This window comes from Lissotriton helveticus, chromosome 1_1 (genome assembly GCF_964261635.1).
Source record: "Lissotriton helveticus chromosome 1_1, aLisHel1.1, whole genome shotgun sequence".
Lineage (NCBI taxonomy): Eukaryota > Metazoa > Chordata > Amphibia > Caudata > Salamandridae > Lissotriton > Lissotriton helveticus.
In genome coordinates, this window is record NC_136057.1 from 459,455,851 (window position 1) to 459,527,939 (window position 72,089).

General features: G+C 47.7%; 1 non-coding gene across 1 annotated transcript; it reads right to left on the minus strand.

The window, feature by feature from the left end:
- Positions 1-42,837: 42,837 nt before the first annotated feature.
- TRNAI-UAU (transfer RNA isoleucine (anticodon UAU)) lies at positions 42,838-42,932 on the minus strand. Its single transcript has 2 exons — positions 42,895-42,932; positions 42,838-42,873 (listed from the first exon to the last, which is right to left on the minus strand). It is a non-coding gene; the product is annotated as a tRNA-Ile (tRNA).
- Between the last annotated feature and the right edge of the window lie 29,157 nt (positions 42,933-72,089).

Here is a 72,089-nt window from a genome sequence, read left to right on the forward strand (position 1 = left end):
TTTCCACGGGGCGGCCGTGCTGGGTTGACTCCCTTTATTGTGGCCTGTGCGCCGTACTTATGCCTAGAGCAGATTTCGGTGGAGTGCGAGATTGGTTTACGTGTGGTCTGGTCGATCATCTTTTGAGCGCTGCGAGGCCCTAGAGCAGTTATGCGCTATACAAATGCAATTTTTCATTTCATTTCATTTCATTTTGCAGGAAATGGCCTCCGCTTCATTTGTGGGGAGATTAATTACTGGTCAGCGCACTTAGGTTGGCATCCGTGTGTGGCCAATTACGTGGGCAATGTGTGGGTCACTGTCCGGTGCACGTGGCTAATGGCGTCCGTGGGCGGCCATTTACATGGTCGGCATGTTTTCATTGGCTGGCGCTAGTGGGTATTGGCGGCCGTGTGCGGCCATTTGCTTGGGCAGCATGTTTCACAACGCATGGCGCACGTGGGTAATGGCGTCCATGTGCGGCCATTTTCTGGGGCGGCATGTTCACTTGGTCCGGCGCACGTGGGTGTTGGCGTCCGAACGCGGCCTTTCCAATTTTGTCGGCATGTCTTTCACGGCGCAGTCTCGCGGAGCCGCCTATTGCCGCTAATTTTATGATGTATGCGGGCTGCATAATGGGGGGACGCCCTCATGGACTGTACAGACTGAGCTTGGTGCACGGACCTGCCTTTTGGCCGCGCAACACAAACTTCACCGGGAGCGGAGACAGACGCTTTTGCTATTTAGCTGCATACCGACCTGTGGGTACTGGGGTTTCTGGCTTCGAGCCGCGTTCTTCGCCCCCCCCTTTCGGTCATTATTTTCCTTCCTCAACGATTGCTGTTGAGGCGTCTTTCTGCCCTCACGTTGGTGTGGATGTGGCGTAATGGCACGCACGCCGATTTTCATGCTGGTTAATTCTGTAAGGGCTCAGGCGTGTTGTCACACCCCCTGGCCTTTGGCTTTCCACGTCTGCCTGCTCCAAGGTGCGCGCGAGGCCGCGCCTCACGCCCCTGTGTGTAGTCAGTTTCTTCGCATTTCAGGGTGACCGCTCTTCACACAGCAGGTAGCGCAGAGGAGTTGGGATTTGAGGGGCAGTATGCGCGAGCCTCTGCAAAACTGTATAAAGGGGTTCATTTCCTATGGCTCGCTCATCCAGGGCAACCTTGAGGGCTCCGTGTTTTCATATATCCCTGTGGGGGCTTCACCCCGAATTCATGGCGGAACATTCTTAGTACGGCATAGATGATGCCCCCCCCCTTGACCGGTCACTAGCCCCGGGGCTCTACGAAGTTATTAGGAATTATTTTCGAACCGGAATATACTTCATGGCGTGCTGCCTTCCCCCGGCTTAGAATGTGCTCCGGGGTAATCCTCATTCGAATTCGTTAGGTCAAGGGTGTGCTATATACTAAACTGGGGGAGTCAGACTGCCACGTGTGAAGCAGCTGTAATTTAGGTGAGCGCTTGGGTGGGTTACTATGCTTTGCGCTCATGAGTTGAGAACGAGTGCAGAATACTTGGAAGTGCTTCAGTGCGTGGGAGGCATCCAGGCCAGCAGCAAGCCGACACTGCATAATATACACAGTATGTACATGCAACTGAGTGCCGGCATATAAGAGAAAGATGATAAATACTGTATGTACACGGGACTGTGTACCTGCATATGAGGGGTGCATGGTACACCAGGCCATCCGCCAGTGTATTCGGCATGTTACCGCTTATGTGTACATGTAACTGGGTGCCCCTGTGCAAGTGAGGTGTGATGCAGCAAGCTAGAACGGTATGATGTGGCTAATGAGTACATGTATCTGTGTGCCCATGACTAAGAGATTTGTGTTATTCAGGCAAGTGGTATGCCAACACTGCATGAGGTGATCAGTTTGTACATGCGACCTAGTATTCAGTCCTAGGACATGTGCGATACACCAGCCAAGCAAATGCTACTGCATAGTGTGGGCAATAGGTACACACAACTGTTTGCCGGTTTACAGGAGGTGTGCAGTACTTCAGGCCACCAGCGCACAGACAAGGTATGAGGTGGCTAAACTATATATGGGTTTATGTGCCCATCTTGGGGGCCATTTACTAGAGCAAGCCATCCACTGCATGATCAATGTATACATGTGACTGAGTGCATGTTTGTAGGGGATGGGCGACGCACGAAACCCTGCATGCTGTGGTATGTGGGCAGGTAAATGAGTGGCCAGGCAGAAGAGTTGCATGAACAGATACTGTGTGAGGTGTGCTCGGCGTACATGGGCATGAGCGCCTGTCACCCGCAGGTGAGGTGCCGAGCTTGGGTCTTGTGTGCACAGCAGACTTGTGAATGACTGCTCGGTCCAGAGAGGCTCTTAGTTGTGCGCTCAGGTACATGTACGTGTATGTACAACTGCTCTGCGCATTCGTAAGGCCATTTGGAGCGTTATTAGTGGACTACATGTAAAATTATCTCTACATGAAAGTGCTGCGACTGTCAGAACAGAATGCTCGGAGTCCACAACAGTGTGGAATCAGTGTGCCAAAGGTGTTATTTTCAGTCAATTTTCAGGTCTTTAGCGGCTATTTTGGGTCGGTTCAAATACAGTGTAGGGCAGGCACTCCGTAGAATTCCACGTCTAAGTGTATTGTTTCAATTCTGCTCTGCCAACCCGTGCCTGCGCATGCGTCGCAGTGTGGCGTTTGTCTCCAGGGTCGGTCCCTTTGACAACGACACGGGTGCACTCATGCCGCCTTCCCATAAACTTGTACCGCCCAGATCCCACGCGGTCTTCTATCAGATGAGAGAGGGCTTGTAGTTTTGGGAGGTGTCTTTTAAGGTGAAGAACCTTGAGGTCAGCTTTGTCGGCCCGGGAGGAGGAGGTGTTTCTGAGTTGAAGTAGAATGGGACGGGTTCAGTAGTGTCTTTACCGCACACTCCTAGGTGCAATGGTCATTAGCAGACTTAGCATGTGAATCTTGTCTTAGTTTCGCGACGCTTCACTTCTGCATTAGGCGCCGGAAGGTAGCAAGTTTGTGCCACACCCAACTCCTTCGAGCTGGTATTGTGGGCAAACTAGTGCTCGGGCTGTACAATTAGTCTGACCTCTGCCGGGTGGGGGGCAGTGTTGGCTGCCTGTGCCCTTCATGATTAGAAGACAGGGTGGCCTGTACTCAGCTGCACCCTTTCCTGGGCTTTGAGATCTCCTCCCTGACCGAACTTGTCAGCTGGACTACATAGGCTGGCACAGCGTAGGAGCCCTTGAAACTATGGCATCTTGCGATGCAGCTAGGAAACAAGAGTCTAACGAGAAAAGCGGCATCCCAGCACTCTAGGTAACACGCACTGCATTGTTTAACATGTCCTTTGCATCGTGATAGTTGGGGAGGCCGGCAAACGGCAGCTAACGTGCCTAGTGTGGGCTTCCGCTGCCGGGTCCCCCAGGGGATCTAGCAGGCTTTCTGGGATAATTCTCATGTAATGCAACTTAGGGCAGATAGGCTCCCTAGATATTAAAGGTTGTGTTCATTCTTAAGCTAATGTGATGGGCACTATTCGGTTCTCAAAGCAGTGGTAAGGCAGAAGGCTAGAATTGCGAGGTGAACGAGTGCAATTGTGAGCCTATTTTTCCTATAGACTAATGAGATAGAAAGCAATGTCATCCTATCGATAAAGACCAGCATCAGTCTGACAACTGCCTTCTTGAATGTGCTGCTGAAATAAGAAAATTTTATTTCTGATAGTCATGGAATTTTCTTCTTTTTCTAACCATAACTTATTTAGTTATCAGAGAGATGGACATGTCAGGGTGGAGGCACGGTACTGATGTTGGAGGTCTGACAATTAATCCATCGAGTAGCTGGGACAGCGTGCCCTGTAGCTTTTTCTACATGTTTTATTGCAAAATCCTCGAAAGTACATTCCCTGTAAACAGTACTTCCAACAGCTTTCCCCCTTTTATTATGGACGCTCTCATTGCACTAATAATCCATTAGAATTTTGGACGAGTCTGGTCAATAGGCTGTGCCAATTGTGGACGCTAAGGTTTGATGGCTGCGAGTAAGCAAGTAAAGCTACAATAGTAAAAACTATGCTAGATACCTTAGTAGGGACACTGCTAACTGAGAAAAGTTAATTGCAAGACAAATGGACAAAGGTTGCAGGTAGGGAGGAAGCTAGGTAGTGGGGGGCCCGGCCGGCGACGGTTGCCGCCGGCCGGGCTGTGGCGGAGTTACAGGGCGATCCGGAAGCAGAGAGGTGCAGCACTCTAAATATATTTAAATTCTATGGCACTTTTAATACAGGAAATTGGATAGCCACCATGTTTGTGACAAGGGTAACCCATCATCTAAGCTTGTTAGGTAAGAGCGGTGGGGCGATGGGCCCAGGTGAGGGCGGATTTCGAGAGACGACTACAAGGGAAAATTAATAATTTATTTCATTTTCCCTCTTAGTTGTCTCTCGAAATCCCCCCTCACCTGGCCCTACCGCTCTTACCTGCAGCAGCTGCGGCTGCTCTTTCTACACCTCTGGCACACTTCTGGAAATTAATTTCTATAAGCATGGTGGATACCAAATAATAATGAAACAGGGGGAGTGGCCAATAGGTATAGGAGCTGATTCTCCTCAGAGAGTCTCATTTCCCCCAGCATTTTCACATCCCTGGGAGGGCAATGGAGGTTAGTGCCCAAAAATCCCCTTGAAGTTTGGAAAGTTCACTGGACATCATGAAATAAAGAATTAAGAGAATAGTCCCCAGCCATTTGTACCAATTCTTCTGAAGATTCCAATTACTATAAGAATTCTGGTACTATTCTTGAGCAGTTATTTTTATTGGAAGGCCACATTTTAAAAGCAAAGAGCCTTTCCTTTCCAGTGGTGAGTTTCCTGCCTGTATCTTAGAACCTTTGGTGTCATCATTTGGGACCATTGCATAAAAAGGCCCTCATGAGTGATTTTGAGTGATATCTCAGTTGGAGATACATCCCTCCTCAATTACAATTTTAGTAAGTGCAAGAATGTACCCAGTAGAACCGAATTAGTTTCTCCTGGAGGAAAATGTGCACAGCAAAGAGGAAATGCATGAAGTATTGGACCCACTTAGCCTGTAAGTTATTCTTTGTTCTGGACATGGATCAGCTGGGAGTTGGAGTGAAGATACAGGACAGAATCAGTAGCATCAGCTCTAGGAACTCCTCCCATTATCGGCCAGCTGAGAATAGGGAGCAGAGCCAGCAAACTATCCCAGCCATCTAGAGGACGGTCCTCTAACCCATGGTGGCATATTTTGTGTAATGCCCTAATCTGTCCCCTTGGAGGAGTGGTAACAAGTTTGTGGCTTTTGGGCTGGCATGAAGTGGAGACCAGTGCCCGGGATTGAGGGGGTCTGCTCCCACTTTAGAAGTCACTGATGTCTAATGAGAAGAATTTCTACTGTTATTATCATTTTATTTTGTCCTCCTACTGCGGCAGCATGTGTGAAGGGGCGGGGCTGCAGAGCCCGGGAGGGGTGGTAGAACACTACTCTGCACAATGGCTGTCTGTTCGGCCCTCTTAGGCCACCCAAAACAGTCATAAGCCCTTCCCTGTTCTCCATGCAGGCTGAGAACATGGCCAAATGCTGAATAGTTTTACAGTGAGGAAAAAAGGATGTGGAAAAAGTTCTGAAGGCTTAAGAGCAGTGCAGTATCACCAAAAGATCTTAGCTCTGGGGGAAGGGTACAAACCTTAGTATGTATGATCTAAACCATATGCTTAGTCTGAAAATAAACGTATGGATCACATAAAAGAGCTAAGAAATCGTTCCCTCAAAAAACTTACAGATTGGGGACCATGACGATTATCTCAGTAGGAAATGACATGTTCGTACACAGGGGTGATGGCACGGCTCATGGGTGGGGGGGTGGGCGTGCGCGGGAGGCACAGGCTGCATTAAAAAATATAAGAAGAAGAACACTTACCTTGCCGTCGCTGGGTCCCGTACCTTCTCTCCTGCTCGCCTGTGTGCGACTCCAGGTCGGAACAGGAAGCAGGCAGCCAGGCTCCCACCCCTAAGCCAATCGCAATGCTACAATGCAGCATTGAGATTGGTCTGAGCGCTGTGACAGGGCGCTCAGCCAGGGGCTGGAGGTGTGGGCATGTTCTCCATGCAGGCTGTATTGCAGCCTGCATGGACAACAGGGAAGTGCTCATGACTGTCTTGGGTGGCCCGAGAGGGCCGACCAAACAGCCATTGTGCAGAGGAGTATTCTACTACTCCTCCCCTGCTCTGCAGCCCCGCCCCTTCACACATGCTCCCGCAGCAGGAGGACAAAATGAAATGATAACATTCAGTTATTATTATTTTATTTATTCCTTTCTTTTGCTGCTTCCTGGCAGTGAGGCGATGCTCCTCCACCTTAGAGGAGGAGCCGCCACTGGTTCTACAGCCACTTGTGAAAGAGGTTCAGAGCAATGAAGAGCCTGGGAGGAACCACATATTACTTCATAGTTCCACACTCCTGTCACATAAAAGTGAAGTATGTCTGTGGCTCCCTCTCCGAGAGCCTTGACACGTGGTTACACAGTCTAAGACACCTTTACACTGGACTTTTCCTAGTGCAGTGTTTGCCACTAAATATTAGACTCTGGCCTAGATCTCTGTGATTTAATTCGATATTTACATGGAGATCACATTTTTGCTACAGACAAAAATGTATGTGTGTACGTGGTATGTTTATAGTGTGAACCTACCCAGAAGGTAGCTGAGCGCTGGATATTGTCCAAGACAAGCAAGTGTTAGAAGAGGAAGCTGAGTTGTGGATGGTGAATTGTTTGTGGTGTTGTTTCCTTTAAAGGTAGGAGTCTTCAACTCATCCTAAATTGGAGGTGGTTTGGGGCTGTCCTGATGGACGTAAGGATGCTGTTCCAGATCCTGAGAACATAGATGGGAAAGGCCTGTTATCTTGTATTTTTTGTGGCTTTTTACACTTTGTCCCAGCTGCAGTGAGTTGTGTGTTGATCTTAGCAAAGAACCCTCAGTTCTCCTCGTGAGTGTCACAGGAGAAAGTCAGGTCCAACCTCTCACAACCATAAACTGGAGGATAACCTTCACGACTATGCCAACAGCCTGCAGTAAACACGACATTATCCTCACCTGGAGGGGATTATGATGAAAGCATGCTTAAAATATCATTTGCCAAGTTAAATGGTGACATTATTGTTTATAAATAAAATAGCTTCTCGATATTTCACTTGATGAATGCAAAGCATAATCCAGTTCGTTTACCAAAGGAAATCGATTACTTACCGAGCGATCTATGAAGCAAACTGTTCCAAGATTGATGATGACGGAAGGAGACGGCTCTTTCCAGAAAGTCGATAAAGCTTTAAAAGCAACAAATGAGATGCCTGGAAGATGAGCGGGCTCTTCAAATGGCTCGGTAGACGTCACCCATAAGACCACAAAGTCCATATATCTTGCATTAACACAGGTCGCTGGAACTTCTTACGATTATTTGTCACAATGCACACACGTGGAACCTGCAGAAAAATGCATTCAGTGTAAGAATAATGGAAAATTCAAACATTTAAAAGACTTGTTAGTACCGATTGTTTTCAAGGCAGCGGTCATCAAATGAAATGGCTGTAATGCTGCCGATGCGCTGACGAAAACAACGGGGGCGGCTAGTAGTCGATCGCGCAGCGTGTTCGGGGACACTTCTAGATCACTGACAACACAACCCACAAAATAAAAAGTAATCACAAAAAATGCGATTGCTGTAGATTGTTGCGCCTCGTCAAATAGTTGTTGCTTAGCATTAGAATTCTACCCCCTAAAGCAGCAATATATCACACCTATTAAAAGCGCTTTGTTTTTTTATTTAAATAAAAAATATTTGATTACGTTTTACAGAAACAAGAGCGGAATACAGATACTAAAGACCTGGTGAATCCAGAGAGAGGTCAACCCGTTAGGTTGAATGTCACAAACAGACCAATGTCTTATATCTGATGCGCACATGAGTTGTTTCACTTCTACGAACATGGCACATGGCTAACCTCCATATGATTTGAGACCTCGGTGACGGCTTGTCTAAATGCTCGAGCTAGGGTGTGTCGGTGTTTACATTCGTGATAATATGTTTTGTCGAATGTAATGTAGGAAGTGTATAACAGTTCTATTTCAACCTCGGTATCTTGTTTGGGGACAGGAAAGAGAGAACAGTAGAGCGAAGAAAGCTAGGAGGGAAGGTAGAGGGCTGCCATCAAGGTGACAATGTGGCCATTTCAATGACATTATTTGCACTGCCTATACTGGACAGCGCCTATGCACGCGTCTAAGCAGTTCCACATCTTGGGGGATAACTTCAGATGGTCTGTTGGGTTCATATGAATAGTGTGAGTACCACGAATAAACCTAACCCATGCCCACCAAGTATGAAAGGTTACGTTATTTGCAGAGTTCCATTTGTACAAGAGGCAGTAGTGAGTAATAGATTAAAGTAGTGATGATCAATGGAATTGACAGAGTAGAAGGTGCTGCAAGTGGGCCTTAGATCACTGTTGGAAAGTCCAGTGGTAACTGCACTTTAAAAATGCTATTGAAGCAATTGGAGATTTGTAATCAGTATGGTTAAATATGTGTGCAGCTAAAGAACAACTGTTAAGTTTCCCCCATGCCAACATTACCCTTCCAGCGGTGCTCGGAACACACGCGGGCCCTGCCCAGTGATCGGGGCCCACCGGTAACGGGGACGCTGATCTGGACTTCAGCTGGATTGAGTGCCGCTGCGATTGCCCGGCTGCTCCAATGTCGGAGGCCGTGTGGAGCCTGGCGCTGTGTAGGAGGGACAGACACCTTGTCAGAGAGGCGTGGGAATACGGACCCTCAGTGCACCGCCCCCCGCAGTACAGGAAACGATCTGATCCTGGAGGCGAGGCCACATCAGCAGTTATTGGAACATTGGGCGGGGTGCCCCCTGCAGGGACTGGGACTTGGGCCCACGTGTTCCACTGAGGTGGCGGCACCTGCTTCTCCCCTGCCTATGGAGGTCAGCAAAAGGCCCTAGGTGGTGAGGGGCACCTGACTGCAATACCGGGTTGCGGAAGCCATAAGAACTACTGGACATGAATTTATACCTCCCGGGGTGACGGTATGTGTAGGCACTGAGTCCTCGGATAGGGTTGGGGGAGGAGGGGGGGGGGGCGTTGGAGAGGAAGATCCGTGGCCAGGGTCGGATTGAGATCACAATTTGGCCCGGGCACTGACGAAGAAAGTGGCCCACATTTGCGGGGCGTGGCCCACATTTGCGGGGCGTGGCCCACATTTGTGGGGCGTGGCCCATATTCAAGGGGCGTGACCTGCATTCAAAACACGTGGCCCGCATTCAAGGGGCGTCCCCTACATTCAAGGGACGTGCCCTTTCATGAAATACCATTTGGTTACTCTTTAAGGTCTAATTTATAGAGAAATATTTAGTAAATTAAGCATTTTAAAGCTTACAGAGCCAGTAGTAAAGACTAGGAGCACTGCAGTTCTGAAAACCAAATACTTAACACCCTGCACAATGTTGTTAGATAATCTTTCCCAACCATCTATGTCCTAGACTCTAATCATCACATAAATCAGAAATCCACAACATAAGAAAACCAGACCTGAGTTCTATTCATGAGCACCAATTACAGTACTCAAGATCCGATTTTTTATTTAAGGGCCTGGGTGATGAAGTGATCTGCCCAGAATCACAGGTTGTTGAGCAGACGCTGGGACTCAAACATGATTTCCCATCTCTGCAACTCTGGCATCAGGCCATATGTGCCTATGCACACACAAGGAATGTAAGTGGGAGGATACTGTTCTTGCAAAGGACACAGGGCCAAGGTGACAATGGCCTAAAAGCTGAGCAACTAATAAAACAGCAAGGCCCCTTTCTGTTGCAAAATTATTCTAGCCCTCCAGCACAGGAGCACCTGAACAGCTGTGAGGCCCCTGCTATTACTAACCTACTCGGCCCTCCACGGCCTCAGGGCAATGTCCTGGCAGGGTAGCACAAAAAAACTGCTGGGTCATTCATGGTAGCCAGGGGGAGGCTGAGGTGAAGATGTGTGAGTTCCAAACATCACCTGGCCCCCACAGTGAGACCCATTCTTCCTCTCTTTCTCGCCCACTATGCCCTGCATGTGAAGGGCTGTGGGTGAGGTGTTAAAACAAACACGGTTTCTACGCTGCGTGTGCCCCAGGGGGGCTGATGTGGAAATGTCTCAAAGGACTGAGCAACACCTAGCTCCCTGGGAGGCCGATTCTGGCACACAATCACCCCTCCCCAGCCCACCCTCTGTGTGATTGCTGTGCAGGGCAGGGGATGAAGGAGGCCACAGCAGATCATCCCTGTACGGCTGCACAGCCAGGCTGCTTGCCTTTCTCTGTCTTAGTCTCGGTGCCCTCTGTGGGCCGTTTTTTTTCTCCCCTTTCCCAGTCCTCAGAGAGCTGGGAAAGGGGAGAAAAAAAACGGCCCACAGAAGGCACTGGAACAACGGCCCTTCGGCCAATGCCCGAGTGCCCGCAGTGCCAATCCGCCCCTGTCCGCGGCCCTGCTCCAAACTGTGTGGAAGGTGGAGCAGCCCCCTCCGCCCCCTGCACCGAGCAGCTTGTAGTAACGGACTGACTGGAGAGTCGGTAGACACCACCCCTTCTGTTTTTGCTCCTGCCCAGGAATGGTGAAACCCAAGTGCGGCAGGCTGCTGTTCGTGGCCTTGGGAGAAGGCCAGGGGCTGCCCTCGCTCCGGGGACGGGAGTCATGACCCAGCTGGAGGCTGCACTGAGGCAGCATTCAGAGCAGTTTGCCGACATTCTCCCGGCTAGTCAGGACACCAAACCCAACTCAGAGGTTAAAATAGACTTGGTTTCCCTGGAGTTGTCCCTACTATAGATATCCTCCAGGGTGGAATCGGATGACACAGAATCTTCCCTCACTGCCATGAGTCCTTCTGTCCAAGAGGTGCAGTCTCAGGTGCCACTACTACAGGCTGATGTGAAGCGCCTACAGGTGCCAGCAGAGGAGGCAGAGGTAGGTCCCATACCATAGTTTGCTTTCTGGGGCCCAATGTGGAACTGTTCCTTGAACAAAGGTGGATGACAATGGTGAAGGCAGGATGGGTTCTCAAATTTTCCTCAATCGAAAGAGCCCAGCAGATCATGGAACAACACCCTCCCTCCCCCTCCCGGCGGGTGCAGCCCCGCATCCTGTGATTGTATGCTCACTGAATTGCAGAGAAAGAGATTTGATACTCCAGACCTTTCTCTCGAAAAGTTCATGGCATTGTGAGGTAGTGATCGCATGCCCAGACTACACGGCGGTGGTACAGTGCCACAGCTTCTCATACATGGGGTCAAACAGCAGCTAAGCCAGATGGGCTTAACGTATGCTCTGCTTTACCCTGCCCAACTGAGGATGGTGGTGGAAAATGCTAACCACTCTTTTCAGACACCCGAGGAGGCGAGGGCTTAGATCCTAGAGAAGTGGTGCCAGAATTGTCTGAGAGAACCTGGCTTGGCAACTGCTGGGAGATACAAGGACCACGGGTAGTGGCACAGTCAAAACTCCTTTGCTGCTCTAGCATGTGAGTGAGGTTTGGATTAAGGGTGGGCGGACTACCACTACACAGAATTCTGCAGAATTGACTTCATCAAAAACTCTGTGAATTCCGCTCTCCGTCTCACAACAATTAATAAAACAGAAACTTCTCATACCCTTGGTAAAACATCAAGTAACTCTATTATTACATGTTAAAATGCATATAATTATCTCACAAAAGTGAAAATGAAAATACAGCAAGCAGTGAGTGAGGTGATGATTTTGATGTCCTCACTAACCTAGGGAGAGAACCAAGCAGATGACTTGAACACAAAGAGCAAATCCTGCTGAACGATTGGTGGTGGTCCCATCCTCCTAGGACCACCCCAAGCACAGTTATGGGCATAAAATACAATCTCAACCAAAGACCCTGCAAAGCATTAGGGGACAATATTCTAGGGTGCAGTAAATATATTATAGTATCCAATATCAAAACATTCCTCAAGGGGCAGGCTCTTTGGCTCAGCTGAGAGCTAATACTATAATATTCACTAAACTCTAGAACCTCGCCCAATAATGCTTTGCTGGGCCTTTGGTTGGCATTGTATTTTTGCCCATAACTTTGCTTGGGGTGGTCCTAGGAGGATTGGACCACCACAATCATTGAGCTTGATATGCTCTTTGTGTTGAGGGCACCTGCTTGGTTCTCGCCCTAGGTTACGGGGGCCCCAAATTCATCATCTCTCTCATTGCATATACCAGCCGCCCCCCCCTCCAACCCGCGGACCTCCACACATACCACTCCCATTCCTTTCACCCCTGACACCACAGCCTACCTAGTTCAGCACCAAAGCGCCACGCACATCGACAAATCCCACCCTTTATCCCCCCCATTCTCAGTCCCCACTACCACCCTCTAACTAATCACGCAGAGCACACCACATCTACTAATCTAACTCCCCCTCCCCACAGCAGGACCATCTCCAATCCCATTTCCCCCCCCCACTCACAGCCCCCACTACCTTACCTGCTCCCCCATCACCACTAACATACACTCAACTTCCACCCGGCTCTCTCCGCTTACCACCAATACCCTTACCTACACCACCAACCTCCTCCCTACTTCACCCACACCCATCCCTCCCAAACCCTCTCTCCTCCCTAACACCAACCCGTACACCGACGCCACGGAGCCCTGCACGAACACCAACACACGCCAATTCCCAGGTCAGTCACTCACCCCTGATCTCCATCCCCAACACCTATCCCACGCTGGACAAGATTATGGTCACCCTCCTCCAGCTCAAGGAAGACATTCACACCATCAAAGAACTACTCTTTACACACCCCAGACACCCCTCACTCACCACCACCCCCCATCCCAACATGTCCCCCACCCTTCCGGATGACCCTCCCACTCTACACCCCCCACACCGGACCGCGATCCCTGTCCACAATCGCAACAACCGCGCCCGTCGCCCATGCAACCCTCTTTCGGACCTCGACACACTCACCCTCCTCCGCTCCTACGACCCAGCCCCCCTAAATGACACAACGACCAAACACCTCTCCATTCCCACGATATACTCAAATCCCCGTAGACCCCCTACACTAAACAACAGAATCTCCATCCCTAATAACCTTAGAAAAGTCCCCCTCTCTCTAGAACCCTCTACCTCCCTCGACACACCCTGTCTCAAATGCACTCTCCTCAACTGCAGATCGGCCTCTAGACACTCCTCCGCCATCGCTGACCTCATCTTAACATTGGACCTTGACCTAATCATCATGACTGAAACCTGGCTAACCGAATCTTCTACACCTATAATGGACATTCTGGTTCCCCCAATTACCACATTATTAGACTTGACAGGTCTGGCAAAATTGGTGGTGGAATCGCATGCATATACAGGAACAACCTTTCTGTTCTGAAAGTCACCGCCCCCTCCCTACCCTCCCCAACTTCCTGTGAATACATCTGCCTCAACATTACTAGTGAGGGCAAACCGATATGCTCTCTTCACGGCATTTACCACCCACCCGGGGACAACCTCACCTTCGCCCAACAAATAATGGATATGATCTCAACCAATTCCGGACGACAGCTCACCCAAATATACCTTGGTGACTTCAACCTCTACTGGAAAGATCACAATGACGCGGTGGTAAATAGTCTTAAAAATTTCCTCAACGCCCTTGACCTCACCCAAATATGCAACAGCCCGACCCACGAGAAAGGCTCTATCCTCGACCTTATCATCTCCAAAGAGGACTCTATCCAACTCAGCCATTGACCACACTCCTGAGGCGGAAGCCGGGAGAGCGCGCAGCGCATTGCATTTGCTTTTTAAAAATTGAAAACTGTCACTGATTTATGTGTGCTAGCTTTTTAAAACTCACCACAGCATTCTGCAACTGCTAACAATCGAGCACTTCACCCAGCTCAGGTAGCGGACCCTAACGCTGCCGGCTGACTCTTAATTGCTCCATTCCTCGGACGCTCGCAGCGCGAGGACTCAGGCCACGCCCACTTGTTTGGCCACGCCCCCCGAGACGACTACTTAAACGCTGAGTAAAAGTGCCAGGTAGCCATTGACCACACTCCTGAGGCGGAAGCCGGGAGAGCGCGCAGCGCATTGCATTTGCTTTTTAAAAATTGAAAACTGTCACTGATTTATGTGTGCTAGCTTTTTAAAACTCACCACAGCATTCTGCAACTGCTAACAATCGAGCACTTCACCCAGCTCAGGTAGCGGACCCTAACGCTGCCGGCTGACTCTTAATTGCTCCATTCCTCGGACGCTCGCAGCGCGAAGACTCAGGCCACGCCCACTTGTTTGGCCACGCCCCCCGAGACGACTACTTAAACGCTGAGTAAAAGCGCCAGGTAGCCATTGACCACACTCCTGAGGCGGAAGCCGGGAGAGCGCGCAGCGCATTGCATTTGCTTTTTAAAAATTGAAAACTGTCACTGATTTATGTGTGCTAGCTTTTTAAAACTCACCACAGCATTATGCAACTGCTAACAATCGAGCACTTCACCCAGCTCAGGTAGCGGACCCTAACGCTGCCGGCTGACTCTTAATTGCTCCATTCCTCGGACGCTCGCAGCGCGAGGACTCAGGCCACGCCCACTTGTTTGGCCACGCCCCCCGAGACGACTACTTAAACGCTGAGTAAAAGCGCCAGGTAGCCATTGACCACACTCCTGAGGCGGAAGCCGGGAGAGCGCGCAGCGCATTGCATTTGCTTTTTAAAAATTGAAAACTGTCACTGATTTATGTGTGCTAGCTTTTTAAAACTCACCACAGCATTCTGCAACTGCTAACAATCGAGCACTTCACCCAGCTCAGGTAGCGGACCCTAACGCTGCCGGCTGACTCTTAATTGCTCCATTCCTCGGACGCTCGCAGCGCGAGGACTCAGGCCACGCCCACTTGTTTGGCCACACCCCCCGAGACGACTACTTAAACGCTGAGGAAAAGCGCCAGGTAGCCATTGACCACACTCCTGAGGCGGAAGCCGGGAGAGCGCGCAGCGCATTGCATTTGCTTTTTAAAAATTGAAAACTGTCACTGATTTATGTGTGCTAGCTTTTTAAAACTCACCACAGCATTCTGCAACTGCTAACAATCGAGCACTTCACCCAGCTCAGGTAGCGGACCCTAACGCTGCCGGCTGACTCTTAATTGCTCCATTCCTCGGACGCTCGCAGCGCGAGGACTCAGGCCACGCCCACTTGTTTGGCCACGCCCCCCGAGACGACTACTTAAACGCTGAGTAAAAGCGCCAGGTAGCCATTGACCACACTCCTGAGGCGGAAGCCGGGAGAGCGCGCAGCGCATTGCATTTGCTTTTTAAAAATTGAAAACTGTCACTGATTTATGTGTGCTAGCTTTTTAAAACTCACCACAGCATTCTGCAACTGCTAACAATCGAGCACTTCACCCAGCTCAGGTAGCGGACCCTAACGCTGCCGGCTGACTCTTAATTGCTCCATTCCTCGGACGCTCGCAGCGCGAGGACTCAGGCCACGCCCACTAGTTTGGCCACGCCCCCTCCTGTCCCCTCCCTCAATCAACCACCATAAAATGTGCCTAGGGCGGAAGCGCAGCGGACGAGCGCAGCGGGAGCGCCGTTTGCGCGCCGAAGGCGCGCCTAAGGCAAGCCCGTCTGCGCCCGTCCGCGCCAGACCGAGCCCAGAGCCTATACTCCTGGCCGTTCCCGAAACCCCCCGTATCAAATACTCACAGGAAACTCTGTACCAACTCAGAGTACCGTTAAACACTAGGTGCATCAGACCCATCAGCCCGGAAGACGAGCATCCCAGGTGTCCGAACTGCGCCTTCAGGTTTACGCCCTCCCACCTTCCCGAACCAGCTTGCCTGGAGATGGCCCTGCTGAATTGCAGGTCACTCCCAAAACACCAGACAGAAATCAACCTATTACTAACAGAGTCGGACATTGATGTTCTGTTTTTAACAGAAACCTGGCTATCCACGAGTTCCGACCCGGATATTGTCCAAGCTCTACCTCCCGGGTACCTCATTAAAACTCTCAACAGACCGACGGGTACCGGGGGGGGAATTGCGATTATCTATCGAGATAACCTTGCTTGTCAGTTTAAAGACAGCCCCATCCTAGATAGTGAAAATGTTCTTTTTTCTTTACACCTGCCGCCATCTACCACACTATCTGGGGTCCTAATCTACCGCCCCCCTGGTCAGGTAGGGCGCTTCATAAACTCGCTTATGGATGCCATCTCCTCTCTGGCCTGTGTGACTCCCAACTTTACAATCCTCGGAGACTTAAATCTCCACTTCGATGATCAATACAACAAACTCGCCACAGATTTAAAAACCGATTTAATTTCCCTCAACCTACAACTTCTCAGTAATGATCCCACTCATACGAAAGGACATTTACTGGATCCCATTTTCTCTAATCTCTCCAAACTATCTGCTCAAACTCCCCTGCCCCTTCCCTGGTCAGACCACTTCTTGGTTCCTTTTAAATTCCAACTTCCAGGGAAGATGGTGGATATTCCTCGCCCCCAGGTCCCGTCACGCCCATGGAAAAAACTAGACATAATCCTATGGGAACGCTCTCTGTCCTCCACTCTACCTACAGTAGACCCAGATCCGTCTAAAGCTGAAATCCAATTACATAAATGGATTAGCGACTCCCTTAATACAGTCCTGCCACTCAAAACCCTCCCTTCCTCCAGGAAATCCTCCAAACTACCGTGGTTCACCGATGAATTACGCGAACTAAGAAAGAAAGGCAAAAGGCTAGAGCGCCAATGGAGAAAGAACTGGAACCCAGAAGACAGAAGTGAATATAAAATCCATATCAGGCTCTATAAAAACGCACTCAAAACAGCCCAGGCTTCCCATTTCGAAGAGCAAATAGCCTCAGCGGCAAATTCCGCAAAAGAAACCTATAGGATAGTTAAACTCCTCACCAAAATTCAGGACCCACCGTCACCACCAGACCTGGACGGCGCAAAATGTAATCAGATGGCCGAATTCTTCTCGAAAAAAATCGAAAAAATCCTGATTTCCCTCCCGCCTGCTCCGATCGCATTAGGACGCCCTAACCACTTCCCCCGCCAAGACACCCCGAGGCTATCCTCCTTCCCCCAAATCACCACCGAAACGTTCCTTAACGTCCTACATAAAGTCAAAAGCGGCGCTCCATCAGATCCAGCCCCGATCAGTAAACTAAAGCTAGTTGCTTCCACCATAGCTCCCCCTCTCACCAATCTGATCAACGCCTCCTTCAAAAATGGCACAGTCCCGGCAAACTGGAAAAAAGCTACAGTCAAAGCTCTCATAAAAAAACCGCATCTAGACCCCACAGACCCATCTAATTTTAGACCGATCTCACTGCTACCGGCTATCAGCAAAATCGCCGAGCGCGTTGCAAACCAACATCTCTCTGAGTTCCTAGAAACCAATCACCTTCTCCGCCAGTCCCAGACAGGTTTCAGACCAGGACAGGGGACCGACACCGCACTGTTAGCCGTAGTCGAAGAAGCCAGGGGCATATTGGACGCAGGAGGATCAGTGGCAGTGATCCTCCTCGACCTGAGTGCCGCCTTCGACACGGTGGACCACGCAACCCTTGTTCACCGTCTTGGGCTGATAGGAGTGGAGGATTCCGCATTAGCCTGGATCTCATCCTTCCTTGAAGACAGGTCTTTTCAAGTAGCAGATGGGTATTCCACCTCCAAGGCTCAAGCACTTAAGTGTGGGGTGCCTCAGGGATCCTCCCTGAGCCCCACACTTTTTAATGTGTACATGGAACCACTCGAGGATGTTGTCAAGCCTTTCGGCATTAAATCAATAATGTATGCTGACGACACCCAGCTCGTCGTTTCCCTCAACCAATCAGACAACGCCCTCCCTAATCTATTCAGTTGTCTGGAAAAGGTACACCAGTGGATGTGCGATTCCCGATTAAAACTGAACGGGGAGAAATCAGAAATACTCCTCCTGGGAAACCCTAAGAAAATCCCCACTCCCCTTCCCTGGCCACCATGCATGGGAACCCCGCCATCCCCCAAACCCGAAGTAAAGAGCCTTGGGATATGGCTGGACCAGGAGCTCAGTTTTAGGACTCAAGCTAGGAAAACCGCGGGAACCTGCTTCGGCCTTATAAAGATGGCACGAAAGATTCTACATCTACTCCCCCTCCATACCAGAAAGCTCCTAATGCAGGGGCTGGTGAACTCCAGATTGGATTATGGCAATGTCCTTTATCTGGGGGCCCCAGCCTCTGTAGTCCACAAACTTCAATGTGCACAAAATGCGGCCGCCAGAATCCTCACAGGAACCGCAGCAAGGAACTCGGCCAAACCAGCTCTTAGAAGCTTGCACTGGTTGCCAGTAAGGGAACGGGTCAACTTCAAATCCCTGTCCATAGCTCATAGAATTATGCACAATGAAGGCCCTCCCATCCTTAGGCCACTTGTGACAAAACAACAGTCTAGTAGACAATTAAGATCAAACTCCCTTTCCCTTGCAAACGTCCCCAGAATCAGGAAGTCCAGAACAGGCGGCCGCCTGTTCTCGTACAACGCCCCCAGACTATGGAATGCCCTTCCTCTTTCCCTGAGGCAAGAACACAATCACCTCAGGTTCAGGAAACAACTAAAGACCCTACTCTTCCCCTGAGCCCTCCCCTCTGTTTCCTCACCCCACAGGACAGTGGTCACTAGTGCTGGGAAGCCCTAGGGCAGCTATGCGCTCTATAAAACCCAAAATCAAAATCAAATCAATCAATCAAAATCAAATCATCGAGTCTATCCAACCCTGTGACTGGTCAGATCATCATATTGTCACATTCTTCATCAATGAAACAATCAAACTCAACCCGGTTCAATCCTCCAAGCCTAAAGTCTGGAAAAGAGATCTGAAAAAACTCAACCCAAACTCCTTACCCCCCAACAGCTGCAACCTCCTACTTCCTCCTACCGGCGATACGGACGTTCAATCCCTGACTGACCACTATCTAAACGCCATGAACTCAATAATTAATGAGGCTGCACCCATGCAGCTAAAAAGAGTCACCGCTAAAATCTCCAATCCTAGGTACGACGGGAGTCTCAATGAGGATAGACGAGCCATGCGAATGGCAGAGCGCACCTGGAGATCAGCTCCCTCTGCACTGTACCTAAAAACCCTGAAGAAAAAGAGAAACGCCTACTTCAGGAAAATAAAACGTTCAAAATCAGACTTCTTCAGCCTGCAGCTCGACCAAGCAAAAAAAGGCCGAGAAAACTGTTTGAGCTAATCAGAACACAATCCAAGGAACAACCCCAACCACTCAGTACTATGCGCGAAGCACCCTCCTGTGAAGACTTCGCCGCTTTCTTTATCCAAAAAACTGACAACATAAAGAGCGATCTCCTCATTGACGCAAGCCTTTACTCCAAACCCCACTGCATAGCATTCACCGAACCAAAAAACAATGCTACATGGTCATCCTTTGGCACCTACTCTGAAGAAGAAATTGGCAAACTGCTCAGCACCTTGAAACCATCCAATCATCTCACGGACCCCCTCCCTGCTAACGCTGTCAAAGACTTCACCCATTTGCTCCTTCCACTCTGGACTAAAATTATCAACAGCTCACTTCAACAAGGAACCATCCCTGACTCCCTCAAAGTTGGACAAGTCACGCCTTTACTATAGAAACCTACAGCCAACCCCTCTGATCTAAACAATTACCGTCCCATTACCAATATTCCCACTCTCTCCAAACTGTTGGAAAAATGTGCACAACTACAATTGACTAAACACATTGATCAATTTGATCTCCTCAACCCTCATCAATCAGGCTTCCGAGCAGGGCACAGTACAGAAACTGCTATGACTCACATAATTGACGACGCCCTTCAAATCCTAGATCAAAACGATACCTGCCTCCTCATCCTTCTTGATCTCACTTCAGCATTCGACACCGTTAAACATGAGAATTTACTCGAACTATTAAACACAAGAATGGGTCTATCTGGGACTGTACTCAAATGGTTCACTTCCTTTCTACACAACAGGTCGCAGAAATTCAAGAGCAAAAACCTGATGTCCTCGCCAATACCTGTATCGTTAGGCGTCCCCCAAGGATCCTCCCTATCCCCAACTTTGTTCAACCTAGTTATGGAACCTCTCACCACCTTGCTACAAGCATCCAATGTACACTTTCACATGTACGCCGATGACACCCAACTATATCTCAAATTACAATCTCCCAAAGACATTTTGCTCCTGAACACAACGATCAGAAGCACCCAATCCTGGCTTGCCGATAATCATCTAAAACTCAATGCTCTGAAAACAGAGTTCCTTTTGATCTCACCTCCCGCGAAGATCTCTACCACTCAAATATGGCTTAAACACCTAACTGCACTCAATGTCCAACCCACCATCGTGGACTCAGCAAAATCTTTAGGCATAACACTCGAGACCAATCTCAACATGCAGCAACATATCAGCAAGGCAACTAAGGGAGCGAACTACCAAATCAATACCCTGAGGAAACTTAAACCCTTCCTCCCAGCCAAAGACTTCCAAAATGCAGTTCAAGCACTAGTCATCCCTCAAATAGAATACGGCAGCATCGCCCTATGCGGTCTCACCCTAACCACTACTGCACCCCTAAGAGCCTCTCTAAACGCTGCAGCGAGACTCATCACTGGGTCGAAAAAACACTCGCATATTTCCCCTGACTTGAAATCCCTGAACTGGCTGCCATTTGAAGCCAGAATACACCTGAAAATCGCATGCATGACACACAAGGCTATACACCTGAGCTCACCCGGATACCTCACCCAGAAGCTGACAATCTCTGGCGGCTCTAGAAACACTAGAGGCACAAACAATCTTCTGCTGAAACCTCGGAGATTCCGGAAGGAAAAAACTTATACACGCTTCTTCTCAGGAATGGCACCCAGGATCTGGAACTCACTCCCTCCTGAAACCAGGCTCATCTCCTCCACTACACTTTTTAAGAAAGAAGTAAAAGCTATCCTTATGGCTAAATATACTTGAACTATTACTGTGGATTTTTTACAGACTCTGCATCGGTCTGTATTATCTGTTCGATCCCTTGGATTATTTGTATTACTTGTATTATTGATTTACCTGACTGTCTATGCTCCCACATATTTGTACTATTATAATTTTTTGATGTACCTGTGTTACTATGCTCCCTCATGTACCTATCCCACCCAACTTATTTCCTACAACTACGCTATGCCTAATGGTCTGTTATTCACTCTCCTGTTTTTATCCCTGCTTTGTAAAGCGCTCTGATATCTGCAAAGATCTTGTTCGCGCTATATAAAACTTTCAAAATAAAATAAATAAATTGCCTGAAGTTTTTCAAGGTTCACTTTTGTGAATTGGTAATATGCGTTGTATCATGTAAAGGTAAATTTTTTTATCAATGGAATGCGGTTGTATTAGCCTATTCCCAAAATTTTGTATGAATTCCATTGTGTGTATTAATACAAGTTTTTAACAGAAATCTGACATACCTTTAGTAAAAAAAGAAACATTTTCTTTGCATGCTAAAATACATATAGCCATCTCACTAAAATTATAATATATAGCCAGCAGTGCCTTTAGTTAAACAATAAATAATTCTATCTTTACATGCTAAAATGCATATAGTCATCTCACAAAAGTAAAAATGAAAATTAGCAAGCAGTGAGAGACGTGATGATTTTACGGTCCTTCCTAACCTAGGGAGAGTACCAAGCAGATGCCTTGAACACAAAGAGCACATCATGCTGAAAAGATTCGGTGGGGGTCCCATCCTCCTAGGACCACCCTAAGCACAGGTATGGGCAAAAATACAATTCCCACCAAAGCCCTGCAAAGCATTATGGGGCCGTATTCTAGAGTGCAGTGAATATTATAGTATCCAATATCAAAACACTCCTCAAGGGGCAGGCTCTGGGGCTCAGCTGAGAGCTAATACTATAATATTCACTAAACCCTAGAATCTCGCCCCAGAATGGTTTGCTGGGCCTTTGGTTGGCATTGTATGTTTGCCCATAACTTTGCTTGGCGTGGTCCTAGGAGGATGGGACCACCACCGAATTGTTCAACATGATATGCTTTTTGTGATCAAGGCATCTGCTTGCCCTCACCCTAGGTAAGGGGTGACCCCAAAATCATCACCTCTCTCATTACCTGATGTTTTTCAAGGTTCACTTTTGGGAATTGGTTAAATGCTTTTTTTTTTTGCATGTAAAAGTAAAGTTGATTTACCAAAGGGTTGTGGGTACAGTAGATAACTCCATTGCGTAGCGGAGTGGGAATTCTTGCATGAATTCCGTGTTTCCAAAGAAATGGTCCGCAACTTCCACTAGCGGAGCGGAGTTCATTGCCCAGGGTTAGTTTGGATGCTGAGTCAGGTACTAATGACTCAGGGGTGTCGGCGGAGAATGGAATCCAGGGGCCAGCCCTGACTCCCTGGTCCAGTGTTTTAAAACAAAGTGATAACCCAGTAACCCAGAGACCTGGGCTGGACAATTACTATAAGAAAAGTGGTCCCTATGGGGGTAGTGTAGCCTTTTACTTCCACGGCAATAGTATCAGAAAAAAAACATTTGTGCAAGTCAATTTTAGTTATGTGTTAGGTGAATTTATTTGACCAAATCCCTTTCAGGTAATGCAAAAATGGATCTCAACAGTATAACCCAGTGATTCACATTTCTTACAGGACAAGCTGCTCCTAACAAGTGATAGTGCAGTGAGAGTGATATAAGGTGAATAAAGAGTGTGTTTGTTCTATATACAAGAATATGTATGTGTGACTGATTAGGACAATATGATCTTACGAATGGCACTCATAAGATCAGTGTCGAAACCCACAGTCAAATTTTAAAACCAGTCCACTTACGGTAATGTATAAATGTTTCAACACCTAGGAACACTTATTTAGAACAGGATCATCATCAGGACAAAGTAGTATGTACAGGAGACACCAACAGATTTGGGCAAAGAGTCACACTCTGAAGACTTAGCAATCACTGTTTCATGGAAAAACCTCAAGGAAGTGCCTATAAGAAGCAGGGGACTGTGTCAAGATATCCCAGAGACAGGGCTGATTAAGTTGATCCAATGAGCACTGGGTATCAAGACCACAATGTTCGGGGAAAGTCTCACCTGCATGATGAGCTTCTAGTGATGAAGCGCGCTGATCATGTTTGTCATCCTGCCGCGATGAAGGAGACAAAACCAGTCAGTGCACTTCATAAATAGAACCCCATCTAATGTTTATTTTTATTTATTTTATTTTAGGAGTTTTATATAGCCCTAGCTGGACCCGAGGGTATCAGAGCGCTTTACAACATGTACAGTTATGTGCAGATATACAATACAAATATTATGATAGAGCATGCAGGATCGAGCCGGGTATAGAACAGACACGGGAGCGAGCGAGCAAGGAGCGGGTAGGGTGTCGATCATTCACGACGAGCGACTAATAGGATTCTTTGTTCAACCAGGATGGAAGACTAAGAGGTTTTCTGGGTCCAAGTCAATGTCCACAGTCAAAAGAATACAGTAAGATGGAGAACCGTCTAAAGTGCTTCCTTGGGATCGGGGCGTGGCCAAGAGCCGAGCATGGCGGACGTACTTTGAGACAGCTCCGTCCTCTACCCGGTATATAAGCTATATTATCCTGATTCCCTGGACCCTGCGGGACACCCACTCGGCCCCGAGACCACAGAAGGGGAAACAAACGAGCGGGCTTGAACTACGCGTCCCGGATCTCCCCTGGGATCGATTGCGGCGCCTGACGCCGTAGAGGCCTGGCTCCCGGACACGAGCCATGGCCTAAAGTGGTGGGGGAGCCGAAGCCGACGAGAACAATTGCAGGCAGTGCGGCCGGAACCGGCGGCGCTGCGCGGTGATCTGCCACGACGGTGTGTCTGGCAGTCACTACACCCGTCACTACAATTGCAACCTGGGCCGAAGAAATTAAGCGCTGAAGCGGCGCACTCCTGGGAACCCCACTGGCGCACGGGCGCAAGACATTTACCGCACTGACGCCTGAAGAGGTGGTGGCCCCGCGGGCCTAGCTGGAGTGCTGCGGTGCCGCCAGGGGGCAGATCCGGGGGGCCTGAGACCGCTGCCTGAGGAGTGCTGGCCCCAGAGGTGTGCAGGGCGAGCGGAGCAGGAGGACTACGCGCTGATCCGGGCGGGCCTGTGCCTGAGGACGCCATCTTGGTCTTGGTGATATCGGCCGCCATTACCCTGACACAATCGAACCTGCCCCTGAGGGGACCCACACCGTGTGCGCTACGCAGCCAACAGTGAACATACTCGGACGGCACTGCGGTGCGGGGAGTAACAGTGGAGCCGCGGGGGGTGTGCGGAGACCAGGTACGACCCGCCCTTCTGGGTTTCCCCCCTCTGTGGTGCTTGTTCTCGGCGAGCGGCTGGGGTGGCGCGGGTGCTCCCACCAGTTGCGGAGGGGTGCCCGTCGCCCTGCCGATTGAATGTGGTGCCGGCCCCTGGAGTGCTAACGGGCAAAGACACCTGGCACCCCGAAACAAACCGCGGGACAGATTTTGGCGGGAATAGCCGCCAGTGCGCTCCCTGGCCCTGGGACTGGACGCTTGGAGAACTAACGGCCCCCTTTCACAGACACTAGCCCGTGGCATTGGCAGGAAGAGGCGCTTTGACCAGGACCGGGCCTGACGAGTTGTGCTGTGTCTGACCTTCGGCACGTCCTTGTGACGCAGAGAGTACCCACAGATAGCGGACGCCGGAGCTGGGAACGCAGGTACCCACACCGCCATCATCCTGCAGACGAGAGCCATGGGGAGGAACAGAGCGAAAGCGCAGGACCAGGGCGCAACTGCGGACCTCCAGTCCACTGACTCGGACGACCCGCTGGCCTCCTCCAGCGGTGAGATCATACCATCGACGGGCAGGGGTACGCAGGACGCTAAACTGGACCTCATACTGGCGGAAATAAGGGCATCAAGGGAGGCGCTTGAGTCACGAATGGACAGCATGGCGACCGGCTTGTCGCTCCTCCGAGCAGACCACAACAAATTGGCTGAAAAGGTCACGGAGCATAAGATCGCATTGGACGACCTGATCCCGCAACAGACTGATCACTCCACGAAATTAGAGCAGATGGAGAAACAGCTTAAACTAATCTGGGACAGGATGGATGACGCGGAAGGACGGGCTCGACGAAACAATGTGCGAATTTTGGGGATTCCGGAATGCAGCGAAGGGAGGAACCCCACGCAGTTTGTTGAGGATTGGCTGAAGAAGATCATGGGGCCACAGGACCTTACTCTGCTCTACAGTGTGGAGAGGGCACACAGAATGCCGGCAAAGCCACCTAAGCCGGGTGCGCCACCACGACCCATAATAGCGCGCCTCCTGCACTACAAAGACAGAGACTCTGTGCTGAGAGTGGCGAGAGAAAAGGCACCCCTGAGATACGAGGATAAGACTATATCAGTATATCCAGACTTCACGCCAACGGTGCAGAGGGCAAGGTCGACATTCCTGGGGGTTAAGTGCAAGCTGCGGGACAGAAACCTGAAGTACGCCCTGCCTTTCCCGGCCCGCCTCAAAATAATATACAACAACAAATCGTATTTCTTTGACATGCCTGAGGAGGCAGCGGAGTGGATGGAGTTCGGACCTCAGGTTTTTTCACTTGGGGACCTTGAAGTTCGAAAGTTACAAGTTTTAATGGCACTTGGAACACTACATTTATTGCATTACCTTTTACTAGCACAAGGCCTGTTTCAGATACCTGTCAAGAACCACAATGGGGACTCTTAACACGTACAAAATATGCACCTGGAACGTGCGAGGAATGGGGTCAATCCACAAGAGACACAGACTGTTGGCACAACTTAATCGGAGGCACGTTATGGTGGCATGCCTTCAGGAAACCCATCTGAACGGTGCAGAGAGTGTGAAGCTGCTTAAAAAGTGGAAGGGGCAGTTATATGCAACTACTTACTCTGTGTTTTCGAGAGGGGCAGCTATTTGGCTCAGAAACTCTGTTCCCTTTAAGCCGATGGAGAAAAGACTGGACTCGGGGGGGGGGGGTAGATATGTGTTCATCCGTGGGCTGTTGGATGGTTCTCCTGTTGTGTTTGGCAGTGTCTATGCACCGAACTCCGGCCAGTCGGACTTCTTAACTACTATTAATGGAATGTTGGCAGACTGGGTGGGCTATCCCTGGCTTATAGGGGGGGATTTTAATGCTGTCCTAGACATTACACTAGACAGGTCACACCCACCACTACATGCCACTGAGAGTAGACGGCAGGCGGACGCTCTTGCGCAGTGGGCGGAGGAATGGGAATTGGCCGATGCGTGGAGGTACACACACTTACTGAACAGGGAATACACGTTCTACTCTCCGCCCCATGGATAGACCGAATCTTCTGTACTACTCCATTGCTGGGAGCGGTGATCACCGCCGAGCATATGGGTAAGACGTTTTCAGACCACAACCCAGTGGAAGTACTCATACAATGGGGTAGGGTCCAGATGCCAATACCAACATGGTGCCTGCAGCCGGAAATGCTTGAGGACACTGTCTTTCGGACGACCCTTGCAGACGCCATAACAGGTTACTTCCACATGAACGCTGACACGGCCAGTTCCCGTCAGATAGAATGGGATGCCTTTAAGGTCTCGAATAGAGGGGAGGCGATATGCACACGAGTGGGCATGCGACACACAGTACTGGAGAAGCTCAGGGAGGTGGAGGACCGCCTGGCCATGCTCGAGAGCGAGGCCGCGGGCACGAACCTACCCTTCACGCCTCTGCAGGAGGTGCACATTCAACATGCTGAACTGCTGGAGGAACTGCGCGTATTAGATCATAGGGAATACATATGCAGGCAGCACGCGCAGGCAGAAAGGTCTGGGCCTCTGCTCGCTCGTCTGCTACGGGATGATCCTGTACAAGTGCCCATAATGGAAATCATTGACCAGGGAGGGGCGACAGTCACGTCGCAAATGGACGTCAATACTGCCTTCAGGGACTACTATGGGACACTGTACAGCCCACACCGACAGCTGTCGGAGGAGGCGTTCGAGGAATTTATGCTGGATCTGGAACTACCGCATTTAGAGGCACACCAGCAGGAGGACCTAGCGTGCCCCATCACGCTCGCAGAGATACGTCAGGCCATACGTGCACTCCCACGGAATAAGACCCCGGGGACGGACGGCCTCCCGGCCGAGTTCTATGGGACCTACATTGACCTGCTTGCCCCACGCCTGCTTGTGGTGTTTAGGGAAGCACTGAAGTCCCGTGGGCTACCGCAGTCGTCCCTGCAGGCGCTGATTGTATCGCTCCAAAAAACGGGCAGGGATGGCTTGCAACTAGCTAATTATAGACCCCTGTCCTTACTAAATACAGATTACAAAATACTTAGTAAGGTACTTGCAGCGAGACTGGCTCAGTACATCCCGCAACTGATACATTCCGATCAGTGCGGCTTCGTGCCTGGCAGGAGTACGGCCATGAACCTACGGAGGCTCAGCCAACTCATGCTCCACGAGCGAGTACCGGGGGAGAAGGAGGGCTGTGTCTCACTGGACTTGAAGCAAGCATTTGATTCACTACGGTTGGATTTTATGTTTGCAACGTTTGAAAAATTTGGGATACCACCCGAGTATGCCGCCTGGGTACGACTGCTATACACCCGCCCGACGGCTCGGGTTCGTACGAATAGGTATATCTTGACTCAATTCGACATAGCGAGGGGAACCAGACAGGGATGCCCATTGTCCCCACTGTTATTTATCCTTGCGCTAGAACCATTGTTGTGTAAACTCAGGGCCTCGGCGCGCCACAAGGGCATACAGAGAGCCGGGACAGTCCATGTTGTGTCAGCGTATACGAACAACATTATCCTATATGTACGCGACCTTGGGGGCGGGCTCGACCCCATTCCAGAAATCTTTGAAGACTTCAGGGCACTATCGGGCCTCACAATTAGCGAGCCTAAGTCTTACGGGTACTGCGTCGGCGCCCCCGGAGAGACTACACAGTTAGCCTTCCCTCCACACACCTTCCAGATGGCAGAGACTACCTTCCGATATCTGGGGATACAAGTGTATAGAGGAGCGAGGGACATGATCAACGGCAACCTGGGCAAAGCGATATCAGCGCTGAGGTCCCAGGTGAAATTCTGGACTGCACTGCCCCTGTCGGTGGCCGGTCGAGTGGCCATCTCTAAGATGGTGGTGCTACCACGACTCATTTATTATTTCACGAACCTGCCCTTCATGGCCCCTGTAGGAGAGTGGGGTCTGCAATCCTATGGTCACCCCAGATTTTTGCTTTTTGCTTCACTGGTTTATGACTTTCCCTGGCTGTGGGCCTGCTAATCAGACCCCCAGCCTAGCTGTTCTCTCTCTAAATTGACAACCATGTACTTTAGGTGCATTTACCAATTGGTACTGGGCCACCTTATCAGTCCCTGTAACGGTGTACCTTAGGTATCCAGGGCATAGGTGTACCCAGGGCCTACCAGGGGCTGAAGCATGTATTATGCCACCCCTGGCTGGCCATCTAAAACTGACACAACTGGCTGCATGACAGCTGGGGCAAGGTGGTGTAATCACCCTTTGCTATAGATATAGTATACCTATATCTAACCCTAAAATGGACACATATATTCCTATCAGTCACTCCTATGGAAGGCCTTATCAATCCTGAAGGCAGAGTGCTTGGAATTATGTTAGATGGTGCTCTGGCATGAGCTGAGCCCGTTTGCAGCTTGCGGAACCAAGTCCTAATAGCGGTTCCATGATAACGCTATACCATATACTCTTAAGTGCATTATCAACCTCGCGGTTAAATGCCAACTCTGGTATAACATTATCAAAACATGTCGAGTAAGGTGTCATACGAATTGGAATACTGCCCCCTCGCCAAGTCTGGCGACGGGGGTAGCATTCCACCCTTCTAGAGGGACACGACATGTATGTAACTGTGAACCCCGGTTAAAATTAACTCGAGCCTTGGCATCACAAAATGGATGCTGCCACCACAGACACAAGTCTGACCTCCTGCTGCTGGGAGTCCCTCCAGCGAGGGCGGCTTGGACAAAGGGTTTCCTGCCTTGGGAGGTGCTAGCACCACCCCAGACAGGATTTTGTGTATTGGGTAGGATAGGCCTGAAAGGAATGAGACATGCCTGGGGCACACAAGATGTCCTGTGCATACACCGGTTCAAACTAGTTGCTGGGGCATCCCTGCCCCAGCTCTGGCGCGAAACCGGACAAAGGATAGGGGGTGTAACCCCCCCCTTCCTGGTCCCACCCAGGGGAGGGACCTAGTCAGTAGTGCAGCCCCCTTTAGCAGGATAAAGGTAGGAGCTGGTCCCATTCCAAATTAGATTAATCCTGAACTACTCTACAAGAAGAAACTCTGGACTTCGACGTTCTTCTCCACAGAAGACTGAAGAAATCTCCCTTGTGGGCAAGGAGTGTCCACCCAGCAACTGCAGGCCCTATCAAGCGTCCAGCGGCTTCACTTTGTTGTCTTCCCTCGAGGATCCAGACTTCAGAGCCCGACGAGACCCGGATTCCCAGACCTCTCCGACCTCAACTCACATCTGCAGCAAAGCTGTGACCCGTGGGTGCGACGAGACACGTGGGACCGGCCATCTTGAAAGAAACTGCACTTTGCTTTCAGCATGACTCCCGAGGTAAACTCGACCAAGTGCTTTGGGGACTGAGAAGCCCCAGCCCCGATCAGCCCCTGCACCGAAGATCAGCCCTCCAGCATCCACGAGATCTGCGTGGGGCCCTTCTGCTTGGTTGCTGCTTGACGCGTTGTCTGGTCACTTGCCGGCTGGCTAGTGGCCTCCTAGACGACGAACTTTGAAATCTTTGCTGCTGGTCTGGTTGCTCCAGACTGGCCCTTGCTCCCTTCCAAAAGAGGGGCACCCTCGACTCTCCTAGTCCGCACCAGATGTCTTTTCCACTCACCACGTGGGTTGCCTTTGCCATGGCCTGTTGACTCCAATCCCAGATCCGACACCGCCGACAGCGAGAGCCTGCATGGGACAGCTCGTGCCTCCATCCTGGTCGTCAAAGACACCTCCTGGTCCACGTGGCTGCAGAGTCAAGCATCCACTCTTCACCTGATCGCGACGACAGCATCTGGTTCCTTCCTGGTTCCACACCGGTCACTGGCTAGTGACTTTGAACACTGTCCCCTCTGCTTTCAGGTCCACTTCTTCACCGATCCACCCTTGGATCGCACCGGACATCTTCCTCCTGGTCGCCTGCAGCATCTTTTCTTTCAGGCTCCATTGACTTCAACGCGAGAACCCGACACACTTTGGCACCTATGCACCCGCAGCCCGTGGGTGAGGTAACGAGAGCATTTTGGTGCTCAAGGGTAGTCTAACTGTCCTAGTGTCCAATTCCACAGTCGTTGTTGTCCTAGTCAGGATTGTCCGTACTTACCTTTTAACTTGAACTGTACTGTCCATAGACGTAGTTACGCATCTCGCATGTGAGTTCACACTCTGCACACGCATTCCGTGGGCCTCCTATTGCTTACCTAGAGTTAGTGTAGCGTGGTCCCATCGATCCTACAGCCTTTGGACAGCTCCATTCCTTTTATCGACTTTCACATTCCACTTACTTAGTATATGGTTTGTCGTGCCCCTAGGGCACCATTGTAATTTGTGCAATTTGTCGTATTTTTCTTAAGAGATTGTCATGTACTTAGCCCTCTGACCTCATAAAGAGTTCACAGGTGTTGTTAATAATAAATATACTGTTTATTTTCATAACAACCTGTGTGGTGTCCTTTCATCTGGTATTCAAGGGGTTATATTGTGGTAAAACAGCTGGCTTCACATGCCAAAAGAGTTTAGCTTAAGACTGCTTTGTCCATGCTACCATTAGGATAGCTGGTCTATAAGGTTGACTTATAACCAATCACCATAAGGGTTGTTTGGACTGATACAAGGTGATCACTAGAACTAGTGAGCATCATATATCAGGCCAACTTCTCACAGCCCCTGTATCAATGTTTAGGACATTGAACACTCTACTTACGGAGCTGATCTGGGGGTCGGGGAGGAGACGCATTAGCCTGGCAAAACTACAGCTTTCTACTGCGCTGGGCGGTATGGGGGTCCCGGATCTACTGGCATATGCTTATGCATGTCAGCTGCAATGGCTGGCCTACTGGCTGGCGGGCCGCAATTTGCACGAACTTGGAATGGTGGAGGCGGACAGAGCGCGGGGGGCCATCCACACCCTGTTACTACCAGGAGTGGACCTCCCTAAGTTGACGCCACCCTTGCTTCGACTCGCAATTACCTGCTGGAGGACGGCGGTGAGGTACACAAACTCTATGTCCTCTTATGCCCCCACGATACCACTCTTGGGGCTCCCATTGGGGTCGGGACCATTGCCGACTCGAGCGCTCATCGCGTGGCATGATGCGGGGGTGACGCACGTTGGGGACCTGTTCGCGGATGGCCGCGTCATGTCTTTTGAGGATTTCTGTGGGACACATCATGCCCCGGGAGGCCTGTTCTTGCTGCACGCCAGGGTGCGACGCTATGTCATGATGACCTGGGCGCCGACTGGTGACGAACCTCCCACAAACTCACTGCTTACAATGCAGTACCTCATGGGATCGGGCAGTCACCTGACGAAATGGATAACGAGCGGTATACGGACAGGGAGGGCAACCTCTCTACAGCCTTTGCGAGACAAATGGGAAGGTGACATAGGGAGAACGCTCCGAGACAAGGAATGGGAACGGATCCTCAAATTCCCGAAGAGAGTGTCGAGGAACCCGAAATTCAAGTTCATACAACTTATGGTCATACACAGGGCATACCAGACACCACACTGTTTGCATGCCATGTTCCCTAACACAGCAGACAATTGCCCCCGTTGTAGTGCGGATGACGCGAGACTACTACACATGTTGTGGGATTGCCCCAAATTAGGGTATTACTGGAAGACGGTACATGACGCTCTGACTAGAATGGCTCCTTCTAGACCGTACGCTTCATTGGAGTATAGCTTATTGGGGCTGGGACCCACCGAACGGCAGAGATCTGTAGCCACGCGCTTTGCTGATCAGGCCCTATTGCTAGCTAAGCGAACCATAACAATGAGGTGGAAATCGGCTAGACCGCCTGACCCTGAAGCATGGAGAGCGGAGGTGGTGCGCTGGGGGAAAGCGGAGGGCACGACACTGCAGCGCGAAGAGCGTAGGGGCCTCAGGAAGATACCAATTCCTCTGGATTGGAACACTATGGTGGGGGCCTTCGAGGCTGGTGCTGGCGACACTGCATCTTCCTTATCGGGGAATGAGGGCTGAGGTGCGAGAAGGTGTGCTTGTAATGTGTGGTGTTTTTCCCTGTATATAATACTATCAACCTTACTGTGGACCGTGAGCAGTCTCAGGTGCATATGCGAAATACGATCATTGTGTATGTTTCATACTGTATATAGTCCCCTGACGAAATGTGGCGGATCGCCGATCACAATATACACCTGCTGAATTGGGCCAAGTGCTGTGAATATTAAACGAAAAGTGCCAGGGGGGGGGAATAGTTGGGTGGGGGGAGTTGTATGGGTATAATTGGAATACGTCAAAATGAAAAATGCCAACTGAGCTCTAGTTATTGTACATGAATGAGTACTGCAACTACAAAATTGATACCTATACTGATCTTGCTGTGTATGTATTCATGCTTACCCTGATAATAAAACAGATTTAAAAAAAAAATAAAGTGCTTCCTTGGATCTTATCTTTTCGCTTGAGAACGGTCTAGGAAACGGACTTTGAGCAGGTTTTTGAAATTAGGGAATGAGGGGATGAGGGGATGAGGGGATCGTTCTGATGTGGGGGATGGATGAGGGATGGAGTTCCAGATTTTTGGGACGTTTCCAGCGAAAGATTTAGCAGCGGTTTTTGGCTTATGAGTTTTCAGTGGGATGAGAGTGTTGGAGGTCCTGAGGTTCCTGGACTGGCTGGCCCTTTTGAGTTTGGCGGCTAAGTATTCCGGTTTGCCTGTGTATAGGGCTTTATGCGTGAGGCAGGCTGTTCTTAAGCTGGCTCACAGTTCAATTGGGAGTCATTTAAGTTCCTTGAGTGCAGGATAGATGTGGTCGAATTTCTTAGTTCCTGTGACCATTCTTGCTGCATCATTCAAGGTTGTTTTTATGGGAGCTAGATGAGATTTTGCTGTTTCGGTCAGGGCTGCGATTGCATAGTCAATTCTGGAGAGCACCAGTGCTTGAGTGGCTTGTTGGAGATCCTTAGGGTGAAGGAAAGGTTTTATTTTGTACAGTTGTTTCAGGTTGAGAAAAGCACTTTTGTCGCTACTTGTAATGTGTAATGTGTTTTTTCCTCCAGCGCCTTGAGACCCTCATGGGTGAGTAGCACGCTCTACAAATGTACTGACTAATTGATTGATTGAAGTCCAATTTCAGGTCTAGGGAGATACCTAGAGATTTTACTGAGTCCGCCGGAGTCAGGGTACCATTGAGGGCGTCAATGGCTTTGAGCCATTCTTCAATTTGTTTTTTTTGTCTCTGTTGGAGATGAGGCGTACTTCCGTTTTCTCTTGATTGAGTTTTAGGTGGTTGATTGTGAGCCAGTGTTGAACCTCTTAGAGCGTGACATTTAATCTCCGGATGTCGTAGATGGAAGTGGTTTCCAGACATAGCTGCGTATCATCCGCATATAAGTGGAAAGGGATGTTAGAATTCCTGAGTAGAGTGGTAAGGGGTTCCATGTAGATGTTGAAAAGCTGAGGGGAGAGCACTGACCCTTGAGGGTCACCTCTATTAACTGGTTGGGGGTTGGACTCAAAGTTTTACATTTTTAATTTTTGTGAGAGGTTGTGAAGAAAGGAGGAGAACCAGTGGAGGACTGTCTCTTCAAGACCAGCCCTTTCTTGGAGGACCTTGAGGAGCAGAGAGTGATGGACTGTATTGAATGCAGCCGATAAGTATAGGAGGATGAGAAGGCAGCATTTATCCGAATCCAGTAACTTGTGTAGATCGCCTAAAACATTAATGATTGCGGTTTCGGTACGGCAGCCTTTTCTGAAGCCCGATTGATGGGGATCAAGGAGATTGATGTTATCCAGGTGTTGGGTCAGCTGAGGGAGTACACATCTTTCCAGGATTTTGGACAGAAGGGATAAGATACAGGTTTGATACAGGTCTAAAGTTGTTCATATCCTCAGTGTCAAGCCCTGTTTTTTTCAGTAATGGCGTGACTTGGCCTACTTTGATGCAGTTTGGTACAATTCCAGAGCTCAGTGAGCTGTTAATGATCTTGCACCATAGCGGGGTTAGGACGAGCTTCAGGTCCTTGGCCAGGTGGTCTTGAGCATGTGATGAGGGTTTAGTAATGGAGATTAGATTGACTATCTCTGCTTCTTGAATGGGGATGAGGGAGGACCAGTGTTTTGGGGCTTCACAGAGGTGCTATCCTTAGTTTCAGACACCTTGATCTCGGTGGCGGGGGAGAGATTTGAGCCAAGCGAGAGATCGATCTTGGCGATTTTGTCGTTGAAAAAGATGGCGAAGTTGTCACATAGTTCTTTGGATGCCAATATTGTAGATGTCGTAGGCTTGGATTTTTGATTCCTGATGATATTAAAGAGTTCTTTGGGACTTTTGTTGCGGTGTTTAGAGCAGAACAGAAGAAAGCTGTCTTTTTATTCTTAATGTTAATGACGAATTCTTCCATTGGAGGATGAATGTATCCATAGGAGTACCCATCCTCTCTCCTGCATCGCTTTGTGAGGACTCTTCCACTTGATAAAATTACGGCATGTGCAGGTGTAAATACCCACTACTATCTGCATGCGGGTGAGTATTTCCCTGAACACTGTGATCCATGAAGCTTACTGCCCTCAATTTGGCACAAAAGCCTCATTAGATTGACTGACTCAACCCTGTCTGCTGGACATCTTGATTTTTCGTGAACAGGATTTGGTAAAATAAATGCACTTAAAGCATAACGAAAATTGACTTGCACAAAAGCTTTTTTATGATACTATTGCTGTGGAAGTCAAAGGCTAACTCCCTGGTTGGCGGATGACATTACCTGAGGAACACAGTGAATACAATGCTGCAGTTGGCTTGTGGCTGGAGGGGTGCTTCCTTGCTGGGGGGCTGAGGCTACAGTGGTGGAGAAGCATACCAGGAACATGGGGGACACAACTTTACAGATAGGGGAGACCAGAAAGCACTGTGTTGGCGATGCCACTTTCAGGGGTGGATGGAAGACATGTGATTGCATGATGTGTGGCAGCTGCAGCACCCGACTGCAAGAGAGTACCTGTTTTACTCCCCGGTTCATGACATGCACACACGACTAGACCTCTACCTTTGAATTGCTGTGCTGGGTGGGCACACAGTATTTACTGACTAAATTAGCACAAACTGTATCTGGTCATAGCCTAGCGGCTACTGATGATACGAAGGGGCCAGGAGCAAGTGGCGATTACGAGTTGAGGCTCTGCTGGACCCCCCATTGTGAGATACCATATCCTCAGGTATTACACAGTATTATGAGCAGAACGAGAGTTCTGTGGCATCCAGTGCTTCAAAGTAGGAAGCACACAAAGTGGTCATGTGGGGTCAATGTTTTGCTACGACATGAGAGTGAGAGGGATCTTGTACAGTGAACTGTTAGACACGGAGAGGGAGCTACGAAACATTGAAAGGGAGACCCGAGGTGTGCAACTAGGAGCTAACCACTCCGGGAACTTCGACAGGCATGCATTAAAACTAGCACATTCATATCGGAAAGCTTCTGCATACGGCGGGGCACTAGGCAGGGGTGCTTACTGTTGCTGCTCATTTTTGCACTCGTCATGGAGCCCCTTGCAGCCTGGCTCTGCGCTAAGGTGAAGGTGTGGGGAGTGTGGGTGGCTGATGATTGGCATATTGTGTCACTGTATGTGGACGATGCGCTGATTTACCTAGGGACGCCAACACTTCCTTGAGATCCCTCATGTCAATGCTGAACAGATTTGGGGACCTATCTGGCCAGCACATACATTGGGCCAAATCCTGCTTGTTCCAGCTCAGATGCATGGATGAACACGCATGTGAAAAAATGATGACCACCTGACTGAAGAGGTGGTTCAATATGCTTGTATACCTGGTGTGAACGTATATTACTCTGATGCAGACTTAATGCGTAGATATTAAGATAGGGCGGGTGTGTTTGGCTTGCGACTCCCTCCCCTTCTGGCTGTTGCCCCCAAAGGGCGAGTGACGGGCACAAATATGTTGATTTTGCCTCGATTACCATATCTGTTTTCTGTGTTGCCACGGCTTGTACCGGGATACATCTTTAGAGGTCGAAATGGACAATTATCGGATTTGATCTGGGGCAGGGCAGAAAAAAGGCTGCGCTACCAACAATGCAGCAACCCCTGGAGGATTGTGACCTAGGAGCTCCAGATTATGAGATGTAATTTGCAGCTGAAATGTCCGATGCACTGGCTGGGGACAGTGTCTTTTGCAGAGAGGGAGGCCGTGCAGCACACCTAGTGCCAATATCGGCCCACTCACCAGCCCGTTCGCAGTAACATGCATTTCGCAGAAATAAGCAGACAAGACAACTTTTTTGTTGGAGAAAAGTAGCTGCAGGTTTATTAGCATATACACAATGCCAACACGGTGGGTTATCTTACAGGCGATCCAAAAGGCAAGCCGCCCCTCGCGACCTACCACCTGATGGGCCAATTTGCAACGTGGCCTTAGCCAATCGTTGCTTAGCGGTTATGGGAGGAGATAGCCCCTCCCAAATCCGGTGAACTATTGGTCCACCCTCTTGCTCACGCCCCCCCCTACGAGGGGCGGAGCGTTCAAGCGACCCCCGGTTGTACAGGTTTCCAACCGCCCGTAGGATAGCGGGGCGCCGTCGTACCCCCAGGGTCCACCGCACAGACTTCCTGGGGATATTAGGCCTCAGCATCCTTTGTGCTCCTGAAGAGGGTACTCCCGGGTACCTTTCCGCCTCTGGATCGCCCTGTAACTCCTCCTGCAACACAAATGAGAAAAGATTAGAAACATTTCCCCCCCCACCCTGAAAACGCCGGGATGCGGAAGGGAGGGAAACGGCGTCAGGGTGAGGGGACAGCGGACAAGAGGCCGCTCGGTGGGCGGGGGAGGAATATATACTCTCCCCCGCCCACCCCAGGAAGGAAGTGACGCGCGGGACCCACCAGGGTCACAAAGAGCTGGGCTGCCCCGTGTGCCATCTTGTGGCACTACGGTGGCCGCCCTCTTACATGTGTCCCCTGCGGGGACATGTCGGTCGGCCTGCATAGTGCCAATATCGGCCCACTCACCAGCCCATTCGCAGTAACATGCATTTCGCAGAAATAAGCAGACAAGACAACTTTTTTGCTGGAGAAAAGTAGCTGCAGGTTTATTAGCATATACACAATGCCAACACGGTGGGTTATCTTACAGGAGATCCAAAAGGCAAGCCGCCCCTCGCGACCTACCACCTGATGGGCCAATTTGCAACGTGGCCTTAGCCAATCGTTGCTTAGCGGTTATGGGAGGAGATAGCCCCTCCCAAATCCGGTGAACCATTGGTCCACCCTCTTGCTCATGCCCCCCCCCTACGAGGGGCGGAGCGTTCAAGCGACCCCCGGTTGTACAGGTTTCCAACCGCCCGGAGGATAGCGGGGCGCCGTCGTACCCCCAGGGTCCACCGCACAGACTTCCTGGGGATATTAGGCCTCAGCATCCTTTGTGCTCCTGAAGAGGGTACTCCCGGGTACCTTTCCGCCTCTGGATCGCCCTGTAACTCCTCCACAGCCCTGGGTGTGGCGACCGTCGCAGCCAGGGCCCCCACGAAGGCCGGCATTTCTCCTAGCTGTTCCTTACTTGCTAATACTACGGTCTCCTCCCCATTCAGAAAAAACAGGTCCATGCCAACGTGGACCGCTGACCCAAAAGTCCAGCAACACCAAGGGAGTTTGGCTTGTAGCCCACATGTAAAAGGCCAAATCTCTGCCCAAGATATTAACGCATGGCGCAGCAAACCTCGTGCGAGCCAGCTGCCTCACTGTCCCAGACAGGGCATCATGCCACTGGAGCTCGGGATAAGAAATCAGACCACAGAGCTCAACTGTCACCAACGTGTGGCCAATTCCCCTTGTGTTCATCCTCCAAAGTGAATGCTAGCCCCAGAGCCCGGACAAATTAACAATACTTCTCCAAAGGTCCCCGGCGACACAGCCTGGTGTCACAGCAAGGTGGAGGGAAAGAGAGTGTGTTGCCTGTGGATAGGTACTGAAAACCTCCATTAAGGGCCAACTAGTGCCGTCTACCCTGCTTGCTGACCCTATGACCGGACACAGAAACCCGGTCCCTGCTAACCACCCGTGTGAGCCTTGATACTTACACCAGGCCGGTGTCGGGCTATCAGGTATAGTGTCACCTGCTTTGCTGAGATCCCTATGGGGGATCCGCTGGGACCCATATGTGTCCCTGAAATACTGAGTCAAGCACTAGGCCCCTAAAGCCATCTCCGTCCCACAAGGACATCTGAGAGCCCGATGCCTCAACGCAGCTTAGGTTAATGGCATAGGGCCCCGCACCCCCAGTCAGTGTGTGTGACCTGCATTACTAGAAAGATACCAGAAAATGTGAGTGGCTGGTCCTGTTCTGTCGAGGCTTGTAACTGGCCGTTCCAGCCTAGTAGTGACTGTCGTGCCATGGGAAGAGTGACATGAGCACGGGTGTCCCAGAGTACCGGCCCGGTAGGAGGGGGAACTACCAGAATGAAACTTGACCCATCTAGGGCAGTGGGAACGCCATCGAGTTATGATGACTGACTTGGCAGATCTCGAGGAACATTTCTTATGCATGCCTGCCCCCAATGACAAGATACATTATTTGGGCAGCCCACCGCTGGCCGCGAGCCTCTCCAACAAGCGAATGAGGCTAGAGAGAGATTCGCACAGGCAACATCCCTTATAACACTGTGTAGGGATCTCCTCGTGTTAGACACATGCGCAAGTCGTCCCCCTGTGCCTGGACTAAGTTGTACCCTATGAAGCTAAATCATGCAGCCTATACAACAGAATATGCATCCTGTGGAACACAGGGAACTAAAACTTCCTCCTCTTACTACCTGGTAAGTGAACACTGCCAAAGGAATCCCGACTATCTTACCTGAACAACAACTAAATCGATGTTGTCTGGTATAAAAGCTTACCCAAGCACCTAGCCAAGGGTCCTCCACTGCGAGTCAACCCTTGAAGAGGGACATAGACTGAGGAGATTCCTGCCCCTTGCGGACCCTTCATGAAAAGACAGCTAAGCGATCGCCTTCATGGGCTATACCGTTTGCACAGGAAAAAGTGCTGAGGAGTCCTTGGTGATTGGCTGCTAAGACAAAGCCTCCCTATCCTTACTTAGAGAAGGAGCGCTAACATACAACAAGGCCATCTCATAGTAGAGTCAATGCTTCAAGGTGCATACGAGAACTAAGCCACAGTAATAGCATTCTTGCAGCCAAACAAGAAAAAGTCGACCCCATCCATAGCTACCAAGGTGTCAACTGCTATGTGTGACATTTCCATCAATACAGTGCACTATGAGTGACATAAAAGGACCAAAATAACACTTTCGTGCCAGTACTCGAACATGAAGCTGAGTAAGACCCAAATCAGTAAATACACCACAGACTAACAAGAGACTCTAAATGGCCAAGGAAAAGGCTGCATTGTGTCAGAAAATCCCGAGCTAGACATGTGCCTGTGTGAAACAAAGACGTAAATACTCTACTTTGGGAGTCAAATTGCCAGTCAATGCTGCTTAGTTGCGCCAAAAAAAAGAGGCCACAATAGAACTTCCTTGCTGGTCAAGCACGAACTAGCCACCCTTTATCAGGCTACCCGGGATCAACCGCTATGTGTGACCTGTCCAAGGTACAGAGCACAAAGAGTGACATTGGTTCTTCCCCTGCAGTTTGCATGAAGACTGTTATACCTGCCCCCTCTGGGCCCTACAAGTAAAACCTAGACAAAACAATTGCAGGCCTACCTGCTAAGACACAACCCAACTGGGTGACACGTGCTAATAAGTGTCCAACTAATCTGTGGACGGGAAATTAAACAAACCGATAAATCCACAGGCAAAGTCACCAATAAACTTGACTTACTCAGTGGCGTCGATCGGTCCTCACTGAAAGCCCGCAGTGCTTAGGATAACAATTGAGGGACAGTGCCGCAGACCAGAAACAACAACCCTACTCAACCGAGCACTGATGACTTGCTTCTGCAAAAACAGTGGCAGGCCATAGCCGCATCTCCGGGAGTCCAGGGTTGACTCACCCTACAGAGTTAAAAGTTACCAGTATGACAAGTGTGTGCCCCGCCGCAAATGAGCAGGGAAAACGGGAGGGCCCCTCCCCCCTTGTGAGACCCGGGTGGATGTCATGACATTACATAAATTAAATAGTGTGTCCAGGTATAATATTGCCCAGGTAGTTGAAGGAGTTCAATAAAAGCTGAATTGAACAGATCCAAAGTATTAACACAATATTACTAGCTGCACTTAGTTACGTAAGCACTCCTACGATCCCTATCAAGAGGAGGCATGAACGTTGCCTGCTAGAAACATGTGCATGAGACAATTTGTCCCAATAATACATATACCTACCTTTCCTACATGTTAGAAAGGCAAGCCCCATACACTAACGGTGAAAGATTTTACCCTGCCACGTTTTGAGGCTTCCTGGTGCATCAGGTCGAAAGCAATAAAGTATTTTGCTATACCGGGAGCTGGAACAAAATAGCATGTTACAAGGAACCGAAATGTGTATATCTGGCTCCGCACCCTAGAGTGACTCCAAACCAGGCTAATCTAGAACAAAATAGCATGTTACAAGGAACCGAAATGTGTATAGCTGGCTCCGCACCCTAGAGGGACTCCAAACCAGGATAAAGGACTACTCTGGAAGACAAAACTCACTAGGTCAATCGGGCCACATTCCTACTGTTCCAAGATCAATCAAGTTCAACACTCCACAAACTTGCAACTTTATCGCTGTGTTGCACGAGAAAGGGCAACCTGTCAACGTATCCAAACGCAACTAATAATTAGAACCTTACCCTTAAGAGTCACCATCCTAGCATCGGGACGAGCAACAATCGCAGGCAACTCAGCAGCTTCCCTCAAACTTTGCCTGCTGGTTAAATGCTCAAAACACTGGAAGCTAATAGCTTGGTACCCTGAGTGACCCCTGCTAGCCCTCCTTGCGAGGGGTGGTCCTCATGGACTCCTTCTCTTGCACCATATTGTAGCTGTGCCCTTAGAAGATCTTGTCGCGCTGCAGTCACCTAATGAGTCTGGCCCTGCGCCAGCAGCTCACTTCGGCTTCCACATTCTGCCACTGCTTACCGAGAAACCCCACCAATCATTGTCCAGTAAATAAATTGCCCAGACTCAGATGTTAAAACAGAGAAAATCTAATATTCCACAGGAGCTACCTGCTCTGGTCAGACCCACCAGCTGACTACCAAAGACCCCTCTATCTGATGATAGTTCCGGCAGCCCCCGAAGTGAGTAGGGCGGATCTCTAGCGTGGTGCCCGCCTATGGGCAACGAACAATATTGGAAGCCCTGCCCCCCCATAAACCCCAAAAAGAAAATTCTTAACCTGAGACAGGGGCTATCCATGCCCCCCCACGTTACCCGAGGCATGCCTGATCGTCAGATACGAGAACTAATTTTACAATATAACCTTCTCCATAAGGAGTTGGGTGGGGCAAACAATTGCGCACCTCCAGCGCCGGAGGCAGTGGTGTAGTGTTGAGTCATGCCACTAAAAAAATAAACAAATGCAAAGTCAGAACTGACCATTGCCCATAGGTGGGTGTGGTTAAAACACATCATAACTCGTCCCCTTATCATGCTACCCATAACACTACATCCCAGGCCTTCAACCTGACCTCAACCAAATCAATAGCGCCCTCTATCAATTGAAGGAAGACCTTTCATTATAAAAGAAAATTACTCCTTGACTGTGGAAGTGTCTAACCAGTGTGTTCTTGTGGTTAAGAGTCTGCTAAAAGTGCAGTAGTACCTTCCACCTGTGTTTGGTACTCTAAGTAACATGCACCTGACACATATTCTCTTGTAACACACTGTGTGCTCCCTCTTAACATAGATTTTGCTTCCGGTACTTGGACAAGAGCCACCATAGCCATCCTTGTGAAATATAGACTGCAAGTCAAAGAATGCGGCAAACAATGTGATATTTCTAACGTCGTCACACCAGTTCAAAGGGGCGGGGGCGATCGCGGGTAGCTGTTGCCCGTTATATGCTTAAATAAATAAAATAAATAATACATGTTGCTGCTACACTCCGCTCAGAGATCTCAGCATATCCCTTGAGTTTGCTCTTCGGATGTAACCTTCACGATTTATACTCGAAGAAGTTCTGCCGTGCTCGCTAAATAACCCAGCTGGCCCCAAAGTGGAGAGCAGCATAGTCGGCATCTGGTACATAGACATCGACAAGGTAGCGTCACAAACCCTTCCATGAGAAAATTTAAAATAGTTACAGCCCATCCATGCATGCCTGCACAAGCAACAACCGCGAGAAAGTCGAAATTGAGAAACCAGCCGAGCTCGAACCTTGGACACGTGAGCCAACAATGCTCGTCTTAGCCACCGGGCCAGTTCCTCTCCCCGACTTATAGTATAATAAATTCTGTACCTAACTGCATCCGAGGGTACACATGGCCTACTAAAAGCAGGGTGCTCCAGGTGAGGCACGAACTCACAACCTCGGCATTGCTCATTCCAAGTACTGCTATATAAGTACCGCGCGCTAACCAAATGCGCCACTGGAGCTTGTGAAAACCGATGCAGTACGAATGCAAAAAATCCGCTCGACTGAGAAACCAACTGAGCCTGGCCTGGTCACCGCTGACAAACGGGGGCGCACACGTGTCCGCCGCCCTCCAACTGGGGACGGGGTGGCAACTCGACATAGGGTACCGGTACTTCCCCACTAGTGAGACTCTAGGACGCGCCAGTGCAACAAGGGGGGGGCATGCTAGAGAAAATGGGGATACCAGAAGAAAACGAAAGCGGAGGCCCGCAGCCGCAAACCTGGGTGCCTAGTTATACTGAGCACGTCGTATAGCGCGCTGCGGGCAGTGCAACAGCGGGAAAATCATGTAAGGTTACACAAAGAGCGTAATAAATGATAACAGCGCCCCTCGAGACCCAAGGCGATCTAATGCAATTAGGATGCACAGAGGAAGTTGCAAAACAAGCACAAAGAGTAGAACAAGCCTGGGTACTAGGTGACCATTCAAAACTTAGGGCGCCATTTTAAAATGATCGAGCCCCGTAGATGAGGCGGGGGCCTCATACATGTGGGCGCCATTTTAAAATTCAGGTGGCCCCTTAGCAGAGTGCGGGGACCCGGTTCCTGTGGTGCCATTTTTAACTTTGCTCATGGTCCCCAGGGTTGGGGGCCCGGGCATGTGGGAGCCATGTCGTGAAACGAAAGGCATCTGCCGATACCCGTCCTAGAACCAGGGAGATAGCTCTGCGGACTAAAGCTCTCCCAGTTGATCAAGAAGCACCAAGACATAGCACACCACATAGACCGGCCCAGCTCGATACTAATCCAGATTTGCAGAAACGCCTCTCGCTCGTGAGGGAAGCTAGCAAGCCCCGGCAGAAAGAACCAAGGAAAAGCCAGGACACTCGCACACACTGCATCCCGAGTCAGGCAAGAGACCCTCCCCCCGAGGCCACAAAACGACATCACCCCCGGGCGACACCCAGCTGTGAGACGCACGCAACACCAGTGTGCAGGCCCGTGTCCGAACGTGACCAAGTCCGCATGCCATGTCTACCAAGCCGACAGAAGGGGGGGGAGGAAGGTGAAGAGAGAGCTCCCTTCAACGCCCAGCGCGCACCTTGTACGAGCCCACCGCGGCAAGCCCCAGAACGCACACAGAGGCTCAGAGACCCAGAAAGCATATAGAGGCTCAGAGAGGAAGTAGAGGGAGGCCTCATCCCCCCAGGCACGATACCGCTGCAATGGCCGGATGGCCTCTATGGCCCGATGGGTGCTTGCCAACTGGAAGCAGGCCGTAAATCGGATGCGGCGGAAGTGCGGGAGCAAGGTGGTCACCCCCCTGATCCTGCTAAACCCCACCGGGAAGAGTCGCGGCACGACCAGGATGCAAGACCGAAGCATGCCCATCTGGCTCCTGACAAGGAACCCTGGCGGGGGGCAAAACTACAGGAGTTAGCGTGCCAGTAGGCACGGATAAACACAGCCCGGAATGACGGGCGCAACTGGTAGCCCGGCGCTGGCCATGGGAGACGCAGCAGTGCCAAATGGTCACCAAACCATCCTAACAATCGGATCACCCCCATGGACTCTCGAGCCCCACCACCACACTTCATCCGCACAAGGCCTGCCCTGAAGCCTCCAACGCTGAGGATACCTCGAGCCAAAAGCCGGGAAGACCCGCCCCGACTCACCTAAAAATCCCAACGAACCAAAACGAGCCTCAAACTGCTCGAGAGTAGCGTCGATGTTTCGGACAATAACAACACTGATGGGCAGCCGAGAAGCTACGCAAAAGTGCGTGCCTACTGCCATCTAGTGGCAGCTGTAATGAATGGCTAAACAGGCAGCGCTGAAAGGATAACAGTCACCCATACTAGATGCCCCAAAGGGATGAGAAAGGGATGAGCTTCCTTGATAGCACTCCAGACATGCCCTGTATAGCGCCGTTCACCAGATGCATTAGACACCAGCCGCGGCGCCGAGAACAAGTGCCCTCAAACAAAACAACACCAAAGCGGATCAACACGGGCGACCAGACTTGCCCCCGACCTTTAACACAGGCCGCGCACCGGAGAAACTCCCGGGGTGCAAGGCAGACCCGCGCAATGGCCTCTGCATCCTCACCGTCCCCTCACCCAAAAACGGCGATAAGTTCAGAACCAGTCCCCGAGCAGGGAAGACTCACCGCCGAAGACACCACCCGGCGACCGGAAAAATAACAGCTCACGGACGCCAGACCAGGCCTCTGGGCAGAGAGACCAGAGAGCGCACAAACGGCGTCAGGGTGAGGGGACAGCGGACAAGAGGCCGCTCGGTGGGCGGGGGAGGAATATATACTCTCCCCCGCCCACCCCAGGAAGGAAGTGACGCGCGGGACCCACCAGGGTCACAAAGAGCTGGGCTGCCCCGTGTGCCATCTTGTGGCACTACGGTGGCCGCCCTCTTACATGTGTCCCCTGCGGGGACGTGTCGGTCGGCCTGCATTGTGTCTGATGTGGCTGTGGCGTATTCCCCACCTGGATCACACAGAAAGCAGGCTGATAGAGGTGCCTGGCAAGCGTTGGCATGAATATGTCCGTGCAAGGGGAATTGCATACTGTATGCACCCCAACTATCGATTTTGACAACTGCTGCTTGTAGCAGATGTATTTAACCAGAATGCTGTGCGCATCTGGAAGGAGGGTGAGGTGTTACTAGTTGAAGATTTCTATCAGGAGGGGCTAGTGTGAATGTTTCAGGTTACGTGTGATGAGTATGGAATACCAGTGGGGCGCTACCTGGACTACAACACCATCTGACAGCTGATGGCTGTTCTGTGGGGGGCGGGTGTTGAGGAACCCAAGACATCACTCTGGATACAAGTCCTGAGTACACATGGGGATGCTCACAGTGCAGTTACACCAATCTCTCTGACAAGCAATGGGTGAGGGCTATGGCTCACATGAAAGGGGTTTCCAGGAACCCGTGTTTCCGATAAACACAATTTAACTACTTGCACCAGACCTACCTGACGCCGCAAAGAATACATCAGATATTTCCAGGGGTTCCTTCTGAGTGCTCGCACTGCCACACGTAACTCGCTGACTTTCACAATATGGTGTGAGCTCGCCCTATCCTCCGGGAGACATGGAGGATGATGACTGAGATACTATCAGAAGTGGTGGAATATTTGGTGCCCCTCACCCCAGAATACTGTCTATTGGGTTTACGGCCCAATCCCAAGGCATATAAGCACACCAGCAGGTTTGTTGCACTGGCCTTGATACTCTTTATGAGGCAGAGAGCAATGTCTTGAAAGGTCAGCTCTGCACCAGAGGTGGAGCATTGGCTGTAAGATCTGGTGAAAAGGCAGAAGCGGATATACTGAATTTTTATTTTATTTATTTTTGACATTTGTATAGCGTACTGCAACCCCACGGGCATCCTGGCGCCGAGACAAAAAGGCAGAGGCTGGACACAAGAAAGAAAAAGAAGCTAATGCGAGACTCATGTAACTGAAACAGGGATCAGGCTTTGGGAAAGAGCCATGTCTTAATTCTCTTACGGAAAAGCAATAAGTCCTGTGTGCCCCTGATTTCCAGAGGAAGGCAGTTCCATAGGCGTGCAGCCGCCATGCCAAAGGCTCTTCCCCCCAGGGTTACTCTTTTTATCCTGGGAATCCTGGCCAGGCTGGCAGTGGATGAACGAAGATTACGTATAGGTTCATGCCATTTGAACCTATCTGGAAGCAGTTTCGGTCCCTGTCCATGAAGTGCTTTGAACACTATGCATTAAGATTTAAACAAAATCCTTTCAGTAACTGGGAGCCAGTGCAGTTCCGCCAATGCTTGTGTTGTCGAGGAGCGGCGTGCTTGAGACAGAGCCAGCTTTGCTGCTGCCGCCTGGATACTCTGGAGTCTAGCAATCAGATATCCTGGAGACTCTATGAGCAAAGCATTACAATAATCCAGGTGGCTTAATATAATACTCCTGACTACTATGGTTCTAACCTGGACTGGTAGCAATGGTAGCACTTTCCGGAGTCCTCGGATGAGAGTATAGCAGCCTCCCACCAGCTTGTTAACATGGGACTCCAGATTCAACTTCTCATTGAAACTGACCCCCAGATTACGTACTGTACTCACCCGTGTCAGATGGCCATCGATGGTTATTGGCCAAAAATGAGTTGGCAGTCCTCGTGGGATCCTTTCCACCTTACAGTGTAGAATTTCAGTTTTTTCGCTATTAAATTGAAGCGAGTTGTTCTTCAGCCATATCACCATTTCAAGCATACAGGTGTGAAACCTTTCCAGGGGATCAGCCTGATCGCCGTCCAAAGACACCATGAGCTGAGTGTCATCAGCGTAGTTAACCACACTGATGTTATGTGTTTTTATAATCTCCAGCAGTGGTCGCATATATGCGTTAAACAAGATAGGGCTATTGATGACCCCTGGGGTTCCCCATGTTCATTTTTTACAAACTCCAATTGATACGGAGGGAGTGCTACAGCTTGTCATCTATCGGAAAGGTAAGAGCTCATCCACTTCAATACCCCCCCTGTCACCCCTAGGTTTTCCAGCCTCGAGAGAAGTATACCGTGGTTGACCGTGTGGACTCCACCATTGGGTTGATGGGGTACAGGTTGCACAAAGTGGGACATGTATATCCTGAAATTAGTGACAAAGCCTATTGATTTATGATGTTGCTTGTGATCTGTTATTTCTTGCATTAAGCTCTTTTTCTTATATTGGGATGGTATAGGACACCCTCTTGTGACCTGGAGATCTGCTAGTTTCTTTTGAATATGTGCCCTGATGCTGCTGGAGTGCCTGAGAGGAAGGACGGGCACTAGGCTGGGATGGAGTGTGATCATCTGATGCCAATACATGCATGGACTGGGAAAATTCCTGCATTGTGAATTGTGGGCTGTTTGCGCTCCCCCAGAGTTGTTTTACTGTGTTTCATTACTGTAAACTCCAATAGAGATTTAAACATTTTTTTTGTGTTATTTAATTTAAGCTTCGCTAATCTAAAAGGAGTGTAGAATAATTTGTGTAATGAGAAAAACATACCCTGTGTAACTGAAGGGATGAGTTTGTGATTGATGGCTTCATTCACAAATTCTGGTGCAGATATTGTCTGAGGGAGGGAGCTGCCCGCAGCGACAAACTCCACCTTCTATGTCTTCACTAGCGTGGATCGTGATGTTAATACCCATGTGTTTATGATTTTATAGGTTCTGGAGAAAGCATGACCTAAATAATTCAGCCTCCTGTTAAGGGAGAGATTATCCTGTTTGTTCAGCTGGCTGAGTTTGAAAATATTGGCTTAATGTTTATGAAAATTATAGAACTCAATGCTTGGAAGGTAGTATAGGTTTTGGAGGGTTCACTGACACAACATCGTTGTAAAAAATGTTGATGTAAAAATATCTATTAAAAAATAGAGACACAAAAATATCAACTCCCCTACATAAACAGGTAAGTACAAAAATATTGACAAAAAAAATCGATAAAAAATATCACCCAAGGAAGACAATGGGAGTTAGGAAAATCAATGCAGGAACTAAAGAGTCTAGGTGGAACGGTAAACCTCCGCTTCCCCGCCTCGCTTAAAGTCATGTGAAACAATAAAATGTTTATTTTTAAAGATCCAGCCGAAGCAAACACTTTGATAAACCAGATAAAGGGTTCCACTTCTAGATAAGGGCTATGGAAATCATGCCAGAGACAGAGCCTAAAAAAAAAATTAGAGGAGCCCCTCTAAATAGGAACAAGGGACGTTTCCCCAAGGGGTGGGGGGTGGCCCCACCTGTTAAAAATAAAAGTAAAAAAAATGTTTGTATATGTGCACAGGGTGGGGGAGCATGTGGGAGAAAATATTTAAAACATTTATCTTCATTTAAATTTGCCGAATATAAAATCTCTGGCCCTTTTTACTTTTTTTACATGAAGATTATTTGATCTTCTATATCTAAAAATATTAGAATAAATGACTTGGAAATCATGACATGGAACGTGAACGGCATGAGGGTTCCCCGGAGAAAAGAAAAGATCCTGGAATATCTGAGGCTATCAGAATGTAAGGTCTTTCTGTTACAAGAATCTCACCTACTTAGAGAGGCATGGTCTTTGATTTAAAAAAAACAGAAATGGATTGAATACTGTATTTACACCAATCAATCTTGTACAACAAAGGTAGTCGCTATACTTGTAAAAAAAACGGCATCAGCTGTATTGAGTGAAAGTATAGTCGACACAGCAGGGAGATGGGCTATCGCCAAATTTAAAATCAATGGGACTGGGATTACCTTAGCAAGTTATTACGGCCCTAATTTGGACAATCCTGGACTGCTATATACTTTGCTATCTCACTTGCCAGACACCAGTGACTATACCATTTTTGGAGGTGATTTCAACATGGTTTTAAACCCAAACAGTGACTCCACATCACACATAGCCACATTAACTACACAAAAAAATGAGAAGAGCACTAAGACAAATAATGACTGATATAGGCCTAATAGATATTTGGAAGGATATGACCATCAAGTCTAAAACTAAAGGTGGGACGTTTACTTTTCATAACAAAAAATGGGGACATAAGTCAAGGATTGACTTCTTTCTAGTCAGCGCTATAGTAAGTAGAAACACAAGACAAGTCAGTCATGACCCTGAACATCTGGCAGAGCACTCGGCAGGTATTCTAAAAATAACGATTAGTAATACACAAGAACTAAGAAGATGCACTATTAATCGTGCGCTATTATTGGATGACAATATAATTGAAAAGTTAAAGTTGGAAACTAAGGAGTTTTTTAACATCAACCTAAACTCTGCCCCAATCCAAAAAGTTTGGGACACATATAAAGCTTTCTTAAGGGGGGTGATGCTAGCTTTTTCTTACATGCAAACAAAGAAAATAAAAGAGGAAACAAAAAAAACTTGAAGATGAAATACATAGAATACATAAGTGTCTCGAGGGAGATCAGGAGAACACTACACTCCTATTTAATCTAACCGCTGCTAAACATGAATTAGCCGATTTCTTGGAAACTATCATAAAGAAGAAGTGGGACGCTAGTAAACTGGCAAATCTCGAATATGGGGAGGGTTGTAGTAAACTCCTTTCCTGGAAAATAAAAACTGACCAGACAAGGAACTGGATAAAAGATATACAATGCCCAAACACTAACAACATAGTCTCAGTAGACGCTGAAATAGAGGAGGCGTTTGACCAGCTTTAAAAAAAATTATATATGGAGGATATGATTATAGAAGATACCATTGCGGAAAAATTCTCAGCAGAAGTGTCCCTCCCTACCTTTCAACAGGAAAATAAAGAGTTATTAAATCGCCCTATACGGTTCGAGGAAGTAACCCAAGCAATTAAATCCCTAAAAAAAGGGAAAGCAGCAGGACCAGACTCCACTCCAAATGAAATTTATGATGTACTAAAGGAAGAATTAACACCTATTCTTCTCCAACTATTTAACTCCTCCTACACAGATGGTGAAAACCCTCCCATATCCTGGGAAGAAGCAACAATAACAATTCTTTTAAAACCAAATAAAAACCCATGTATATGCGAATCCTATCGACCAATTTTACTCCTGAACTGTGATCATAAAATCTATACACAGATTATTACTAAATGACTAGATAAAGTAATAGGACCTCTTATCCATCCTGACCAAAAGGGTTTTATGAAGGGGGGACAGCTTAGTGTGTTAACCTACGACCTGATTGGCACCATAGATATGGCACAAAGATACAAGTCTCCCTTGGCTGTAATGACATTCGACGCCGCCAAGGCATTTGACAGAGTTAACTGGACTTTCCTATTTAAAGTAATACAATCTTTCGATCTCAGTGAAAAATGCTTGGCAGCAATCAAGGCCATAAATAAGAACCCCTCAGCTAAAATCCTGGTTAATGGGAAGCTAACCAGAGCAATACAGATTGGTTGAGGGACCAGAGAGGGCTGCCCGCTCTCCCCATGACTTTTTAATATGTACATCGAACCCTTGGCCTGTAAACTAAGAACCTCTCAGAAAATCATACCCTTTACTTGTAATGGATGGGAGAAAAAAAATCGGGTTATATGCAGATGACCTAATTGTTTTTACAGGAGATCTGGAAAAGTCTTATCCTGAAATATGGTTACAATTAGAAAGCTTCGGAAAGGTTTCGGGATATCTCCTCAATCACCAAAAAACAGAGCTATTAAAATGGAATACAAGTTTTTATAGTGCCTATGAAAAAAAAGAGATCAGATATTTGGGAATTCAGATAGTCCAAAACATAGAAAAAATTGCGCAAGTTAATTTTGATAGAGTAACAAAGGAAGTAAGTTCCCAATTACACTCCTGGGGGGCTCTGGGTCTTTTCTTTCTTGGCAAATCTAATTTAATAAAAAGGTCACTTCCACCAAAATACACATTCTTGTTCAATAACATTCCACTGGAGTTTCCAAAAATATGGTTCAGGAAAGTCCAGGGGCTTTTCTCAAGTTTCATATGGGGGCACAAACGACCGCGGATTGCACACAAGAAATTTAGAAAGAAAAAAGAATACGGAGGGATTGCAAGCCCAGATTTATATCTGTATATGTGCTCATTCCAACTAAAGAATTTTCATCAATTGATGTTGGAGTATTCTAAATTTTCTCCCCCATTTAAAGCCCTCTCTAGAGACAGCACTCAACAAGCCGGGTGTTATCTTCTAAAATTTGGGCACCCCAAATTCTTTAAAAAGATAAAGTTAAAGATCATGATAACAGCGGCTAAGCTCTGGTTCCAAATAAGTCGAATTTTAAAGATCCCATATTATAATGATATCAGTCCAATTTGGGACTGCCCCGGGTTGCCATTATGTATGACAGACGCCTTGGCGACCCCCTTGAGAAGATGAGGGATTAATACCTGGGGACAACTCATAATTGACACTGAACTTATCTCATGGCCACATTTAACTGAAATCACCGGAAATCAAGTCTCAAAATGTAAATATTACCAGTTGTTGAGCTGGACATGAGCAAAAGAAAAGAAGTTGCAGAGTGGTCATCTTGACGAATTATCCCTAAATCATGGTGCTGAATAACCACCTCTAGAATGTGGAAAAGTAAATTTTGCCATGTTCTGTGTCCCTACGTGTCCCTCATCTTATGTTATGTGTGCATGATTAATATGCATATGTATTCCCCATGATCGATTAAAGACGCAATTACAGTTGTGTCCATCTCTAGTATGCCAGTTTCCAGTTCTCGTGAAAGCTACGAGTATTAGGCTTATGTAAAGCTACGTTGCCACGTTTCCCAGTGTGCACGTTATTTCATTGTAAAGTCCCCGTTTCTAGGCCTCAAAAGGGCCTGGACACCAGATTCAGCTCCTGCCTCCTGAGCCCTCGCTGAGGAGCGATACAGCCCCCACCTGTGTTCCTGACCCTTCACTTACTTCCTGCCTCACAGTGCCCGGCTCGGCCTGGCTCTGCCTCTGAGTCTGCCAAGAGTACGTTATGATTCTAGTTATCAGTCCAGCCCTCCTTCTCTGCATTCCTAAGCTACTGAATCGCATCAATAGTTTCCGTCACAGTCTAGCCTTTACGTCTCCATGTAAGAGAAATACTGTATTAATGGTCATTTAATATTCCACATCACGCACTACATGTAGAATAATGCATGCACCAGTCTTAGAGTCTGTTAGCCTTTACCCCGATAACTTTTGGATTCTATCAACATGTTCTCTAAACATCAGATACTAGATAATGTTTAGGCACATGTCGCCCTGACTCTCTAGACTTCAGTCTCTGCTCCTAGCACAGAGTTCATAGCCCCCAGCTTCTCCTAGTAACACGTCATAGTCAGTTTGCGCGCACCATTAGGTTAGAGGTTCCGGCTCCTTAGGTAGCCCCCTCCATGTTTCCGCCCCATTTATGACATATTCTGTTACGTTTACATCACATGTCTATGTACACGCCTCTTGTTACACCCACTTTCACCCTTATCTTTCGCGACTGCTATTTGACCACACCCACTGCTCCGCCTACTGTATTCATTGTAATGCAACTGTTTTAGTATATATGCTTGTGTATTGTTATTAAATGTTAGCGCGCTCATCCCAGATCCTGCCCGACAGCTGTCGGGGCCCCCCTGTCAGGCCCTGTCATCCTATTCCTGTGCAGGTTGTCCTGTTCCTGTCCTTTATGCTGTATTAAACCTGCAAACTCCTACTACCTCGAATCTTGACTCTTATTTATTGAGCTATCTGTTATTGCTATGTCCAGTCAAACCTAGATCCGGTATTATTTATTTATATACCACATAATGGCGCCCGAACAGGGACTTGCCCTTTCCCCACGCGCCGGTGAAGCCACGTGTGCCCCCTGATCCTCTGCAGCCGTGACGGAACCATACCGTGCACGTGCAGATATTTCTGCTTCAAGTATCCCTCAGGCCCACGGAGGAGACGGAGGTTGCGGTCCAGCATCCAGACGAGGCGGTGGAGGAACGCGGCGAGTCCCGACCAGAGCCCAAGCCGAGAGTCCAAGGTCCGAGGTATCCGGAGGCCCACCCGTAACAGAAGTCCGAAGTTCGTCCGTCCGGCGTCGAAGCAGTCCAGTCCAGTCCGAGGCCTTCCGTTCTTGCTGCCCGGTGAGTACCGTTGCTGGGGTAGTATCTAGACAGGGTCAATCTAATTGTCTCTGGTCCGTGGGGTTTGGTGGTACCCAGATCCCAAAACGAAGTGTCCACTTCGGTGGATGCGGGTCCTGACGTGTCTCTTTATGAGACCGGTGAGTTTCGTACTGTTTTAGCAGTGCATCTAGTTTCTGTTCTAGTCAGTTCGGTTCTCGAGAAAATTCATGTATTCTGTTTTCCGTATTCCAGGTAGTATTCTGTTCGAACTGTTATTTTAAATGTTCTTCATGTATTTTAATGTCGTGGTATGAATGTGGAGTAATTATCGTGTTCATTGTGTATTGTAATTACGTATTGTGTCTAAGTTACAGTTCAGTCATGCCCTTATTTTCTAAACTACGTCAGTTAAAAACCAGAAAAGGTCTGCTAGAAGCAGCAGTTCCTGTCCCGCCTAGGGACAGTCCAGGTCATTTTATGTATCAGAAGCATGGCATAAGTGCCATATTATATCTAGATTTATGGGTAGAGTATACCAAACAGTTAGAAGAAAAGTATAGATGGCCCGTATCAGGTACATGGGATGCCGAGTGCATCATGCGAGTAGAAGAAGCATTATGGAAAAAGAAAGCCAGACAGTCACAGAAAGATGCCATCGAGTTATGGCGCAAAGAATCTCATAAAAGAACCGAAAAAGAAATCAGAAAGTCAGAATTAAGTAGAGAATCCTTAGAACGAGCCCAAGAAAGGGAATTAATCGAGATAGGTGAACGAGTTAAAACCGAACAGTCAGACAGACAGAGGCATGCCCTCATTAAGGGTATGTATCCTCTTCTTGCCGAGGGCTTGCCAAAAGCGACCCCGGAGGCATCTAGTAACTTTCCGCCACCATTAGTTCCGACCAAGCTACGTCACAAACCGACCGCAGCTGATATTTTCATCTCGTCCTATCTGGACGACACAGTCCCAGAATATGCAAATCCTGTTCCGCCAGTCCCTGTAAATCAAGCAATTCCTGCTCCTCCAGACACCGGAGTACCTGCTACGGTACCCCCGGTCCAGCCTACATTACAATTTCCCGCCACTCTGCCAGCACGAAGAGTATCAGTCGACGATTCCAGTTTAGGGGCCGCAGGAGGAGGTCCTCTTGGTACCCCGCCACCACACCAACGTTTAACGTTAGTCGAGTTACATGAATGTGCGTTACAGCGTACGCCCAAATATAAGTCCGTTGCAGATATCCGACGAGCTCTTACTGAATGCCGCTATGATCCAGTCGCAGGTGATGATAGTACAGTCATATATTCCATCCGTGTAAGACGGGTGACCGGGTATTTGGACACCCTACCAGATATGAAAGAAGATCTAGACAGAATATATCGTTTTATCCGTACAGGGAATGATCCAGAAAGTATTGGCGAAGCCATGTCTCAAAGGAAAGCTGAGATCCAGCTCATGCTATTAAAGTTTCTGATTAATTGTTTAATAAGAGAACAAGATTATCCGACCAAAGATCCGGCCGAAATGAGAATCCTGACAAGGTGGAGTGATAATATAGCCGAGGGTAAACACAGAACTATCAGTAGTATAGAGAGTATGTACAAGAGAATTCGTAAGGAAATAATAAAGTTACACGAACAACGTAAAGCAGCACAAGTAAGCGAGAAAGAGAATGACTCTTCTACTGAAGAGGTAGAGGACGAGAATCCCGCCAGAATAGCGTATGTAGGAAAATCTAGATTTCCAGACCGCCATTTACGTCTAGAACACAAGTCAGTTTTTCATCATCCAGCACCAGAACAAGGTTCTCTAGAACAAGTATTTCAAGCTACCGATCACATTCTGAAATCACGAATCGGTTATAGTGAGTTAAGTACTATGCATGAACAAGAACTAGTCCGATCAGCAGTCCGATGGATTACTGATTCTACCACTTTTCCAGACGAAATAGTGGCACAAATGTTTCTGAAATTGCCCCCAGCCGAGCAGCGACTGGTGGGTATGTATATGATCCAACACCTCATCACATTGTATGAGGGTCAACATTCTGATCCAGGTCCGTTACATGATGTCCTGAACGAGTTACTCCAGTATAGATGGAAAGGTTTAGGTACCGATTTAATTAGTGTCATTGTAGAACAGCGCCACAAATATAGTATGTTTTTGAACCCGCATTTTGTTCATGTTTCACCTCCAGAAAGTAAACCGTTTTACATAGACAGACAAAACCCGTTACGAGAAGTACACCCAGTCAGGACAACAGATGGTGAAATGCAACGAGTATTTGTTTACACCCCGATTACAAAGATGGAACTCTTAGAAATGAAGAAATTAATTCCTTGTCATGACAAAGATCCAGCAGGGTTCCACCGAGAATTAAAAGACATGCTCCGTATGGGAGAATACACTTATCCAGATATTATTAAAATGTTAAAGGTCCTGTTGCCCGCAGGGGTATATGAAAAACTCAAGGAAAAAGATTGGGAGGTGGGAGAGAAAAAGATCGATTGGGCAGTTCTAGAAGCTGAAGATAAGATACGAGTACCAGGTACCGGTCTTGGAGAGAATGTAAAGAATTACCAGAACTGTTAATACAAGTTTTGCCCAGATTATTAGCAACTAAAAAGGAAGACTGGGATGCAATCTCAGCCTGTAAACAGAAACAAGATGAAGACACTAGTGATTTTTATTCTAGATTTGAAAAATGTTTTATTATAAACAGTGGCCTCAAGACAAGTAGTGAGTCATACCCTCATCTTTTTGTTACTAAGTTAGTCGAGAATTCAAGTCCACAAGTTAAGAATCGAGTTTTGAAAGTCGAAAGCACATGGCAAGCAAGTACTCCGTCCCAGATGTTGCAGATGCTCCAGTACCACCAGAATAGAATCAGAGAAGAGCAAGATCATGAGAGAAAACGTATGAAAGACACGAAAATGAAAGTACTAGTTGCACAATCTGTTCCACAAGACAGTCAGAAGAGGGGTCCGAATCAAGCCAGTCATCCTGCAGCTCCCGTTAAAGGGACATGCAATTATTGTAAACAGCCAGGTCATTTCATAAACGAGTGTGCAGTTCTGAAACATAATATAGCTACTGGTAAGACTAAAGAAAGACCACGTCCGCCTAGACAAGAACAAGTCTCACAGACTTCTCAGCCACAGAATGCACAACAGACAGTTACAGTACCGCAGCCTATTGCTGCAACACAGCATGTTACACAGCAGATGTACCAGTATGCTCAGTCCGAGTATCCAGAGTATCAGCCATATTCATGAAACAGCCTAGAGAGGGAGGTAGGCTTGCCTCTCATCGAGATTCCTGTAGATCAAGAAGGTCCCTATGTTCATAGTCAAGTACTAGGGAAAGACAGAAAGTTTCTGATTGATACAGGGGCAAGTAGGACCACCATCAGTCACGCCGAAGTTCCAGGGGCTCCGCTCTCAGGCTCTAGAAATGTTTCCCTTGGATTTTCAGGAAAGCCTATTGTAAACGAGATATCTAAGCCAGTTACTTTAGAAGTAGGTCCATTGTCCCGCACTACTGATCTGTTACTTACAAAGTCATGTCCAGAAAATTTGTTAGGCATTAAGACACTGAAAGAATTAGGTGCAGTCATTTGCTGTTCCCCAGAGGGAATACGATTGTTTCTACGTGACTTCAAGGGTCACTATGTATTACAAGATTTTGATCCGAGATTGTCTAATGTTCCGCAGCATCTATGGGCACAAGGTCCGACTGATGTTGGTTATATGCAAATCACACCCCATCGTGTGACTCTCAAACCAGGTGTAGTCCTGCCACGAATCAGACAGTACAGATTGCCACCTGAGGCTGTAGCAGCCTTATCCAAAATTATTGACGAGCTCATGGCTCAAGGAGTAGTTGTAGAAACTGACTCCAATGTATGTAATTCTCCGATTATTCCCGTCATGAAACGTACTGATCCAAATGCACCCCCAGTATATCGATTAGTGATTGACCTTCGAGAACTCAACAAATGTATTATTCCCCAGTATCCAGTTGTCCCAGATATTTCTTCCCTCTTAACAGCCATTGATTCCGAAGCCTCATTTTTCACAGTCATAGACCTCAAGAACGCATTTTTCAGTGTCCCCATTCATCCAGACAGCCAGTTTCTTTTCGGATTTTGTTTAAATGGAAGAAGCTATATGTTCACACGAGCTCCTCAAGGTTTCACAGAAAGTCCTAGTATTTACAGTCAAGCACTTAAAAGACAACTAGACAACATTCACATGCCAACTGACACTGCCCTGCTCCAGTATGTCGATGATCTACTGATCACGGCCCGTTCTGAACGTGCTTGCGAGCGAGCATCACTTACAGTCTTGTATTTTCTCGCCGAGATGGGGCACAAGGTGTCCCCTTCGAAGCTTCAATTCTGTGTCCAGCAAGTGATCTACTTAGGCCACTTACTGTCCAAGTGGGGTAGGCAGTTGACACCAGACCGTATCCAGTTAATAGCGAGTCTTCCTCAGCCCAAGACCCAGAAGGAGGTACGTGCTTTTATCGGCCTTACTTCTTATTGTAGACAATGGATTCCTCAGTATGCATTTCTAGCTAAGCCACTGATACAGTTAACGACACAGGAGGCAGCCGTATCGACTGTCCTCCCTTGGACATCTGAACATACACTTAGTTTCAATGAGTTAAAGAAAGCTTTATGCCAAGCTCCAGTTCTAGCTACACCGAACTACAGTAAGCCTTTTACACTTTTCGTCACAGAACGTGATGGTACAGCATTATCTGTTCTCACACAAGATCAAGCAGGACAGTACAAGCCTTGTGCTTATTTTTCGAGCACATTAGATCCTGTAGCCCAGGCTCTGCCTGCGTGCCTCAAGTCAGTTGCAGCCACAGCACTAGCTATCAGACAAAGTGATTCCATAGTATTAGGACATTCCTTGACAGTACAAGTTCCACACTCCGTGGAAGTTCTTTTAAACCGAACACAAACTCAGCATTTGACAATTGCACGTTTAACAGGTTATGAATTGACATTGTTCCAGCCACACATAGAAATCAGACGCTGCAATGTTCTAAATCCTGCTACACTGTTACCGTCAGTTACTTCAAATCCTGCCACGCACGACTGTGTGGAAGTAGTTAACATTATGACTAAGCCAAGACAAGATCTGACAGATATTCCATTACCAGATCCCGACCTGACATTTTATGTGGATGGTTCATGTATGAGAACAAGTACAGGAGAACTAGTAGCCGCGTATGCAGTGACTACTGACACTGAAGTTATAGAAACACACCGTATTGACATCCTGTCTGCTCAAGCAGCAGAGCTAGTTGCTCTGACACAGGCCTGCATACACGCTAAGAACCTGAAAGTTAATGTTTACACAGATTCACGCTACGCATTTGGAGTTGTACACGACTTCGGAGTGCTCTGGCAGGAGAGAGGTTTCATGACTTCTCATGGAACCAAGATTCAGCATGGTCTCCTTATTCAAGCTCTGTTAGATGCAATCCATTTACCGACATCTATTGCGATCATGAAGTGCAAAGCACATACGAAAGTTACTGACACTATTTCCCAGGGTAATGATCTAGCAGATCGCACAGCCAAGCTTACAGCACAGACTCCAGACATTTCAGTTAATCCGACACAGACACATACTCCAGATCCGACTACATGTATGACAGTTAAGGACCCTACTCAAGATGTCATAGATATCCAGTTACATGCTACTCCCGAGGAAATCAAGAAATGGTCCGAACAAGGAGGGGTCCAGACAGATCAGGGATGGGTAACAAAGGGTAAAGCCACATGGTTTCTCCCCGACTCTATGGTTCAAGTCATTATCAATACCGCACATAGTCCAGCACATTTAGGAGAAAAAGCTATGTTAGACAGTATCCAGAACATTTGGTTCAATAAGCATTTACGAGCTGCAGCCAAGCAGAAAGTCCGTACCTGTATGATATGTTGCCAGTTTAATCCAGGTAAAAGTGTCCCGGTGGAACAAGGTGGATTCCAGCCCCCTGACCACCCTTTTGAGGTCCTCCAGATGGATTATATTCAGATGGAGCGATGTCGAGGTTTCAAGTATGTCCTTGTAGTTGTATGCGCTTTGTCCAGGTGGACAGAAGCATATCCAGTCCCAGATTACACAGCCACGACCACTGCCAAGCAGTTGGTTCGTGAATTCTTCCCCCGTTATGGACTCCCTAGAGTCGTATATTCTGATAACGGCCAGCCATTCTCATCTGAGTTGATGAAACATGTTTCCCTGTTGTTAGGGTACCAGTGGAAGTTCCATTGTGTACGCCATCCTGAAGCAGCCGGTCTCGTAGAGAGACATAATCAGACTCTGAAAATCCGCATTGCCAAAGTATGTAAAGAGAAAGGTGTGGACTGGCTAGTAGCTCTGCCAGTCGCTTTATTTTATATGCGCATGGTCGCACATTCCAGATCAGGTCTGTCCCCGTACGAGGTCGTATTCGGCCGCCCCCCTAATATGTGGGGTACACCTAGACCCCGAAGTATTACCGATGTTTCAAGTAATATGCTGACAGATTACCTAGCTTCCTTGATGTCTGCCCTACACTCTTGTCGTTCACAGGTTGCCGCCGCATTTCCAGACAATACCGAGGTGGCACCGCATGAAATCGTTCCCGGATGCATGGTTCTCGTGAGGAACTTTGATCGTTCAAGTCCGCTGGAGCCTCGTTGGAAAGAGCCCCGACAGGTCCTCCTGGCCACCCGTACTGCCGTCAAGCTGGAAGGCAGGAAGGGGTGGGTCCATTTGTCGCACATCAAGAAGTTTTATGGATTAAAGACTGTTTCTAAGAACATTTCCCAGGAATTGAAAGACTGCCAAAGTACTATTCTTAAGGACTGTCCCGCAAAAGACAATGATACTGAACCCTCCCTGTTAGAGAAAACTCCGCAACAGGAGTATAAGCTCAAATTAAGGTCTAGTAAAATAAGTCAGCCAGTTTGATTGTCTAAGTCCTCCCCTAGGTGAAACGGTTAGACCGGTTTCTGACATGTATAAAATAGACCCCCATAGTGAGAGAGTTAGTCAAAACTCAATCCGATGTATCGTTTTTCTAAGTTTCATATTGTTTTTCAGCCTTATGACTACCTGCACCAGTTATGCATTTTATTTGTGTTTTCCAGTTTCTCATGTAAATAAGTCTTCTATTGTTACAGTAGAGCACACGTTTAGTGATCTGCCTCCTCATGAATTATCCTACCGTCTTGCTATGCGTAATAATTCCTTTATCCGCATGTTACATTATTCACACCAGACCAGCAATGCCACAAATTGTTGGGTGTGTGGTCGACTCCCCCCTTTCCAGACACCGAAGGGAGTTATGCCACTCTTTCCTTATCCATTTTCACATAATGGTTCGTGTGGAGCATGGTCCACGTTAACGTCATCCTCAACAGATATGTCTTTTCTTAACAGTACATGTTTTCCAGACAAGCAAGGTCTCCCCCACAGAACAGGGTTAGATCTAGAAAATGAAGTTTATAATTTAGGTAATTATTCTTCGAATTTCATGGTCCTGAATGTTCAGTCTGATACTACTCCAGACTTACCTGCTATGTCAGTACTACCAGTAAAAGGTGAATTATGTGTCCGAAAGAATGGTTCCGCACATGTAGGACATAGTGATTGTACTACTATTGTCAAGTATAGTGACAGTAGGAAATCCATTTTCAAAGCTTCACGTCATTCTTATTTTGTTTGTGGTCAGACCGCATATGTTCGTCTGCCCCTCGATTGGGAGGGAACCTGTTACATTGCATTCCTACTGCCACCAGTTTTCCTAGCCCCACCTGACTATCATAGGAATTCCCACCTAGTACATACTAGACACAAGAGAGACCTCCCGATTGTCGATTATACTGAAACTGCTCTAGAACAATACATAGATATCAATAAAGGTGTATTTCCCTATCTAGGTACTGTCGTGAATAGTAAACTGATACGTAGATTAACCAGAACCCTTGAAGCAGTAGTGATTGAGACTACCTCTGCTCTAAGTAACTTAACCGAAGAACAATCCTTTATGAGAATTGTCGTGCTCCAGAATCGTCTCGTCCTTGACGTCATACTGGCCGATAGGGGCGGGGCTTGTAGAGTCATCGGATCTAGTTGCTGCATTTTCATTCCAAATAACGCGCCGTCTGTTTATTCAGCTATAACCAGACTCCATAAAATTGCCCATATGTTACACCAAGATCCAGGCACCTGGACATGGTCCGGTTGGTTCTGGAATATAATTTCCGCTTGGGGATGGAAAGTCTTGTCTTTTCTAGGTATTGCAGTAGCGATCATATTCAGTTGCTGCCTCTGTATACAATGTGGCCCTGCGATTTGTGGCATTTGTGCTACCTCTTGTATTCCTAGTCCCAAGTCCCGTTCTAAATCCCGTTCCAAGAAAATTCGAGACGAGCAAATGATACTGTATGAAATGATAGATGGTATCATGAATATTGATGTTTCCTGATGGAAACGTAGTGACAAGGAGGGAATGTGGAAAAGTAAATTTTGCCATGTTCTGTGTCCCTACGTGTCCCTCATCTTATGTTATGTGTGCATGATTAATATGCATATGTATTCCCCATGATCGATTAAAGACGCAATTACAGTTGTGTCCATCTCTAGTATGCCAGTTTCCAGTTCTCGTGAAAGCTACGAGTATTAGGCTTATGTAAAGCTACGTTGCCACGTTTCCCAGTGTGCACGTTATTTCATTGTAAAGTCCCCGTTTCTAGGCCTCAAAAGGGCCTGGACACCAGATTCAGCTCCTGCCTCCTGAGCCCTCGCTGAGGAGCGATACAGCCCCCACCTGTGTTCCTGACCCTTCACTTACTTCCTGCCTCACAGTGCCCGGCTCGGCCTGGCTCTGCCTCTGAGTCTGCCAAGAGTACGTTATGATTCTAGTTATCAGTCCAGCCCTCCTTCTCTGCATTCCTAAGCTACTGAATCGCATCAATAGTTTCCGTCACAGTCTAGCCTTTACGTCTCCATGTAAGAGAAATACTGTATTAATGGTCATTTAATATTCCACATCACGCACTACATGTAGAATAATGCATGCACCAGTCTTAGAGTCTGTTAGCCTTTACCCCGATAACTTTTGGATTCTATCAACATGTTCTCTAAACATCAGATACTAGATAATGTTTAGGCACATGTCGCCCTGACTCTCTAGACTTCAGTCTCTGCTCCTAGCACAGAGTTCATAGCCCCCAGCTTCTCCTAGTAACACGTCATAGTCAGTTTGCGCGCACCATTAGGTTAGAGGTTCCGGCTCCTTAGGTAGCCCCCTCCATGTTTCCGCCCCATTTATGACATATTCTGTTACGTTTACATCACATGTCTATGTACATGCCTCTTGTTACACCCACTTTCACCCTTATCTTTCGCGACTGCTATTTGACCACACCCACTGCTCCGCCTACTGTATTCATTGTAATGCAACTGTTTTAGTATATATGCTTGTGTATTGTTATTAAATGTTAGCGCGCTCATCCCAGATCCTGCCCGACAGCTGTCGGGGCCCCCCTGTCAGGCCCTGTCATCCTATTCCTGTGCAGGTTGTCCTGTTCCTGTCCTTTATGCTGTATTAAACCTGCAAACTCCTACTACCTCGAATCTTGACTCTTATTTATTGAGCTATCTGTTATTGCTATGTCCAGTCAAACCTAGATCCGGTATTATTTATTTATATACCACAAGATAAGGTCAGGCACCTTAGTCAAAATACTTTTCTGCATCTAACGCAAATGCAGTGGCTGGAGATTCCGAAAGGCAGGCCTTCTAAATGATCTGACAAAAGGGGCAGCTATTGTCACTGGACAGTCTGCCCTTGACAAAGCCCACCTGCAATGTATGAATGAGGTTGGTAATTATTTTCTCAGTGTGTTTAGCTAAGATTTTGGTATATATTTTCATATCCATATTTTTAGGTATATGTGTATGCCATTTTTGGGATCATAGTGACCCTTCCCTTGTTTCAGAATGACATCAATTCCAGAGATGTCACCTTTATATGCATGTTGTTCAAGCTCTGCTAGCAGGGGATCAGAGATTGTGTCCAGAATGTTTTGTAGAAGCTGACATGGAATATGTCAGGGTCTGGGGCGTTGCCTGGAGAAATGGATTTGAGGGTGTCTAAGATTTCTTTTTCATCCAGGTCTATTTCGATCTAATTTATCACATTTAGATGGTTTGTTAGCAGGGGATCTTTTCCAGGAATTCTCAGTTGGTCCCATTAGTGATGGAATTGCTGGCATTGCATAGATTATCATAGAAATCCCTGAAGACTTATATTATGTCTGCGTTTTTGTCATGATCTTCACATTTTATTGCTAATATTGGTGATTGTGGTCTATCCTTTTTACATTTTAGACAGACAGCAAAGGTCTTACCTATTCAATTGAATTGGCATAGGTTTTTAATTTTTTGGTCTTGCACGCATAAATGGGTCTAGTGTTGATGATCTTGCTGATTCAGTAGAAACTGAGATATGATCTTTTTTTAAATTGTTAAAAGTAGTACCAAAAAGCACCAAGCACAAGTTTGTGCTAGACTGGTTCAATTTAGAGCCAACTGTGATGTCATGCAGGTCAGATACAGGACCCAGGTGTGGGAAAAGTTTACGTTGATGAGTTGTTGTCTAGGAAAGCTTAAGTCAAATCAGGGCTTGATGATGGTGGGTTGCGGAAGCATATGCTCCCGGTGAAGCCATTGACAAAGGCAGGCAAGCTGTGAGTGGCTGAAATCTGTGCCCAGAGAGGCTTCGACGTTGATGCGATACTGCTAGGGTCACTCCCAATGAAGTTTAGAAACTTTTCTGGAAGTGTGAGCTCCTTTAGCGGGACAAACCAGCAAGCTGGGGCTTGTGATTCAATATCGACATCTGTTGCCTTGTCGATCCCGGTCTCCAAGGGTTTCCAAACAGAAAGTTGGCAAACGCTTCTAAGTCTCACTTCTTGCAGTTTGGAAAAGGAGTACACTTTAACAACAGACAAGGGTCTGGGACCTGGGAAGTACCAGTTGGGGTTAGGACTCAGTCCAGCAGAGGCCAGAAGCAGGGTCCATGGCATGTCCAGCTGGTTCTGGCCAGCTTGGCAGCAACAGGAAGTAAGGCCTCTAGAAGCGTGTTGTCATCCAATAGCTCAAACAGGAGGTCAGGATACAAATAACAGTTTTTCTTTAGATGGCTATAGTCATTTCTGTATCCCTGCAGTGGCTAGTGTTGCTGGAAGAGCTAAGGGAGGCCTGTTAAGCCTTTTCAAAACAGACATTAATGGCCGTCTAAAGAAATGCGATTCGGGCTCCGAACAATGTCTAATAGTTGAACTTTCGTCGGCAGAATCTTCCAACATTTTATTTATACATTTTTATAATTCCAATGCATCTGACTGTACCTTATATAGCCTAGATAGATTGGATCAGTTTTTGTCAGTCTATAGTGAAAATGTTAACTCTTTTGAAATCATTTTCTTGGGTGACTTTAACATACACCCGTGTTCACTAATGTGTGTTTGCGATGAGGTAGATTCCCCCCCGAACTGTACACCCATCCATCTTGAACATAACAAACAGGGGGAGTGTTTAGAAAAGTTCTTGGCAGAATAGAATTTATATGAGTCTGGGTGCGGGGAAGGGGGGGCTAGACTCCCTACATTTAAGGGAACAGACAATGGCTCTATCATTGATTATATATTTATTTCATTGTGTTTTTTAGATAAGGTTTTAATGTATAAAACCGTGGTTTCTGTGTTCAGTGATCACAATCCTTTCTCCTTGGACTTAGTAACCATTGGTCTCATAAGGCGTAAATATGGTCCCAGTAATAGTACACAAGTATTCAAACTCAAAGATCAGGGTCGTAGATTAAAATGGGATAGCATTATCCCTGAACCCTTTGTACAAGAGGTACTTGCTGATGCTGAGTACGAGGTTGGTGTATGTCTATCTAGTGAGGCTGAAAATAGGGATGTGATACTTGCCTTTGGTAGCATTTGTAGTAAGATCAACCACCGACTGTCTATTGGCTCTAAACCTAAGTCAGTGCCCATCATAAGATGGTTTGATCATAAATGTTCAAAAACACATTCTGTATTACTAAATGCTTTAAAGGCTGTTCCAAAAGACCGAGAACTTATCACTATCTGCAGAGCCCAGTACAAAAAAGCTATAGCAGACAGGAAAAAAGAGATTAAGGATGAAGCTTGGTCACAGCTCCTAGATCCAGCAATATTGAAAAACAGTGGAGAATTCTGGAAGATTGTCAACCAACCCCTTTTTTCAGGGGAGGAGAATTCCCCTCTAGAAACAAATATAACTGACGAAGGTTGGATTAAACATTTTAGTGACATATATTCCAGTCATACCAGTGGAGATCCTGGGGCCCAGGAGAATAACATTAATGTCACTGGGACTCAATTGCACTTTGAGATATCGGAAGTTTTACATGCAATAGATTGTACTATAAAGAAAAAGGCGCCAGGACCCGATGGGGTTCCTTCGGACGCCTTTAAATGCTTCCCTAATTTTTGGTCTAGATTACTTTGCAGGGTATTTAATGCATTAAGCCATGATAATATACCTAAATCATGGAAAACATCTATAATTATCCCTGTGTTTAAAAAGGGAAACAGGCAGGTCCCTGCATGTTATAGACCAATCTCATTGATTGACTCATCAGTTAAGATCTTAGGAAGAGTCATCTTAGTGAAACTAAATGAGTGGGCCACCGAGAATAGTATCCTCACAAATGTGCAATATGGGTTTAGACCAAAAAGAAGCACCCATGACCAATGTCTTAATCTCCACATGTTGATAGAGAAATACACCAGGGCTAAGGAGGGGTCCATGTACCTTGGTTTCATGGACCTCTCCTCTGCCTTTGACCTGGTCAATAGATCAAAGCTCTGGGTAAAATTGCTGGAAATGGGTCTGGATAGGACCATAGTCAACCTTTTGGCTGACTTACACACGGGCCTTACTGCAAAAATTAGAGTTACCACGAGAGGTAGGTGCACTGACGCCTTTGCTTCTGAAAAAGGTGTAAGACAGGGGTGCATTTTAGCACCCCTTTTGTTCACTCTATATGTAAATGCCTTGGAGCCGGGTCTTAGGGATGTGACCCCTGACATTCCGCGTGCAGGGGAACAGGGGATTCCTGTCCTCCTCTACGCGGATGACGCGGTTCTTCTTGCGCGTACTGGGGTGGGTCTCCAGTGCCTTCTGGATGCCTTTGAAACTTTTATGGCCTCACTAGATTTGAAAATAAACACAAAGAAATCTCAAGTCATGCTCATGGGAAGAGTAGCAAGAAAAAATTGTTGTAAAACTTTCCTTTGTGGGCAGGAGAAGCTTGCTCGAGTTACTGCCTTCCCTTACTTGGGAATCACATTTGATGAGAAGGGAAATTGGGGTCCCCAGGTTAAGAACAGAGTAATTGCCCTAGCAAGAACTTCCGCAGCCCTTCAGGGGTTCTCCAAAAAACTTGGGACTAGGCCAATCATAGCTATACTGAAAATCTATAAGGCTAAATGCATCTCGGTGGCTACCTATGGTAGTTCTATTTGGGGATATAGGGGGCTGGATTCCCTACAAATCATGGAAAATAAATTTTTTAGATCTCTCCTTGGTGTTCCACAATCGACCCCGTCCTACACTGCTCATATGGAATTAGGGGAAGGCTACATCACAGACCTGATTAAAACAGCACCTTTAGTAGCATGGCTGAGGTTGTGGCTTAATAAAGAAATCCCCTTAAACCATATTATTATGAAATATTGTTTGTGTTTGGACAAAGCTAACAATATTAAGTGGCTGACATACATCAAGGAACATTTTTCCAGGTTGGGGAGGCCTGAGCTCTATTCTGAAATAGATTGTATAACATCTAAAGACATTGCACTCGTAAAATGTGCGATGAGAGAGCTTTTATCCCTGGAGAGAGAAGAGTGTGAGCTAAAAAAATCTAGTGTTAGGGCTAGTCTAATATTTATTGTCTAGAACTGACGGCCCAGAAAACTATTTGAATGTGGTGACTCACCCTTACCATAGGTTTATTTTAACTCGCTTTCGTTTTAACTTGATTCATTTTAATCTTGGTTTTTATCCAGCTTGGAGCACCCCAGAAAAGGCGTTACCATGTTCTTGTGACCATTTCTCCGAACAAAATACAATGCACCTAGTAATGTTTTGTAGTCACTACATTGATGCTAGGAGAAAGTTTCTACTGCCAATTCTTAAGAAGGAGGGATTTGTTCAAGTTAAACCTGCTCTTATTTTTTTACAGCTCTTGCAGACTTCCAGGACCATGTTTCATGTGGCTAGTATCCTGGTGAGCGCTATTAGGAGCAGGAACATTAGACTAAAAAGTGTGGCTACCTCCTTAAGTAATACAGACCATGTATCTTAAAAAAGGCACTTTGTAATGATATCATGGTTTTATAATCAGGGCATACCTGGTCCTTGCTATGCTCGTCCTGCTGGGGTTTTTTCCTTTTTAGTAGTTGTTCTTAGCTTTTAGCACTTTAGCACTTTTGCACTTTTGTACTTCACATAGATACGAATTGTAATATGTAGTGTGGTTCTTATTTTTAATGTATTTTAACTGTTTTTAAGCTTGAATTTTTGGTATATGTATTTTGTTTAAATTGTATTTTGCCATTGTCTTTATATGATATTAAGTTATCGCAATAAAGTATTTTTGACTGACTGACACTCTAGTCACTCCTGGGGTCCTAGGTTCAAGGCAAGCAGGTCCAGTCTTCCTTCAGGTTCTTCAGACAACAGGGCAGTCCTTCTGATTCTTCAGAGGTATGGGAGTGTTCTGAGTAGAGGTCCGTGGGGTTCACTTTTATTTCCACTGCTGCCTGTGTATGGAGTGCTAGCCATTGATCACCCCCATAACCAGTTCTAGTCAGTGCCATCCTTAGACAAAGGGGGGGGTAAAGGTTAGGTGTGAGCTTTATCTGCTAGTGACAAAGTAGGCATACTTTGAAGCTCAGGAAGGGGGAGGGCACAGCCCCCAGCCCATCCTGTCAAGAGTGGAATCTCCCTCCCTAAGCCCAGGTCTTTGTCCACTCTCTGGAAGCAATACACATCTCACCACAATGTAGGCAGGAAAGCCTTTTTTACTTTAGGCAACAAAATGACAACTTTCTAAAAGTCTATTTTCCATAATGGTAGTATGAAATCTGCATTGGCCATTACGTTGGATTTTAAATTACTATTAAAATGAGTCCTTGAACCACTTTCCCAGCTCATTAAATGTAATGGTGGTAACTACTGTTAACCAATGGGAGAGCCAGTCTTGCCTCAGTGAACTTTGGAGGTTCTTCACTGCCAGGGCATGTTTAAATTCCATGCACCCTGCCCTGTGGGCATTTAGGGCCTTCCTTATGGGTAACTTACAAGTATTAACATGCATTAAAATGCAATAGGTCTCACATGTTTTGTAGTTAAAGCTATTGGCGTTGTCAATGGCAATCTCTTTCAAGAATATGGAGATATAGAAATATGCAAGGGATAGAGAAAGACTTAGCGTACCCCAGCTATATCTTTCTTTCCCCAGCCCCTCCCCACCCCTAAACTACCAAAAGGGTGAGTCGGAGAGAGGCAGCAGGCAGCAAGGTCAGCTATTTAAGCAGCTGCTTCAGACCAGAATCAAACCTATCTCTCTTTGCCAACTAATCTTTAACACTGCACATGCGCATACCGTCCACCTCTTGCCCCCAATTGCCAGCATGGACTGGTTGGGGGAGAGAGGGAAAAAGCGAGATGAACATAACTGGCAAGCTTTCAGATTGCTTATGTGTGACATATTTATAATTTCAGTGTAATTATGAGTGACATTCAACGACTATGAGTGACACTTTCTCTTGAGCAAAGTCAAGCACCAAAAACGAGTGGAACAAATTTCACAAATTACACCCATTTGAGCAAAGAGAATCTCCAAGATCTATAAACAGCTGCAAAGCACCAGATACCCTTGTAACCTGATCTTACTGCAGACAGTGGCTCACTGTGCAATGCAGAGGTGTCAGCGGAAAATTTAGGCTCAATGACGTGCTCCTAAAAGTAGTTTAAATTAGTAAGCCAAAGTGAAGAAGATTACATGGCGGCAAACTTTTCACTTTGCACTTGTGACATTTCCATTGTTTCACAGTGTACTCAGGAGTGACACTCTACAGCCAAATGTGTGACAATTTGAGTTTATCATGACACATTGTATATGTGCTCAGGCCCGGCATATGTCCTCTATCCCGCCCGTCACTTTCTGCCCTTGTTTTATTTTTGCAGCCTGTCAAGCATTAACTATAACTGCCGCGTGCCTTCCTTTCTTCTTTTTTGGCAGTGGACAACATTTAATTGAAGGACTAAAGCGAGAGAACAATATGCCGGTTCTATTGATATTAGCGCGCATGCGTGAAAAGACATCGCCGTAACATGCACACAACCAACACATTCACAAGCCCCCCACTCTCCGTGCTTGCAAACGCACCCGCCCCTGTCTTTTTATTGATTTATTCTTGCTCTTTTTGCCTCCTGGGGCCTCGCTACAAACATGAACAAACCTCGGTCTGGGTAGCACGTGCAGCAACAAATCCGCATTTGTTATTAAAAGTTATGTTACCCGGGCTTAGCACAGCATTATCTATCATCCCCCACACACGCCGTCGCTGCTTCATCTCGCCCCCCACCCTTCGATGGTGCAAGAGAAGTGAGTGTCCTAGACCACTGGCCGGTGACCAGGGGGGAGACCGCAGTAAGTGTCCCACACACTGTGCCCCCCCTCCAGGGCCGGACTGGCTACCGGGCAGTTTGGAATGCTGCGAGCAGCTGGAACATTTTAATGCAGGGCTGATTTCATACATGGAGACCTGCGTGCACTTTGAAATAATGAAAACAAAACAAATTTTGTTTAGTACACGCAGGTCCCCATCAATGAAATTAGCCCCCAGCTCAGCAGCATTCCCAACTGCCTGGTAGCCAGTCCGGCCCTGCCCCCCTCCGTCCAAGAGGCGTGTTCCATATCAGCTGCAATTAGAACGAGGATCATGCCGATATAATCAGTGCGCTGCAGAGAGACTTTCTCTCACTTATTTTCTTTGCAGTAGGGAACGTGCAGTCATTCGCCGTGTGTCTCTTTGTGCATTGCACAGTCTGCAGCAGCTCTCGTAATTGGCTCTCTTCCTCTGCTTATGTTCCCTGTGTGTACAAAAGATGCACCTGGCCGGATTGTTGGCTGTCACCATTGAAAAGAAGAAAGTGGCTGTAGCGTCGTGCTACAAATAATGACAGACACACTGTCTACTATTGGGAGAGCATTTATTCTTGCTGCTGCTCCTGACCACGTCCCTACTCTAACTGCCCCTTTCCTGTCGCCGCTCCTCCTCTTCCTGTAGCCCCCTTAACTCCACCCACCAAAGACTAGACTGCATACACATTATTACATCTCCCCCTTTGTTAACAACATGAAAACAACAAAGTCTAACGTGATTATAGTTCTTCAACTAGCCGTGTAGGTCGGCGAATAGTTTGTTTGGGCCACGAAGCTTCTGGTTTCTCTTCCGAGCACCCGCGTATAGTTCCGCTTCCTTTTGTCTTGTCCGGTCGAGGGCAACACTGTCCTCCTGTTCAAATCATGCGTCCCAGACAGTAAGGCACTATATGAAATGAGTGTTCTGATTTGGTTTTGGGACTCATTTACTGCCTCTGTTTGTCTCGCCCACTCCCACTCGCGTTTGGGCCTAGTGAACCCTTTTGCCATCCAGAGATGTGCATGTTTCTCTCTCATCCGACGGCAATCTATCTCTGTCACCACATTTTATCTTTCTTGCAGGGTGACAGGATAGCCCTTTCCCACCCGGTGAGTAATGTCCCAATCATCTGTGTTCCTTCTGTAAGCCCTTTGAGTCAGCCTCGCTGACCCCATCAGGTGTGACGGTACATTGTTCAACTTTTGGTGTAACGGTGGTTGACATGACATGTTGTCTGGTGGGGTGATCGAATATTCTGAGTCATTGGCATGAGGTATGTCGCTCTGGACGGGGAGGACGTCCTTTGATTTCATTGTGCATTCAGGTGATTGATGCCGTGGGCGTTGTCGGGACCATGATTCCGTTGACCCGAGTGATCGTACAGACATGCTTTCTGAATCAGCGGAGCCTTCTGCTGGTTTCCTTTGAGACCATTCCTTTGGAAGTGTCTCGACTGGTAAACATCTTGAGCTGGTGGTCGGTGATGACATGCTCCTGGAGTCGGAGCTATTGGTGGGACATTTCTCTGGGTACATCTCTTGGCGTGTTTTCTGTGTCATTGCTGTGAAGAGGTCGTGTGCCACCCACACGTTTGCTCCTTTAGTTTAAACCTGGAGCATTTGGTCTCTGCCCTTCTCATATGACATTAATTGTCTCTTCTCAGTTTTGTCATTATCATGGGTGACTTGAGTGCACATGTCTCTCCCTCTTCGATGCCTGAGTGACTTACCCCACCTCATGTGGTTTGTGTATTGTTCTCGCTTGTTGGGTGCACTGACGTCAGTGCCACGTGTGT